Source organism: Procambarus clarkii, chromosome 8, assembly GCF_040958095.1.
Source record: "Procambarus clarkii isolate CNS0578487 chromosome 8, FALCON_Pclarkii_2.0, whole genome shotgun sequence".
Classification (NCBI taxonomy): domain Eukaryota; kingdom Metazoa; phylum Arthropoda; class Malacostraca; order Decapoda; family Cambaridae; genus Procambarus; species Procambarus clarkii.
The window spans coordinates 13227555-13278377 of record NC_091157.1 but is presented as its reverse complement, the minus strand read 5'-3'; the positions used below and the strand labels follow the sequence as shown (position 1 = coordinate 13278377).

The window sequence follows — 50823 nt, the reverse complement described above, 5'->3', positions numbered from 1 at the left end:
GTAACAAAAAGGAGGCCTGGTGGAGGACCGGGCCGCGGAGACGCTAAGCCCCGAAATCATCTCAAGATAACCTCAAGATAACCACCAGGCACTTTGCTGATAGGATGCCACAGACCCACTTTAGTCATGTGAAAATCAAATGAAAATTAGCTTTGATCTTGTTAAAAGCAAAGACGGTCTAGTGTGTGAGCTGTCCTGAATGAACAACCCATTTGAACCACTCATTTGAGAATTTGTGAACCATTTACTGAACCACTCTTCACTCCCCACCGCCCCCCTCCCCATCTCTCCCCTTACATGGCCCGGTCCTTTGAACCTCACTGGGCAAGCCTGTTATCTGAGCAGCATCTCTCCAGCCACAGATGAAGCCGGAGATGAAGACGACGACTTTTCCATCAACAAAGATTATCCCTAGTGATCCCTTCCTCTCTGTCTGTCTCTCTCGCCCTCTTTCTCTGTCTGTCTCTCTCGCCCTCTTTCTCTGTCTCTCTGTCTCTGTATGAGCTCTCTCTCTCTCTGTTTGACCTACTTCTTTCTCCGTCTCTCTCTGTCTTTTAATCTCTGTCTCTCTTTTTCCCTCTGTGTCTTCATCTCTGTTTTTCTCCATCCCTGTCTGTCTGTCTCTCACACCATCTGGCTGTCTAACCTCCATATCTTTATGTTTGTTTCTCTACGTCTCTGTCTGCTACTCTGTCTCTGTCTCTATCTCTTCGTCTCTGCCTGGTTTTTGTTTGTTTGGTAGGTGTACGGGCATAGTTGACTACTTCTGACACGACCAGGACACGAACGCAGACCAGATTGCTTGCAGGACGCGGGGCGAGTGCATTACCACTGCGCCACCTCTGGCAATCCACCAACGAGGTACAGAGGAACGGAAAGAAACTCCGAAGTCTCATATAATCCACTACAACTGGCAGTATGTGGGTGACTATACTAAACTGTACCTGAGTGGACGCTGATGATGTGGGTGTAGTGAACTGTCTGCCCCTATCCTCAGTTTCATTACCTGTTCCTTCACTTTTGTTTTTCTTCTGATGTGGCTGTGCAGCAATTTAGGTTGAGTCTTAGCCTTGCTTGCTATGTCATTTTCATACTGTCTTTCTGCCCCTCTTCTCACCCTGACGTATTCATTCCTGGCTCTCTGGTATCCTTCTCTGCTCTCAAGTGTCCTATCATTTCTATAGTTTCTCCATGCTCTTGTACTTAGTTGCTTAGTTAGCTTACATCTCTGATTAAACCATGGGTTTCTTGTCTGTCTTTCCTTTATTTCTATCTGAACTGGGACGAACTTGTCTGCTGCCTCCTTGCACTTCTGCGTGACGTAGTCCATCATGTCTTGGGCTGTCTTTCCTCTGAGCTCTGTTTCCCACGTTATATCTGATAAGAATTTTCTTATCTCCTCATAGTTTTCTTTCAGAATGCCAGTATTTTCTTTTCTGGTCCTTTCCTTGAGTACATTAACCCTACTTCGACCATATACTCAAACATCAGTACACTGTGATCGCTCATTCCCACGGGGGCTTCGAAACCGATTTCCTTTGTGTCGGAGTCATTGTGAAGACGAGGTCGAGTCTCGCTGGTTCATCATTGCCTCTCATTCTTATGGCTTCCCTGACATACTGACTTAAAAAGTTTCTAGTCTCCACCTCCAATAGTTTAGTTCTCCATGTTTACTGACCTCCATGTGGTTCCTTGTTTTCCCAGTCTATCCTTCCATGATTGAAGTTCCCTATGATGAGCAGATGGGATCTATTTCTACAGGCAGCAGAGGCTGTTCTCTCAATTATAGTGTTAACTGCCATGTTGTTTCTGTCATACTCTTGCCTGGGTTTTCTGGCATTTGGGGGAGGGATATATATATAACTTCAACTACTACTCTTGGTCCTCCCATCATCATGGTGCCTGTTATATAGTCTGTGAAACCCCTTGCAGCCAGGAATAATAATTTCCTCGAAACTCCATTCCTTTCTTATCAGTAGAGCCACTCCACCCACTACCCATCCCTTCCCTCTCCCTCCTTCTTACAGTGTAGTCCTGGAGAAAAACCACCTTCGTTATGGTTCCTGAAAGTTTTGTTTCTGTGAGTCCAATTACAGTCAGGTTCCCTTCCTGTGCTCTTGCCATAAGTTCACTTGCCTTGCTTGTAATCCCATCTATGTTCGAGTACATCACCTTAAAACTGACTCTCTTCTTTCCATCCTCAGTTTCTGTTGATTCCATTTTAGTAGGGGGACAAGAGGCGTCCGAGGTGGGAGGGCCTAGGAAAGAGGTCCTGGGGGTCTGGGGTGTGAGGGGAGCTGGGATAATCCAGTATGGGGAAGCTAGGAGGGCCTGGGGTTGGGGTCCATTTGGGCATTGTATAATAATAAAGGTATTAATAAAGTTTTCGACTAGGCAACAGAAAATAACATGATGTTTAACAGTGATAAATCACCAAACTGACGTCATAGTGCTACAGGAGACACTGGTGGGTGATGACTTCAACCCAAGGTTCAGCGGTTATTGCAAGTTCTCCTTGCCCTCTGGGGACAGGAAACGGGGTCTTATTACCTAAGTCAGCAACAACATACCTACACAGATTATTAATGATCTTCACATGGAGGATGAGTATGAGTCACCAGGGGTAACCCTTTACTTAAACAATAATGCCCTACATTTAATCAACCTATATGTGCCACAGAGTAAACTTGACCTTGACACACTGCCTGAATTTGTTAATGAAGAACCTACCCTGCTGGTCGGTGACCTTAATGCCAGACACCCACACTTTGGTGCCAACTGTCATCAGCCCAGTGTCAATGGACGGAAACTGTCACTCTATGTCAGGGGGAGTAAAAACCTTAGAGTTCTGGGTGATGAACAGCCAACTCACCTCAGCGGCGGAAGATTAGACTATGCTCTCCTGCTGAATGCACAGGACACGGATGCCAGTACACGCATTGTGCACAGTTTATGTAGTGACCATTGGGCACTGATTACCACCGTCGACATGTGCAAGAGAAGGAAAGAGACAAATAAAAGAAAAAGGTTATCACTCGAACCAGATATGAGGCCGCACTTCATAAACAGGATGAGTGACTGGTTCACGGAATACCAAATCCCAGAAGACATTGACACATTTGTTGATGACCTTAATCACCAAATTGAGCACTGTCTCAGAGTTCCGCGCCGTACAACTGGGCGAAGTAGCCCTCAGAAGAAGAAAATAAAATGGTATGAGAACGATTACATAAAGATGCTTAACGCAAATGTAAGAGACATGAGTAGAGAGTACCGGAGACATCCCACCGAAAGCAACCAAGAACTGTTGAAAACTGTGTGTCAAGTAGCCAGGGAAGAGAAGATTAAAAAGCGGGAAAGACAATGGCTTGAGTTCACTAGCTCTATTGGACGGGAAACATCTGCAAGACAAGTGTGGGCAAAAATTCAGATAGCTAAGGGGGGCAGAGCCCGGCCTGCGGCTCACAAAGACCCCCAGGGTAAGGCTGAGGAACTAATTCACAAGTGGAGTGATGCAGCATCCTCCTCCTCCCTACCTGCAGAAGTAAGCAGAGAACAGCTCCTCCGACATGATGACAGAAGGATTAGGATAACAAGAGCACAATCTAGTGATGACGAATATGGGGAACCAATCACACCCCAGGAAGTAAGGGGCGCTATGAAAAAGGGTAAAAGTACTGCACCTAGTGAAGATGGCGTCACCTACGACATACTCAATGCACTGTGTGAAGTGTCTGGGAATCCACTACTCCACCTGTTTAACAAGTCATTCCTAAGTGGAGTGTTGCCCACACAATGGAAACACGCAATAATTGTCCCCATACCGAAGCCCAATGACCCTGGTAATTACAGACCTATCAGCCTCGTGTCATGCACTTGCAAGATGCTTGAAAGGATCATCCTAAACCGACTGTTGCACAAAATAGGCAGGTTAGGGGAGGGGGTCAATGAAGTTGTTAAAGGACGGAGCACAGCAAATTGTATAGTTAATTACCTGACTAATGATACAGCTAAGTACTCTGTATTTGTTGGCATCAAAGGAGCTTTCGACAAAGCACAGGGGATTGCGTTCCTGGACGAGCTTGCATGCATGAGTGTCAAGGGGAGACTCATGAAATGGATGTCATACTGTCATACTACCTCACAGGGAATAAAGGTCTGCTTCAATGGAACAGTCTCAAGAACAATGAATTTGGAACTCGGTACCTTCCAAGGAGGAGTCTTAAACCCCACACTATTCAATGTACTTTGAACGCCATTGCAAATATTGATTTCTCGGAAGGAGCACAACAAGTGGGATATGTAGATGATGTTATAATATTCCCACCTTGGGAAAAATTAAATGAAATGTATTGAGCTCGGTTTCACTCACTCCACAAACAAGACAAAAGCAAACTCTCATCACAAGAGGGGAGAAAATGAAGAACTACAAATTAATGGTGTAACACTTGAATGGGTTGACCACTATTGGTACCTTGGCGTCACTGTCGGCTCTAACAAGGGGAAGAAAGAGGAACTCAATCAACTCATAGGAACATGTAAAAGTCGACTCAGGGCACTGAAAGCTATGACCTGGAATGGACATGGAGCCTCTATTGCCGTGCTTAAAATGATGTACACAGCCTATGTGCGCTCCGTCATAGACTATGCCGCACCAGTTCTGTGCACCTCCTCCCAAAGCGATATGAAAAGGCTCGAAAGCATTCAAAATGAAGCCATGACAATCATTCTTGGAGTCCAAAGAACTGCCAAAACGTTTAATCTACGAGAGGAGTTGTCCCTCCCCAGTGTTAAAAGCAGAATTAAGAAGCTGAATGCTAAGCTTTCAATTAGGATAGCCAGGGATTCCATTACAATGATATTTCTAAGAAAAAACTGAGCTCTGTGTTACTTACAGGTGGAAACAGGAGAAGCAAAAAATGGCATCACAGATGAGTCTGCTACCTTGTGTAGAGAGGTTACCTCCCTGGGAGGATGACTCATGTAGGATTATCATCAATGAAATGGAAACGAAAAAATCCAACATTATACCACAAGAAATGAGGCACAAGTATCTTGAGAAAATTGATAAAGAAGCCGGAGATGAACTAGATCAAATCTACACTGACGGGTCATCTAATCCTGTCAATGGCAGGGCTGGTGCAGCATACACGGTAATTAAGGATTAATTACAGTGAATGTAAATTATTACTTCGTTTCTTTCCAACGAAGAAATGAAGAAAAAGCGCGTATTGAGAACTATGCCTCTTCAACGCAAGCAGAGCTAACTGCCATTGTTATGGCGTTAAGGTTTCTTGAACAGAACACTAATGGTGCAGTGATTTGCACTGATTCAAAAGCAGCACTGCAAAGTCTAAGTAAAAATCGGGCAGAAAATCTTGCAATAGTCGCCGAAATTAAGAGAGCTGTGAAAGGACTTACCAATCAGGGAAGAATCATGAAGTTTCTGTGGATCCCCTCCCATGTTGGAATATGTGGGAATGAACGAGCAGATGTGCTGGCTGCTGAAGGCGCTGAAGGAAACCATATTGAATACTTCATACCCAAGACTCTACTACAAATTAGAGGTATTATCACGCAATATCACCGGGACAAGATAACTGAGGAAAGGAGGATAGAAGTACAAGCCAGTGAATCTGTACGATGGTACAACATGGTTGCAGCTGTCAATCCCAATCATTATGGACGAAGAGGAGGAGGACGCGGGAGAGAATCAGTAATAGCGAGAATCCGTCTTGGATACAAATATCCATGGCGATTCGGAATGGAAACAACAGTTGATCAGCGAAGTTGCAGAATCTGTGATGAGAGTGATGGACACCGCTTTGACCACTATCTACGTGAATGTGAACACCTGAGAGACATTAGAAATATGTGTAGAATAATAAACCCCACATTGTTTGAATTAGGAAAAAACTATTTGTCACATATTGATACTGTTCTTAAAAGATTCCCCCATTTTGCACCCGCAAGATAACGTAAGCTTTTAAGGGTTGACAGATGTTAATCTTCTTGTTTGAGGAGCTGTTCACTTGAGACAGTTAAGCAAGTCCCAGCTGTGTCTGGGTACAAGTGACAGGATGAACAACCCAGCAGGTTTTCTTCTTATTGGGGAGTGTTGTACATGTTGCTATGGCGGTATGTCCACTCACAGGATGAGTGGCGCTGCCCAATACTGTCACTATGGCGGTGTGTCCACTCACAGGATGAGTGGCGCTGCCCCATACTGTCACTATGGCGGTGTGTCCACTCACAGGATGAGTGGCGCTGCCCAATACTGTCACTATGGCGGTGTGTCCACTCACAGGATGAGTGGCGCTGCCCAATACTGTCACTATGGCGGTATGTCCACTCACAGGATGAGTGGCGCTGCCCAATACTGTCACTATGGCGGTGTGTCCACTCACAGGATGAGTGGCGCTGCCCAATACTGTCACTATGGCGGTGTGTCCACTCACAGGATGAGTGGCGCTGCCCAATACTGTCACTATGACGGTGTGTCCACTCACAGGATGAGTGGCGCTGCCCAATACTGTCACTATGGCGGTGTGTCCACTCACAGGATGAGTGGCGCTGCCCAATACTGTCACTATGACGGTGTGTCCACTCACAGGATGAGTGGCGCTGCCCAATACTGTCACTATGGCGGTGTGTCCACTCACAGGATGAGTGGCGCTGCCCAATACTGTCACTATGGCGGTGTGTCCACTCACAGGATGAGTGGCGCTGCCCAATACTGTCACTATGGTGGTGTGTCCACTCACAGGATGAGTGGCGCTGCCCAATACTGTCACTATGGCGGTGTGTCCACTCACAGGATGAGTGGCGCTGCTCAATAAATTCGCCCCTCGGGGCAAAATTTAAAATTTAAATTCCAGGTACTCACGTATGGTATAAATGAGGACCTTAAACATAATACAGGGAACAAGACACAATAAAATGTGCCCATAGTAAGAAAGCAACATGTAAAGGATTTCTCAATAATGGTGTCTGGCGACCTAACGTTTAGGGAGCATAACCAAGCAAATATTGTGTCAGCCAGAAAAATGATCGGATGGATTATGAGAACTTTCATATCCAGGTATCCCATCATAATGGTTGTACTATACAAATCACTTGTACTGTCCCATCTTGAGTACTTCTCAGTACTCACTTCACCCCTTCAGAGCAGGAAAGATTGCTGAAACAGACTGAGTACAGAGAATATATACGGCATACATAGACGCGATAAAGCACTTAAATTATTGGGATTGTCTCAAAGCTCTCCAAAGGTACTCACTAGAAAGGAGACGAGAGAGATATCATATAATATACACATGGAAAATACTGGAGGGACAGGTATCAAATCTACACAGTAAAATAACATCATACTGGAGTGAATGATATGGAAGAAAATGAAGAATAGAACCAGTGAAAAGCAGAGGTGCCATAGGCACAATCAGAGAACACTGTATAAACACCAGATGTCCGCGGTTGTTCAACATCCTCCCAGCGAATATAAGAAATATTGCCGGAACAACCGTGGACATCTTCAAGAGAAAACTAGATAGTTTTCTTCAAGGAGTGCCAGACCAACCGGCCTGTGGTGGATATGTGGCCCTGCTGGCTGCTCCAAGCAACAGCCTGGTGGACCAAACACTCACAAGTCAAGCCTGGCCTAGGGCCGGGCTTGGGGAGTAGAAGAACTCCCAGAACACCATCAAGCAGGTATTGGGAAGCAGGAGGGGCATTTGGAAGGGGGAGAGAGGTCAATGGTTGGGGAATGAAGGGGTTCGTTGGGTAAGGAGGCCAGGGGTTGGTAAGGGATGGGGAGCTTGGGGTGGGGGGTGCAGGGAGGGAGGGGGGGACAGGGAGGGAGAGGGTGGGGGCAGGGAGGGAGGGGGAGTGCTAGGAAGGAGAGTTTGGGGTCGGGGTACCGGGGAGGGCTTGGGGTGGAGAAACAGAGGAGGGCATGGGGTGTGGGGGGGCAGGGAGGGTCTTGGGTGGGGGAAGGAGGGCATGGGGGACCTGGGGTCGGGGAGCATGGGGGGCATGGTCTGAAGAGGATCTCTACTGGCTGGGGAGGTGCAGGTGATTGAGGGGGAATGGACGTGGGGGGAGGGGGGGGCGGAAGTTTCTTTTATATTCCTCCCTGGGGTTACTGACCTGTTGGTCAGGGAATTCCCGCTCCCCTCTGAGGTTACTGGAGATACTGCGTCAAGTCCTATAACTCCCTTGTGTCTCCTTCTTGCTTCTGCAGCCATCCTTCTCTCTTCCCTTGTCATGTCCCTTTTCAGAAACATGTCCCTTGTATACCCCCTAGTCTCATGAGCTTGCTTTTCTTTGACAGGATTTCTTCTTTCGTTGCCTCGTTCATGAGCATTAACTTTATCAGTCGTTTCCTTTCCTTCTTGTAGCCGCCCAGCCTGAAAACCTTCTCTATGTTGCCATTAGCTCCTACCATATCCAGACCCTCCAAGATCTTTGTCGCCGTTGCTCGGTCCTTCCTTTTCCACTTCTGGTTGAATCCTCTGGTCAATAGGTCTGGAGCCTATTGGGCTCTATCAAATCTACATTTGAAACAGTGTATGGAGTCTGCCTCCACCACATCACTGCCTAATGCATTCCATTTGTTAACTACTTTGACACTGAATGAATTATTTCTAATGTCTCTGTGGCTCATTTGGTACTAAGTTTCCACCTGTGTCCCCTTGTTCGTGTTCCACCCATGCTAAATAGTTTGTCTTTGTCCACCTTGTCAATTCCTTTGAGAATTTGGTAGGTGGTTATCATGTGTCCTCTTACTTTTCTGTTTTCCAGGGACGTGAGGTTTGGCTCCCTTAGCCTTTCCTCGTAGCTCATACCTCTCATTGCTGTGACTAGTCTGGGGGCATATTTCTGATTCCTCTCTATCTTTGTTTTGTGTTTAACTAGGTATGAACTCCAAGCTGGAGTTGCATACTCCTAGATTAGTCTGACATAAGTGGTATACAAGCTCCTGAACGATTCGTTACACAAGTTTTTAAAGGCAGTTCTTATGTTGGCCAATGTAGCATATGCCGCTGATGATATCCTTTTGATGTAGGCCTCTTGAGACAGGTTCGGTGTGATATCAACCCCCAGATCATTCTCTCTATTTGACTCTTGCAGAATTTCACCTCCCAGATGGTACCCTGTGTTCAGCCTCCTGCTCCCTTCATCTAATTTCATAACTTTACACTTTCCTGAGTTAAACTTTAGTAGCCATTTTCAAAATCATTCCTCCAGTTTGTCCAGGTCGTCCTGTAGTCTCTGTCTATCTTCATCTGTCTTGAATCTTCTCCTAATTTTTGCATCATCAGCAAATATTGAGAGGAATGAGATTATACCCTCTGGAAGATCGTTTACACATATCAGAAACAGGATGGGTCCAAGTACAGAGCCCTGTGGGACTCCGCTGGTGACATCTCGCCACTCTGATGTCTTCCCCTCACAGTTACTCGCTGATTACAGTTGCTTAGATACTCCCTTGTTCACTGAAGCACCTAACCTTTTACTCCTGCCTGTTTCTCCAACTTTTGTAACATGGGGTACTGTGTCAAAGACTTTATGACAGTCCAAGAAAATGCAGTCTACCCACCCTTCTCTTTCTTGCCTAATTTGTGTTGCTTGGTCATATAATTCTATTAAACCTGTGAAGCACGATTTACTATCTCTGAGCCCATGCTGGTGGTGTTACAAAACTATTTCCCTCCAGATGTTCTACGAGGCTTTTCCTCGCCATCTTCTCCATCACCTTGCATGGTATACAAGTTAGGGAAAATAGCCTGTAGTTCAGTGTCACTTGCCTGTCACCCTTTTTGTATATTGGAACTACATTAGCTGTCTTCTAACTTTCCGGTAGGGCTCCTGTTTTCAGTGACCTGTTATACACCATAGAGAGTGGCACACTTAGTGCCTCTGCACCCTCTTTTAGTATCCACGGTGAGATTATGTCAGGCCCAACAGCCTTTGTCACATTCAACTCCAACAGATGTGTGTGTGTGTGCGCGCGTCTGTGTTTGAGAGAGAGCGAACAGCCTAGTGCCAATATTTATATACCATTTGTACAGTAATTGGTGAGTTTGCAATCGGGTGCTAGATGCTGAAATACGAGGCTATCAATTCAGACTACAATATTTTGACAAATGGTTGGCAAACAGCTCGATTAAGTGAATATTTACTAAATATTACATAATTACATTTAACTCTTAAGTGTGGTATGAAGGATATTATTTGTCAATGATAACTGCCCCATAGACAACTATTTAATGAACAATATCATACAATAATAATCTAGCGCCACATGTTTGTTAATGTGAGGTTTTGGAATGACTTATGTGGTTATAATTTACGTTTGTATACACAAAAATGGAGAGGGCAACGTTGCAATTGCTACTGACAGTGTTGCCAATGCTCTCAGGGAAGTTATTGAGTGACAGTTGTATTTATTGTCTGTTAGTTGAACTTACTGGTGTATATAATTCTAATTTTTATAATTGGTTGGAAATTCTAATTTTTATAATTGGTTGGAAATTCTAATTTTTATAATTGGTTGGAAATTCTAATTTTTATAATTGGTTGGAAATTCTAATTTTTATAATTGGTTGGAAATTCTAATTTTTATAATTGGTTGGAAATTCTAATTTTTATAATTGGTTGGAAATTCTAATTTTTATAATTGGTTGGAAATACAGAAGACAACTAGACAATTCCCGAATTCATTTCAGACCGTTCCAACGCCACAATTGTGAAAACTTGAAAACCTGCGAAAATAGACATTCGCGAACACACTCTTGATCATCGCGGGCGAGCGGACAGTGTCCTGGATTCGCAGTCCACGGATCTCGGTTCGATTCCCCGCTGAGGCAGAAACAAATGGGCAGAGTGGACTCCAGGGTGTGTAACCTTCAGCATATCGTGGTCCGCGGGTTAAGACGTGTGTCTGGTGGGTGACCCAAGACGCTGGGTCAACCCACCCACCTACTCTAAAGACTTTCTAATTTGTTTTAGTGTCTTTATTATCGAACTTAAACGTATTATCACGCTTACAAGGAATTTAGTGCACAAAACACGTATTTAGAGCACAAAAGACGTATTTAGTGCTCAAAACATGTTTTAAGAGCTCAAAACACGTATTTAGAGCTCAAACACGTATTTATTGCTCAAAACACGTATTTAGAGCTCAAAACACATATTTAGAGCTCAAAACACGTATTTAGTGCACGAAACACGTATTTAATGCTTAAAACACGTTTTTAGAGCTCGAAACACGTATTTAGTGTTCAAAACACGTTTTTAGAGCTCAAAAGACGTATGTAAAGCTCAAAACACGTATTTAGTGCACAAAACACGTATTTAATGCTCAAAACAAGTATTTAAAGCTCAAAACACGCATTTAGAGCTCAAAACATGTATTTAGAACTCAAAACATGTATTTAGAACTCAAAACACGTATTTAGAGCTCAAAACACGTATTTAGAGCTCCAAACACGTATTTAAAGCTCAAGACACGTATTTAGTGCACAAAACATATATTTAGTGCACAAAACACGTATTTAGTGCACAAAACACGTATTTAGAGCTCTAAACACGTATTTAGTGCTCAAAACACGTATTTAGTGCTCAAAACACGTATTTAGTGCTCAAAGCACGTATTTAGAGCTCAAAACACGTATTTAGAGCTCAAAACACGTATTTAGAGCTCAAAACACGTATTTAGAGCTCCAAACACGTATTTAAAGCTCAAGACACGTATTTAGTGCACAAAACACGTATTTAGTGCACAAAACACGTATTTAGAGCTCTAAACACGTATTTAGTGCTCAAAACACGTATTTAGTGCTCAAAACACGTATTTAGTGCTCAAAACACGTATTTAGTGCTCAAAACACGTATTTAGTGCTCAAAACACGTATTTAGAGCTCAAAACACATATTTAGAGCTCAAAACATGTATTTACATACAAACACCTGTTAGCGACCAACGCTTTCACTTAACTGCTATACCAACTTAACAATAAAAACACAAAATAAGTGACCAAAACTGAACGCAATCATTGCGAAACTCAACATTGAAGCCAAACACACACACACACATACGACAAAAGAGGCCAAGGCACCTATATGGCCCGAAGGATATTAACACACAGCGGTTCATCTTGCATTAGTTTCACTCCTTACGGAGTCTGCCAGAACCGCCCACCCGCCGCCGCCCCAAGACAGAAGTCGCGACCTTAGACAGGATTGCTACCGTCGGCAGCGCTGTCACCGTAGACAGGACTGCTACCGTCGGCAGCGCTGTCACCGTAGACAGGACTGCTACCGTCGGCAGCGCCGTCACCGTAGACAGGACTGCTACCGTCGGCAGCGCTGTCACCGTAGACAGGACTGCTACCGTCGGCAGTGCTGTCACCGTAGACAGGATTGCTACCGTCGGCAGCACTGTCACCGTAGACAGGACTGCTACCGTCGGCAGCGCTGTCACCGTAGACAGGACTGCTACCGTCGGCAGCGCTGTCACCGTAGACAGGACTGCTACCGTCGGCAGTGCTGTCACCGTAGACAGGATTGCTACCGTCGGCAGCGCTGTCACCGTAGACAGGGCTGCTACCGTCGGCAGCGCTGTCACCGTAGACAGGACTGCTACCGTCGGCAAGATGACCTCTGGTAGCTGAATCATCACACAAGGCAGGACAAGCCGCAACTTTAGACAGGACCTGCAATATTTACGCAAGGCCCCTCACCCTACACAGGCTCGCCGGTCAACAGGGTCACCACTTCCAACAGGACCACCCACTCTATAAACAGGAGCACATGGGGAAAAAGGTAAATTTCACGCTTCCTTTCGTATGACACATAAGATTACAGTGAACGAGAATGTATTCTCCAATTATGTGTCAAGGAAGGAAGACGCCCGCGCGCGCGCGCGTGTACTCACCTAGTTGTACTCACCTAGTTGTGTTTGCGGGGGTTGAGCTCTGGCCCTTTGGTCCCGCCTCTCAACCGTCAATCAACAGGTGTACAGGTTCCTGAGCCTACTGGGCTCTATCATATCTACACTTGAAACTGTGTATGGAGTCAGCCTCCACCACATCACTTCCTAATGCATTCCATTTGTCAACCACTCTGACACTAAAAAAGTTCTTTCTAATATCTCTGTGGCTCATTTGGGCACTCAGTTTCCACCTGTGTTCCCTTGTGCGTGTTCCCCTTGTGTTAAATAGACTGTCTTTATCTACCCTATCAATTTCCTTCAGAATCTTGAATGTGGTGATCATGTCCCCCCTAACTATTCTGTCTTCCAGCGAAGTGAGGTTTAATTCCCGTAGTCTCTCCTCGTAGCTCATACCTCTCAGCTCGGGTACTAGTCTGGTGGCAAACCTTTGAACCTTTTCCAGTTTAGTCTTATGCTTGACTAGATATGGCCTCCATGCTGGGGCTGCATACTCCAGGATTGGCCTGACATATGTGGTATACAAAGTTCTGAATGATTCTTTACACAAGTTTCTGAATGCCGTTCGTATGTTGGCCAGCCTGGCATATGCCGCTGATGTTATCCTCTTGATATGTGCTGCAGGAGACAGGTCTGGCGTGATATCAACCCCCAAGTCTTTTTCCTTCTCTGACTCCTGAAGAATTTCCTCTCCCAGATGATACCTTGTATCTGGCCTCCTGCTCCCTACACCTATCTTCATTACATTACATTTGGTTGGGTTAAACTCTAACAACCATTTGTTCGACCATTCCTTCAGCTTGTCTAGGTCTTCTTGAAGCCTCAAACAGTCCTCTTCTGTTTTAATCCTTCTCATAATTTTAGCGTGTGTGTGTGTGTGTGTGTGCTCACATATTTGCTCACCTATTTGTGCTTGCGGGGGTTGAGCTCTGGCTCTTTGGTCCCGCCTCTCAACTGTCAATCAACTGGAAAGAAAACCAGCCCGAACAGGGACTCGAACCCTGGACCCTTAGGTTAAAAGCCTAATGCTCTACCGACTGAGCTATCCGGGCACATATGGGTGTGTGTGTGTTTTCTCACTTTCCTTGAGCGTGGCAATTAACCAGTTCTCTGGTTCGCTTGGTTATTGTTATTCCTGTGAATACGTCACAGGGACAAAGATGAAGAACAAATCAACTACTCAAGATATTTTAGGTTAGTCTTGGACCTTATCAGGTCGTCTCGACGTTTCGGTCCGTCTTGGGCCGGAAGTGCAAGGTCTCTTTATTTTGGTAATATCGAGTGATTTATTATGCGCCCCACACCCATCCCATGGGCAGTGGTGGACCCCACACCCAACCCATGGGCAGTGGTGGACCCCACACCCATCCCATGAGCAGTGGTGGACCCCACACCCATCCCATGGGCAGTGGTGGACCCCACACCCAACCCATGGGCAGTGGTGGACCCCACACCCAACCCATGGGCAGTGGAGGACCCCCACACCCAACCCATGGGCAGTGGAGGACCCCACACCCAACCCATGGGCAGTGGTGGACCCCACACCCAACCCATGGGCAGTGGTGGACCCCACACCCAACCCATGGGCAGTGGTGGACCCCACACCCAACCCATGGGCAGTGGTGGACCCCACACCCAACCCATGGGCAGTGGTGGACCCCACACCCAACCCATGGGCAGTGGTGGACCCCACACCCAACCCATGGTCAGTGGTGGACCCCCACACCCAACCCATGGGCAGTGGTGGACCCCACACCCATCCCATGGGCAGTGGTGGACCCCACACCCATCCCATGAGCAGTGGTGGACCCCACACCCAACCCATGGGCAGTGGTGGACCCCACACCCATCCCATGAGCAGTGGTGGACCCCACACCCATCCCATGGGCAGTGATGGACCCCCACACCCAACCCATGGGCAGTGGTGTACCCCACACCCAACCCATGGGCAGTGATGGACCCCCACACCCAACCCATGGGCAGTGGAGGACCCCACACCCATCCCATGGGCAGTGGTGGACCCCACACCCATCCCATGGGCAGTGGTGGACCCCACACCCAACCCATGGGCAGTGGTGGACCCCACACCCATCCCATGAGCAGTGGTGGACCCCACACCCATCCCATGGGCAGTGGTGGACCCCACACCCAACCCATGGGCAGTGGTGGACCCCACACCCATCCCATGGGCAGTGGTGGACCCCACACCCATCCCATGGGCAGTGGTGGACCCCCACACCCATCCCATGGGCAGAGACGGAATGGGTGAAAAAAAATAACACATAATAGACAGGACTAATTAGACAAACATGGCTCAATTAGCCAAAAGAATCCACCAAGTAAAAATTCCATAAATATAATCCAAGCGCTTTCGTAACTCAAGACATTTTTAAGAAATACAGAAGAGTTCCCACCATTGTATTCCTTGACAATTGTTGAGATTGTGGTGAGAGAACTCGGATTGTCTCGCTTCATGCAGGTCGGCGTTCAATCCCCGACCGTCCAAGTGGTTGGACACCATTCCTTTCCCCCCGTCCCATCCCAAATCCTTATCCTGACTCCTTCTAAGTGCTAAATAGTCGTAATGGCTTGGCGCTTTCCCATAATAATTCTCTCCCTCCCCTTCATTGTCTCTTCACTTACGCATATATTAAGTTGTCTGATTCTATAATGAAGAAGACCGGTTAGTTCAGTTATTATAATGAAGAGGGAAGCTAAGTGATCTCTTGATATAATGAAGAAGGCCGTAAATGGCCTGTTGATATAATGAAGAGGGCAGTAAGTGACCTGTTGATATAATGAATAGTGTTGTAAGTGTCCTGTTGATAATGAAGAGGGCCGTAAATGGCCTGTTGATATAATGAATAGTGCCGAAAAATGGCCTGTTGATATAATGAATAGTGTTGTAAGTGGCCTGCTGATATAATGAATAGTGTTGTAAGTGTCCTGTTGTATAATGAATAGTGTTGTAAGTGTCCTGTTGATATAATGAAGAGGGCAGTAAGTGTCCAGTTGATATAATGAAGAGGACCGTAAGTGTCCTGTTGATATAATGAAGAGGGCCGTGAGTGTCCTGTTGATATAATGAAGAGGACCGTAAGTGTCCTGTTGATATAATGAAGAGGACCGTAAGTGTCCTGTTGATATAATGAAGAGGGCAGTAAGTGTCCAGTTGATATAATGAAGAGGACCGTAAGTGTCCTGTTGTTATAATGAAGAGGGCCGTAAGTGTCCTGTTGATATAATGAAGAGGACCGTAAGTGTCCTGTTGATATAATGAAGAGGGCCGTGAGTGTCCTGTTGATATAATGAAGAGGACCGTAAGTGTCCTGTTGATATAATGAAGAGGACCGTAAGTGTCCTGTTGATATAATGAAGAGGACCGTAAGTGTCCTGTTGATATAATGAAGAGGACCGTAAGTGTCCTGTTGATATAATGAAGAGGACCGTAAGTGTCCTGTTGATATAATGAAGAGGACCGTAAGTGACCTGTTGATATAATGAAGAGGACCGTAAGTGTCCTGTTGATATAATGAAGAGGACCGTAAGTGACCTGTTGATATAATGAAGAGGGCCGTAAGTGTCCTGTTGATATAATGAAGAGGACCGTAAGTGACCTGTTCATATAATGAAGAGGGCCGTAAGTGACCTGTTGATATAATGAAGAGGGCCGTAAGTGACCTGTTGATATAATGAAGAGGGCCGTAAGTGACCTGTTGATATAATGAAGAGGACCGCTAACTTCTCAGTTGCTGTAATTAGGAACACCGACAAGTTCCATGATGATATAATGAAAAGGACAACAAAGTTGTGTTGCTACAATGAAAAAGGTCATTAAGTTATCCTTTGCTGATATCTTTACCATAATCAAGAGGACCACTAAGATATCTTTGCCATAGTGAAGAGGACCACTAAGATATCTTTGCCATGATCAAGAGGACCACTAAGATATCTTTGCCACAGTGAAGAGGACCACTAAGATATCTTTGCCATGATCAAGAGGACAACTAAGATATCTGTGCCATAATCAAGAGGACCACTAAGATATCTGTGCCATAATCAAGAGGACCACTAAGATATCTTTGCCATGATCAAGAGGACAACTAAGATATCTTTACCATAATCAAGAGGACCACTAAGATATCTTTGCCACAGTGAAGAGGACCACTAAGATATCTTTGCCACAGTGAAGAGGACCACTAAGATATCTTTGCCATAATCAAGAGGACCACTAAGATATCTTTGCCATAATCAAGAGGACCACTAAGATATCTGTGCCATAATCAAGAGGACCACTAAGATATCTTTGCCATGATCAAGAGGACAACTAAGATATCTGTGCCATAATCAAGAGGACCACTAAGATATCTGTGCCATAATCAAGAGGACCACTAAGATATCTTTGCCATGATCAAGAGGACAACAAAGATATTTGTGCCATAATCAAGAGGACCACTAAGATATCTGTGCCATAATCAAGAGGACCACTAAGATATCTGTGCCATAATCAAGAGGACCACTAAGATATCTGTGCCATAATCAAGAGGACCACTAAGATATCTGTGCCATAATCAAGAGGACCACTAAGATATCTGTGCCATAATCAAGAGGACCACTAAGCTATCTGTGCCATAATCAAGAGGACCACTAAGATATCTGTGCCATAATCAAAAGGACCACTAAGATATCTGTGCCATAATCAAGAGGACCACTAAGATATCTGTGCCATAATCAAGAGGACCACTAAGATATCTTTGCCACAATCAAGAGGACCACTAAGATATCTGTGCCATAATCAAGAGGACAACTAAGATATCTGTGCCATAATCAAGAGGACCACTAAGATATCTGTGCCATAATCAAGAGGACCACTAAGATATCTGTGCCATGACCAAGAGGACCATGAACGATTTTTTTATGGAATGTGAAGTGGTTTAAGTCGTTGAACTGGGTGATATATTGTTGAACTGGGTGAGAAAGATTTGTTGAGTGGGAGGAGTTGATGAGTAGGTTGATTCATCGAGTGGGATGTCACGTTGTTTATTTGGATTATTTACTGAATGATATGATTTGTTCTTCAATGGAATGATTTTGTTCTCGAGTGGGATGATTTGTTGAGTGATACAGTGAATGATAAACTTCATGTTGTCCAGATGTACTGTGTCCAGATGTCCAGATGTACATGTCCAGATGTACTGTGAAGGGTTATATAGTCCAGTAAGTAATCACGGTTACCGTGATATTGTGGAACAGTAGGCCTACACACGATTTATAGGCCTATTTCATTAAGTCAAAATCATCAATTTCGCAGACGATGAGTCACAATAACGTGGCTGAAGATATGATGACTAAAGCCACTCATCAGAAGATGAGGAGACGACGACGTTTCGGTCCGTCCTGAACCGAGGTGAAGTGATTATCAAGGGAAAAGCGCCAAGCCATTACGACTATATAGCACTGGGAAGGGGTCAGGATAAGGATTTGGGATGGAACGGGGGGAAGGAATGGTGCCCAACCACTTGGACGGTCGGGGATTGAACGCCGACCATCTTCTAGTGTGTGGTCATCACATATCCAATTTCATTTACTTGAGTGATTATAGTTTTTAAATGCTTCCCCTTACTCCCCTTACTCCCCTTACTTACCAGGATATTACAATAATTGCAATAAATCATGCAATACAATTCAAGATACAATATTTAACTCTAAACGTTTCAAACAATGTTCTTAATAAACAAAAAAACACATACAGTTTCGTATTTTTTTAGTTGGAAGCTAAAATCCAATTACTGTGATCTAATTCACCTGAGGAAGGTGTTGGTAATCACCTCCCCGGCACCTGCGAGCACCCATGGGCGGTCCTGTGGAGGGGCCAGCATGCTAAACAGGTTTGAGCTAGGTAGTCCGGTGGAGAATTCAATTCCGCACAGCCGGGCCCTCAGAGCGAAGTGGCGGAGGGGGCGCTGGGCGGGTAGTTTGATCTCCGCTGGGGGTCTGTATGGGGGGCTCGGATAAGGGGGCTGGGGTTATGAATGGGGGCTAGAGGTAGGGGGGAGCTTAGGGACGGAGAGGAATGGGTTCAGACGGTTGTCTGGGGGGGGGGGTTATATACCCTTCTAGGGGCTCGGCTAGTGAAGGCTGGTGTGGCTAGGAAGGACGTACGGCGTACTATGGCCTTCACAGTCGTAATTATACTGAATTTATATTTCACGGTCTTACACACCGTAAACTTGTGCGGTGAAAAATGCAGTTTTTATTCTGGCCAGGAGAGAGGGTAGAGTATAGGGTTATCTTGAGGTTATCTTGAGATGATTTCGGGGCTTTTTAGTGTCACCGCGGCCCGGTCCTCGACCAGGCCTCCACCCCCAGGAAGCAGCCCGTGACAGCTGACTAACACCCAGGTACCTATTTTACTGCTAGGTAACAGGGGCATAGGGTGAAAGAAACTCTGCCCATTGTTTCTCGCCGGCGCCTGTGATCGAACCCAGGACCACAGGATCACAAGTCCAGCGTGCTGTCCGCTCGGCCGACCGGCTCCCTGGTAGTGATCTTTACACATTATTAACACGTTATCATGTGCGGTGTGTGGACCCCATACCCATCCTGTGGGGGGTGTGTGGACCCCATACCCATCCCGTGGGCGGTGGTGGACCCCATACCCATCCTGTGGGCGGTGGTGGACCCCATACCCATCCTGTGGGCGGTGGTGGACCTCATACCCATCCTGTGGGCGGTGGTGGACCCCATACCCATCCTGTGGGCGGTGGTGGACCTCATACCCATCCCGTGGGTGGTGGTGGACCCTATACCCATCCTGTGGGCGGTGGTGGACCTCATACCCATCCTGTGGGCGGTAGTGGACCCCATACCTATCTTATGGGCGGTGGTGGACTCCATACCCATCCTGTGGGCGGTAGTGGACCCCATACCTATCTTATGGGCGGTGGTGGACTCCATGCCCATCCTGTGCACGGTGGTGGACCCCATACCCATTTTGTGGGCGGTGGTGGACCCCATACCTATCTTATGGGCGGTGGTGGACTCCATGCCCATCCTGTGGACGGTGGTGGACCCCATGCCCATCTTGTGGGCGGTGGTGGACCCCATGCCATCCTGTGGGCGGTGGTGGACCCCATACCCATCCTGTGGGCGGTGTGTGGACCCCATACCCATCCTGTGGGCGGTGGTGGACTCCATACCCATTCTGTGGGCGGTAGTGGACCCCATACCTATCTTATGGGCGGTGGTGGACTCCATGCCTATCCTGTGGACGGTGGTGGACCCCATGCCCATCTTGTGGGCGGTGGTGGACCCCATGCCATCCTGTGGGCGGTGGTGGACCCCATACCCATCCTGTGGGCGGTGGTGGACCCCATGCCCATCCTGTGGGCGGTGTGTGGACCCCATACCATCCTGTGGGCGGTGGTGGACCCCATACCCATCCTGTGGGCGGTGGTGGACCCCATACCCATCCTGTGGGCGGTGGTGGACCCCATACCCATCCTGTGGGCGGTGGTGGACCCCATACCCATCCTGTGGGCGGTGGTGGACCCCATACCCATCCTGTGGGCGGTGGTGGACCCCATACCCATTCTGTGGGCGGTGGTGGACCCATACCCATCCTGTGGGCGGTGGTGGACCCCATACCCATCCTGTGGGCGGTGTGTAAACCCCATACCCATTCTGTGGGCGGTGTGTGGATCCCATACCCATCCTGTGAGCGGTGATAGACCCCATGCCCATCCTGTGGGCGGTGGTGGACCACATACCCATCCTGTGGGCAGTGGTGGACCACATACCCATCCTGTGGGCGGTGGTGCACCCCATGCCCATCCTGTGGGCGGTGGTGGACCACATACCCATCCTGTGGGCGGTGTGTAGACCACATACCCATCCTGTGGGCGGTGGTGGACCCCATACTCCTCATTCTTGCCTCATACTCACACTTCTCTCCCAATCTTCCTCATCCCGACCTGAAAACCTAATCTTTCACCTCTCACTCTAGTCTAATATTCACTCCCTGAAACCAAGCGACTACGGGCTCACCATAGCCCGTGCTACTTGGAACTTTATTCCAGGTAGCGAATCTTTAACAACAACCCTGAAACCTTAGCCAAATATTCGAAGGTTTGTGTACTCTACCTTAGTGCATGCACTTGATTGCAATGTCTCCCCAGTGGCCACCAACTGGATGGGTGAGTGGAACAGCTTTAGCAACTGTGTAAGTGACTCACCACAGAGCTGCGTTGCTCTGTGTAGACTACTGTTTGGTGCTCACTTCTTGAACCACTTGTGGGCTATTCATCGCTACTAATAGTTTAATCCCTGTAACTATAGCTTTTACAAGGGTGTTACTTGCTTAGGTAAAGGACCTTTGGAGTTTGGTTCCTGAACCATTTATTTATGTGCCTCTGAAACCTTTTTCATTGCCGCCCACAGGATAGGTATGGGGGTCCACTATTACCCACGGGATGGTAATGGTGTCCACTACCACCAACAGGATGGTTATGGGGTCCACTACCACCAACAGGATGGTTATGGGGTCCACTACCACCAACAGGATGGTAATGGGGTCCACTACCACCAACAGGATGGTAATGGGGCTCCACTACCACCAACAGGATGGTAATGGGGCTCCACTACCACCAACAGGATGGTAATGGGGCTCCACTACCACCAACAGGATGGTAATGGAGCTCCACTACCACCAACAGGAGGGTAATGGGGCTCCACTACCACCAACAGGAGGGTAATGGGGCTCCACTACCACCAACAAGATGGTAATGGGGCTCCACTACCACCAACAGGAGGGTAATGGGCTCCACTACCACCACCAGGATGGTAATGGGGGCTCCACTACCACCAGCAGGATGGTAATGGTCTCCACTACCACCAACAGGAGGGTAATGGGGTCCACTACCACCAACAGGATGGTAATGGGGCTCCACTACCACCAACAGGAGGGTAATGGGGTCCACTACCACCAACAGGATGGTAATGGAGCTCCACTACCACCAACAGGATGGTAATGGAGCTCCACTACCACCAACAGGATGGTAATGGGGCTCCACTACCACCAACAGGATGGTAATGGGGCTCCACTACCACCAACAGGATGGTAATGGGGCTCCACTACCACCAACAGGATGGTAATGGGGCTCCACTACCACCAACAGGATGGTAATGGGGTCCACTACCACCAACAGGATGGTATTGGGGTCCACTACCACCAACAGAATGGTAATGGGGTCCACTACCACCAACAGGATGGCAATGGGGTCCACTACCACCAACAGGATGGTAATGGGGTCCACTACCACCAACAGGATGGTAATGGGGCTCCACTACCACCAACAGGATGGTATTGGGGTCCACTACCACCAACAGGATGGTAATGGGGTCCACTACCACCAACAGGATGGCAATGGGGTCCACTACCACCAACAGGATGGTAATGGGGTCCACTACCACCAACAGGATGGTAATGGGGTCCACTACCACCAACAGGATGGTATTGGGGTCCACTACCACCAACAGGATGGTAATGGGGTCCACTACCACCAACAGGATGGTAATGGGGTCCACTACCACCAACAGGATGGTAATGGGGCTCCACTACCACCAACAGGATGGTAATGGGGTCCACTACCACCAACAGGATGGTAATGGGGTCCACTACCACCAACAGGATGGTAATGGGGTCCACTACCACCAAAAGGATGGTAATGGGGTCCACTACCACCAACAGGATGGTAATGGGGCTCCACTACCACCAACAGGATGGTAATGGGGTCCACTACCACCAACAGGATGGTAATGGGGTCCACTACCTCCAACAGGATGGTAATGGGGTCCACTACCACCAACAGGATGGTAATGGGGTCCACTACCACCCAAGGTATGGATATAACGACCACAATCAATGAACAAAATCCAATCTTTAACCCTGGCTATACCACAACTCCATAACACACCCAAAGCCCCAACTTTATTCATCAAACCAAATTTAGAAATCTCTCAAGACCAACTTAACAAATTTAATATTCATCTAAAGATAATGTTTAGACTAAAGAGCAGCCACTCATCGTGGTACAGACACTAAAGAGCAGCCACTCATCGTGGTACAGACACTAAAGAGCAACCACTCATCGTGGTACAGACACTAAAGAGCAGCCACTCATCGTGGTACAGACACTAAAGAGCAGCCACTCATCGTGGTACAGACACTAAAGAGCAGCCACTCATCGTGGTACAGACACTAAAGAGCAGCCACTCATCGCGGTACAGACACTAAAGAGCAGCCACTCATCGTGGTACAGACACTAAAGAGCAGCCACTCATCGTGGTACAGACACTAAAGAGCAGCCACTCATCACGGTACAGACACTAAAGAGCAGCCACTCATAGTGGTACAGACACTAAAGAGCGACCACTCATCGTGGTACAGACACTAAAGAGCAGCCACTCATCGTGGTACAGACACTAAAGAGCAGCCACTCATCGTGGTACAGACACTAAAGAGCAGCCACTCATCGTGGTACAGACACTAAAGAGCAGCCACTCATCGTGGTACAGACACTAAAGAGCAGCCACTCATCACGGTACAGACACTAAAGAGCAGCCACTCATAGTGGTACAGACACTAAAGAGCGACCACTCATCGTGGTACAGACACTAAAGAGCAGCCACTCATCGTGGTACAGACACTAAAGAGCAGCCACTCATCGTGGTACAGACACTAAAGAGCAGCCACTCATCGTGGTACAGACACTAAAGAGCAGCCACTCATCACGGTACAGACACTAAAGAGCAGCCACTCATAGTGGTACAGACACTAAAGAGCGACCACTCATCGTGGTACAGACACTAAAGAGCGACCACTCATCGCGGTACAGACACTAAAGAGCAGCCACTCATCGTGGTACAGACACTAAAGAGCAGCCACTCATCGCGGTACAGACACTAAAGAGCAGCCACTCATCGTGGTACAGACACTAAAGAGCAGCCTCTCATCGTGGTACAGACACTAAAGAGCGACCACTCATCGCGGTACAGACACTAAAGAGCAGCCACTCATCGTGGTACAGACACTAAAGAGCAGCCACTCATCGCGGTACAGACACTAAAGAGCAGCCACTCATCGTGGTACAGACACTAAAGAGCAGCCACTCATCGTGGTACAGACACTAAAGAGCAGCCACTCATCGCGGTACAGACACTAAAGAGCAGCCACTCATCGTGGTACAGACACTAAAGAGCAGCCACTCATCGCGGTACAGACACTAAAGAGCAGCCACTCATCGTGGTACAGACACTAAAGAGCAGCCACTCATCGCGGTACAGACACTAAAGAGCAACCACTCATCGTGGTACAGACACTAAAGAGCAGCCACTCATCGCGGTACAAACACTAAAGAGCAGCCACTCATCGTGGTACAGACACTAAAGAGCAGCCACTCATCGTGGTACAGACACTAAAGAGCAGCCACTCATCGTGGTACAGATACTAATGAGCAGCCACTCATCGCGGAACAGATACTAAAGAGCAGCCACTCATCGTGGTACAGACACTAAAGAGCAACCACTCATCGTGGTACAGACACTAAAGAGCAGCCACTCATAGTGGTACAGACACTAAAGAGCGACCACTCATCGCGGTACAGATACTAATGAGCAGCCACTCATCGTGGTACAGACACTAAAGAGCAGCCACTCATCGCGGTAGAGACACTAAAGAGCAGCCACTCATCGCGGTACAGACACTAAAGAGCGACCACTCATCGCGGTACAGACACTAAAGAGCAGCCACTCACCGTGGTACAGATACTAAAGAGCAACCACTCATCGTGGTACAGACACTAAAGAGCAGCCACTCATCGTGGTACAGACACTAAAGAGCAGCCACTCATCGTGGTACAGACACTAAAGAGCAGCCACTCATCGTGGTACAGATACTAATGAGCAGCCACTCATCGTGGTACAGACACTAAAGAGCAGCCACTCATCGTGGTACAGACACTAAAGAGCAGCCACTCATCGTGGTACAGACACTAAAGAGCAGCCACTCATCGTGGTACAGACACTAAAGAGCAGCCACTCATCGTGGTACAGATACTAATGAGCAGCCACTCATCGTGGTACAGACACTAAAGAGCAGCCACTCATAGTGGTACAGACACTAAAGAGCGACCACTCATCGCGGTACAGACACTAAAGAGCAACCACTCATCGCGGTACAGACACTAAAGAGCGACCACTCATCGTGGTACAGACACTAAAGAGCGACCACTCATCGCGGTACAGACACTAAAGAGCAACCACTCATCGTGGTACAGACACTAAAGAGCAACCACTCATCGTGGTACAGACACTAAAGAGCAACCACTCATAGTGGTACAGACACTAAAGAGCGACCACTCATCGCGGTACAGACACTAAAGAGCAACCACTCATCGTGGTACAGACACTAAAGAGCAACCACTCATCGTGGTACAGACACTAAAGAGCAACCACTCATAGTGGTACAGACACTAAAGAGCGACCACTCATCGCGGTACAGACACTAAAGAGCAACCACTCATCGTGGTACAGACACTAAAGAGCAACCACTCATCACGGTACAGACTCTAAAGAGCGACCACTCATCACAGTAAACACTAAAGAGCGACCACTCATCGCGGTACAGACACTAAAGAGCGACCACTCATCGCGGTACAGACACTAAAGAGCGACCACTCATCGTGGTACAGACACTAAAGAGCGACCACTCATCGCGGTACAGACACTAAAGAGCAACCACTCATCGTGGTACAGACACTAAAGAGCAACCACTCATCGTGGTACAGACACTAAAGAGCGACCACTCATCGCGGTACAGACACTAAAGAGCAACCACTCATCGTGGTACAGACACTAAAGAGCAACCACTCATCGTGGTACAGACACTAAAGAGCAGCCACTCATCGTGATACAGATACTAAAGAGCAGCCACTCATCGCGGTACAGACACTAAAGAGCAGCCACTCATCGCGGTACAGACACTAAAGAGCAACCACTCATCGCGGTACAGACACTAAAGAGCAGCCACTCACCGTGGTACAGACACTAAAGAGCAACCACTCATCGTGGTACAGACACTAAAGAGCAGCCACTCATCGTGGTACAGACACTAAAGAGCAGCCACTCATCGTGGTACAGACACTAAAGAGCAGCCACTCATCGTGGTACAGATACTAATGAGCAGCCACTCATCGTGGTACAGACACTAAAGAGCAGCCACTCATCGTGGTACAGACACTAAAGAGCAGCCACTCATCGTGGTACAGACACTAAAGAGCAGCCACTCATCGTGGTACAGACACTAAAGAGCAGCCACTCATCGTGGTACAGATACTAATGAGCAGCCACTCATCGTGGTACAGACACTAAAGAGCAGCCACTCATAGTGGTACAGACACTAAAGAGCGACCACTCATCGCGGTACAGACACTAAAGAGCAACCACTCATCGTGGTACAGACACTAAAGAGCAACCACTCATCACGGTACAGACACTAAAGAGCAACCACTCATCACGGTACAGACTCTAAAGAGCGACCACTCATCACAGTAAACACTAAAGAGCGACCACTCATCGCGGTACAGACACTAAAGAGCGACCACTCATCGCGGTACAGACACTAAAGAGCAACCACTCATCGTGGTACAGACACTAAAGAGCGACCACTCATCGCGGTACAGACACTAAAGAGCAACCACTCATCGTGGTACAGACACTAAAGAGCAACCACTCATCGTGGTACAGACACTAAAGAGCAGCCACTCATCGTGGTACAGATACTAAAGAGCAGCCACTCATCGCGGTACAGACACTAAAGAGCAACCACTCATTGCGGTACAGACACTAAAGAGCAGCCACTCATCGCGGTACAGACACTAAAGAGCGACCACTCATTGCGGTACAGACACTAAAGAGCAACCACTCATCGTGGTACAGACACTAAAGAGCAACCACTCATCGTGGTACAGACACTAAAGAGCAGCCACTCATCGTGGTACAGACACTAAAGAGCAGCCACTCATCGTGGTACAGACACTAAATAGCAACCACTCATTGCGGTACAGACACTAAAGAGCAGCCACTCATCGCGGTACAGACACTAAAGAGCAGCCACTCATCGTGGTACAGACACTAAAGAGCAGCCACTCATCGCGGTACAGACACTAAAGAGCAGCCACTCATCGCGGTACAGACACTAAAGAGCAGCCACTCATCGCGGTACAGACACTAAAGAGCAGCCACTCATCGTGGTACAGACACTAAAGAGCAGCCACTCATCGCGGTACAGACACTAAAGAGCAGCCACTCATCGTGGTACAGACACTAAAGAGCAACCACTCATCGCGGTACAGACACTAAAGAGCAGCCACTCATCGCGGTACAGACACAAATAGTCTAAAACACCGTTAATACCCACAAATTAGGCGACAAGTCTGACACATCTGTTATGTAAATTACCCAAAACTGACACAACATAATTTACTTAATTACCATGAAAGTAATTTATTTGATGGTTGGTAGAGAGTCAGAGAGTGTGAGAAGGTCTTGTAACGTCTTAATGGTGACACCTGATAGGCCTAGCTACCATCGCTGGCCTATCGTGGTATTGTGATGGGAATAATGGTCTTAATGGTTAGGCTTATTGTCTTCAGGAACAAGAATATTGGTTTAAGGGACAAGAATATTGGTTTAAGTAGCAAGATCATTACCTTAAGGAACAAGATTATACACTTAAAGGTAAAAAACTTATTGAGTAACATGGTTATCGCTCATAGGACAAGTATGGGGTGCATAATAAACTACCACCCACAGGACAAGTATGGGGTGCATAATAAACTACCACCCACAGGACAGGTATGGGGTGCACAATAAAGTCCCACTCACAGGACAAGTATGGGGTGCACAATAAACTACCACCCACAGGACAAGTATGGGGTGCATAATAAACTACCACCCACAGGACAGGTATGGGGTGCACAATAAAGTACCACCCACAGGACAGGTATGGGGTGCACAATAAAGTACCACCCACAGGACAGGTATGGGGTGCACAATAAACTACCACCCACAGGACAGGTATGGGGTGCACAATAAACTACCACCCACAGGACAGGTATGGGGTGAATAATAAACTACCACCCACAGGACAAGTATGGGGTGAATAATAAACTACCACCCACAGGACAAGTATGGGGTGCACAATAAACTACCACCCACAGGACAAGTATGGGGTGCACAATAAAGTCCCACCCACAGGACAAGTATGGGGTGCACAATAAAGTACCACCCACAGGACAGGTATGGGGTGCACAATAAACTACCACCCACAGGACAGGTATGGGGTGCACAATAAACTACCACCCACAGGACAGGTATGGGGTGCACAATAAACTACCACCCACAGGACAGGTATGGGGTGAATAATAAACTACCACCCACAGGACAAGTATGGGGTGAATAATAAACTACCACCCACAGGACAAGTATGGGGTGCACAATAAACTACCACCCACAGGACAAGTATGGGGTGCACAATAAAGTCCCACCCACAGGACAAGTATGGGGTGCACAATAAAGTACCACCCACAGGACAGGTATGGGGTGCACAATAAACTACCACCCACAGGACAGGTATGGGGTGAATAATAAACTACCACCCACAGGACAAGTATGGGGTGAATAATAAACTACCACCCACAGGACAAGTATGGGGTGAATAATAAACTACCACCCACAGGACAAGTATGGGGTGCACAATAAAGTCCCACCCACAGGACAAGTATAGGGTGCACAATAAAGTCCCACCCACAGGACAAGTATAGGGTGCACAATAAAGTCCCACCCACAGGACAAGTATGGGGTGCACAATAAAGTCCCACCCACAGGACAAGTATGGGGTGCACAATAAAGTACCACCCACAGGGCGAGTATGGGGTGCACAATAAAGTACCACCCACAGGGCGAGTATGGGGTGCACAATAAAGTACCACCCACAGGGCGAGTATGGGGTGCACAATAAAGTACCACCCACAGGGCGAGTATGGGGTGCACAATAAAGTACCACCCACAGGGCGAGTATGGGGTGCACAATAAAGTACCACCCACAGGGCGAGTATGGGGTGCACAATAAAGTACCACCCACAGGGCGAGTATGGGGTGCACAATAAAGTACCACCCACAGGGCGAGTATGGGGTGCACAATAAAGTACCACCCACAGGGCGAGTATGGGGTGCACAATAAAGTACCACCCACAGGGCGAGTATGGGGTGCACAATAAAGTACCACCCACAGGGCGAGTATGGGGTGCACAATAAAGTACCACCCACAGGGCGAGTATGGGGTGCACAATAAAGTACCACCCACAGGGCGAGTATGGGGTGCACAATAAAGTACCACCCACAGGACAAGTATGGGGTGCACAATAAAGTACCACCCACAGGGCGAGTATGGGGTGCACAATAAAGTACCACCCACAGGACAAGTATGGGGTGCACAATAAAGTACCACCCACAGGGCGAGTATGGGGTGCACCATAAAGTACCACCCACAGGACAAGTATGGGGTGCACAATAAAGTACCACCCACAGGGCGAGTATGGGGTGCACAATAAAGTACCACCCACAGGACAAGTATGGGGTGCACAATAAACTACCACCCACAGGGCGAGTATGGGGTGCACAATAAAGTACCACCCACAGGACAAGTATGGGGTGCACAATAAAGTACCACCCACAGGACAAGTATGGGGTGCACAATAAACTACCACCCACAGGACAAGTATGGGGTGCACAATAAACTACCACCCACAGGACAAGTATGGGGTGCACAATAAACTACCACCCACAGGACAAGTATGGGGTGCACAATAAAGTACCACCCACAGGACAAGTATGGGGTGCACAATAAACTACCACCCACAGGACAAGTATGGGGTGCACAATAAACTACCACCCACAGGACAAGTATGGGGTGCACAATAAACTACCACCCACAGGACAAGTATGGGGTGCACAATAAAGTACCACCCACAGGACAAGTATGGGGTGCACAATAAACTACCACCCACAGGACAAGTATGGGGTGCACAATAAACTACCACCCACAGGACAAGTATGGGGTGCACAATAAAGTACCACCCACAGGACAAGTATGGGGTGCACAATAAAGTACCACCCACAGGACAAGTATGGGGTGCACAATAAACTACCACTCGCCTCAAAACCATATAAATACATTTCCTAACTGCATCTTGGCGACACATTTTCACAGAAAATTAAAGTGATACATATATCACACATGTGTCACTTTAATCCTCAACGGTGTGCATAATATGTGGCTTTATAAACTTTACAAGAATTCTCCCAACCAACATATGTAAGTTCCTCACACATAATGATGTACTGCCAGGAATCTTAGGGAAGTATCCAACATATGTTTACTGTAGGTGCAGCTGCCGCCCAGTTGGGTGGGTGTGGGGCACATGACTGTAAAGCTGCCGCCCAGTTGGGTGGGTGTGGAGCACATGACTGTAAAGCTGCCGCCCAGTTGGGGTGGGGGTGGAGCACATGACTGTAAAGCTGCCGCCCAGTTGGGTGGGTGTGGAGCACATGACTGTAAAGCTGCCGCCCAGTTGGGTGGGTGTGGGGCACATGACTGTAAAGCTGCCGTCCAGTTGGGTGGGTGTTGATCACATGACTGTAAAGCTGCCGCCCAGTTGGGTGGGTGTTGATCACAGGACTGTAAAGCTGCCGCCCATTTGGGTGGGTGTGGGGCACATGACTGTAAAGCTGCCGCCCAGTTGGGTGGGTGTTGATCACAGGACTGTAAAGCTGCCGCCCAGTTGGGTGGGTGTGGGGCACATGACTGTAAAGCTGCCGCCCAGTTGGGTGGGTGTTGATCACAGGACTGTAAAGCTGCCGCCCAGTTGGATGGGTGTGGGGCACATGACTGTAAAGCTGCCGCCCAGTTGGGTGGGTGTGGAGCACATGACTGTAAAGCTGCCGCCCAGTTGGGTGGGTGTGGAGCACATGACTGTAAAGCTGCCGCCCAGTTGGGTGGGTGTGGAGCAAGACTAGTAACTGTGTGACTCACCATAGATATAAAGTGCCTTGTATAGTGACTGTTGTGAGCCTCTTGTTGAATCACTTGTGATATATAAAAAGATTATTGATGTGCATATGTATATGTATAAATGATTGTATATATACGTACATATATGTATAACATTAATAACTGTGTAACTAGCCTCAAAAAACTGTCACTTGGTTAGCTAAACGAACTATGGGGTTCAGTTCCTGAACCCATTTGTGTGCCTCTGTAACCCTTTCCTCCACCTCCCACGGGATGGGTATGGGGTGTATAATAAACTACCTCTGTAACCCTTTCCACCACCGCCCACGGGGTGGGTATGGGGTGTATAATAAAGAAAGAATCATCATCAACATTTATAAATGATTCTTTGTATATCGTATTAAATATATTATTAAACACCTTTTTCGCACATCTGTAAATATAGCCACAACGGTCCGTCCGAAACGTTGCGTGAAGAACGAGAACGTAAACAGAGAGCCGATGTATGGGGTAAGAATATAGGGTAAGAATATGGGGTAAGAATATGGGGTAAGAATATGGGGTAAGAATATGGGGTAAGAATATGAGCTAAGAACATGGGGTAAGAATATGAGCTAAGAACATGGGGTAAGAATATGAGCTAAGAACATGGGGTAAGAATATGAGCTAAGAACATGGGGTAAGAATATGAGGTAAGAATATGAGGCAGGAATATGACGCAAGAATATGACGCAAGAATATGAGGTAAGATTATGAGGTAAGAATATCAGGTAAGATTATGAGGTAAGAATATTAGGTAAGATTATGAGGTAAGAATATCAGGTAAGATTATGAGGTAAGAATATCAGGTAAGATTATGAGGTAAGAATATCAGGTAAGATTATAAGGTAAGAATATCAGGTAAGATTATGAGGTAAGAATATCAGGTAAGATTATGAGGTAAGAATATCAGGTAAGATTATGAGGTAAGAATATCAGGTAAGATTATGAGGTAAGAATATCAGAGTAAGAATATGAGGTAAGAATATCAGGTAAGATTATGAGGTAAGAATATCAGGTAAGATTATGAGGTAAGAATATCAGAGTAAGATTATGAGGTAAGAATATCAGGTAAGATTATGAGGTAAGAATATCAGGTAAGATTATGAGGTAAGAATATCAGGTAAGATTATGAGGTAAGAATATCAGAGTAAGAATATGAGGTAAGAATATCAGGTAAGATTATGAGGTAAGAATATCAGTTAAGATTATGAGGTAACCATATCAGGTAAGAATATGAGGGAAGAATATGAGGTAAGCATATGAGGCAAGAAAATGAGGTAAGAATATGAGGTAAGAATATTTGGTGAGAATACGAGGGAAGAATATGAGGGAAGAATATGAGGTAAGAACATGAGCTCAAAATTTGAGGCATGAATATGAGGTAAGAAGATGCGGTCAGAATATGAGGTAAAAATAAGTGGCAAGAATATGAGGTAGGCTGGACTTGTGATCCTGTGGTCCTGGGTTCGATCCCAGGGGCCGGCGAGAAACATTGGGCAGAGTTTCTTTCACCCTATGCCCCTGTTACCTAGCAGTAAAATAGGTACCTGGGTGTTAGTTAGCTGTCACGGGCTGCTTCCTGGGGATGGAGGCCTGGTCGAGGACCGGGCCGCGGGAACACTAAAAAGCCCCGAAATCATCTCAAGATAACCTCAAGATATAGGCATATGAGGCAAGAATAAGAGGCAAGAATATGAAGATGAAGAAGAATGAGATAAGAACTTCCCATCCAAAGAACGTGTACAAAGCCTTAAGGTGGTGACACAGACAGCGATGTGAGACAAAGAGCCATATAGCCACCGGAGAAACACTATGTATCATCACGCACACATAAGTACACATAACTACACATAAGGAGGCGCCAAGAAGGGGTCAACGACCACAATGTATCCTGAAAACATCTCACAAGAATAGTGACTTGTCGCTGTGCTTGACTGTCGTCTCAGCTGGCGCCACAGTCAATTAGCAGGGCGTCTTGTGCTCTCTCACCATCCTGATAATTATATAATTGTTGCGAACTGGATAATTGTAATTAATGCTCACTGGTGCCCCGGAGCTGTGAGTCCATCAAATAATTATTTAAAAAACGGAAATACGTAGATTGAGACACAGATGGACATTGAGAAGAGGGATGAGAGGCGTTGGGAGACAAAGAAAGCCTGTTTTTGTGGAGAGAGAAAGGCTCTCTCACTCTCCCTCTCCCAGTGTGGGAGAGGGAGGGTGGGAGAGGCAGGGTGGGAGAGGCACCAGTGTGGGAGAGGCATCAGTGTGGGAGAAGGAGTGTGAGTGAGAGGGAGTGTGTAACTGACCACACATACTCATCCTCCCCACACAGACCAAGGTCCCTCACACTGACGTCTCAGATATCTTGTTATCTTACATCTGAATTAGCACAGACACGTGATTAACAATAGTTCCAATTGTATTATTATATCTCCTGCTATCAACTACTTCTATAACAACTACTTCTACTTCAATCATTTCTTTCTGCAAAGTTAACTTCTCCCACTTCTTCTAAAACTACAATTATTCGTAATTCTGTCTTTTTGGGACATACAAAAAATACCAATAAGATTATTCACATCACCCAAATTATGCAGAAATAATTGTATTAATTATTTCTGAGCCCTTTACTTTACTGGTAGTTTCTGACTTAACAACCACTAGTCTCTCACAGCTCAAACTGGTCTCGTTATTGACCCTCTCCTTAGCGCCTGTTAACTAACCTCAAGATCATGAACTGTGATCCTCTGACCCTCGTCGTATATGAGGACTGGGGTGAGGGAATACATGTTGTTATGAATGTGTCTTTGTTTGTGTATGTGTGTGTCTGTACTCACCTAGTTGGGCTTGCGGGGGTTGAGCTCTGGCTCTTTGGTCCCGTCTCTCAACCGTCAATCAACAGGTGTACAGGTTCCTGAGCCTATTGGGCTCTATCATATCTACACTTGAAACTGTGTATGGAGTCAACCTCCACCACATCACTTCCTAATGCATTCCATTTGTCAACCACTCTTACATTAACAAAGTTCTTTCTAATATCTCTGTGGCTCATTTGGGCACTCAATTTCCACCTGTGTCCCCTAGTGCGTGTGCCCCTTGTGTTAAATAGCCTGTCTTTATCTACCCTATCAATTCCTTTGAGAATCTTGCATGCGGTGATCATGTCCCCCCCCCCCCGAACTCTTCTGTCTTCCAGCGACATGAGGCTTAATTCCTGTAGTCTCTCCTTATAGCTCATACCTCTCAGTTCGGGTACTAGTCTGATGATAAACCTTTTCCAGTTTAGTGATTGTGTACAAACGTACACATAATTTACCTACAAGTGTCAGTGAACAAGTGAGGTGTAGCTCTCTTCATGCCCCGCCCACCAACCTTGCTGTACCAATTTCGTTACAGTTTCAACTATTAATGCCCCCCAACAAGCGTTATTGGCCAATGTCATTCCCAGAGATTTAAAGACGTAAATTACAGTCCAAATGTGTCGCCTAACGAGGCCCTCCAACCCGATGCTCATCTTTGATCTCAACGAGTTCAACGAGAATTAGTTTCAAACGAACGAGTATCGTAATTGGCAATTAAAACGCTACAAATAACTAGAATTTGCTGACGTCTCTACTTAACAACGTGAGTTACCGTGACAAAATCAATTATATACTCAAATAATCTGAAAGGAAAATTTATATATATAAATTGCAATGAAATATAAGAATGATTTATCATTTCATCGGATTATTATATTCAGTAAATTCTTGATTTATTGAGATATAGGAATGAAGGAATGAGATATAGGAATGATATAGGAGGTTCTGTTTCAAAGGAACACATACAGGAGCGCCGGGAATCACAGGAATACACACTGCAGCATCAAGGTTTACAGGAATGTGTATATAGGACAGTCTAGGATCAAAGGAGTATATCTAGTATAGTCCGGGTCTCATTAACATATCCAAATGTCAAATGTCGTCATAGGAACACTTCTGTTATTGTGTTCATAGGAACACTTCAAGGAGAGTCTGAGATTATAGTAACACTTCAAGGCGCGTCTGAGATTATAGTAACACTTCAAGGAGCGTCTGAGATTATAGGAACACTTCTAGGAGCGTCTGAGATTATAGGAACACTTCAAGGAGAGTCTGAGATTATAGGAACACTTCAAGGAGAGTCTGAGATTATAGGAACACTTCAAGGAGAGTCTGAGATTATAGGAACACTTCAAGGAGAGTCTGAGATTATAGGAACACTTCAAGGAGCGTCTGAGATCACAGTGGAACAAAAAAGTAGCATATGAACAACGTACTCGCCCGGGGCGAACGACTTGGCCAAGGACCTTATCCTGGCCGAGGGAAGATTGACTGGGCACCATTCCTTAACTTTTAGGAAATCCGCTCTGTTCACCCAGCAGTGAATGCGTACCTGGTTCTTAAACGATTGACGGGTCGTGTTCCAGGGAAAACTAGTAGGGTAAGGTTTACCATGAGCTATGGGAAGGGAAAGCTCTCAGCCTGCTAACAGGAGTCAGCAGTCGTCTGCTCCTGTACCCACCTGTGTGTAAAACTAGTAGGGTAAGGCTTACCATGAGCTATGGGAAGGGAAAGCTCTCAGCCTGCTAGCAGGAGTCAGCAGGAGTCTGCTCCTGTACCCACCTGTGTGTAAAACTAGTAGGGCAAGGCTTACCATGAGCTATGGAAAGGGAAAGCTCTCAGCCTGCTAACAGGAGTCAGCAGGAGTCTGCTCCTGTACCCACCTGTGTGTAAAACTAGTAGGGTAAGGCTTACCATGAGCTATGGGAAGGGAAAGCTCTCAGCCTGCTAGCAGGAGTCAGCAGGAGTCTGCTCCTGTACCCACCTGTGTGTAAAACTAGTAGGGTAAGGTTTACCATGAGCTATGGAAAGGGAAAGCTCTCAGCCTGCTAGCAGGAGTCAGCAGGAGTCTGCTCCTGTACCCACCTGTGTGTAAAACTAGTAGGGTAAGGCTTACCATGAGCTATGGGAAGGGAAAGCTCTCAGCCAGCTAACAGGAATCAGCAGTCGTCTGCTCCTGTACCCAGCTGTGTGTAAAACTAGTAGGGTAAGGCTTACCATGAGCTATGGGAAGGGAAAGCTCTCAGCCTGCTAACAGGAGTCAGCAGTCGTCTGCTCCTGTACCCACCTGTGTAAAAACAATATAAATATATAGTAATTTGGAAAATAAAATAAAAATTACGAGACATCAAAATTTAAAAACAAATAAGAAATTAACAAATTAATTATGAAGAACAGACAGCAGAGAAACCAAAGGTAAATCGTGTAGGTTTCTCTTAGAAACATAAAAATGGGCATTATAACATGAGAAAGATACAGTACCTGGTGTTAGCCAGGAGATCTGTGGTGTTCTATGTTCTCTGTTCTAAGAACTTTATTTCATTAGAAGAAAAATATAACACTTGCATCGTTCTATCAATGAATTAATTATCGATTGTTGAAGAATTGCTTGAATCGTTATCTATTAAATTTGTTATCCGGATTACTTATATTCTATGTAACAAATGTGAAATTCCCGACGGCAGAAATATTGATTCAAATAATTCGAGACAGAGAAATCTCTGCAACGTGATGTATCAGTGAACAATTTATACCATGTTGGTGGTACAGTGGACTAGAGCGCGTCTGGGAACACCCAGAGCACAGGTTCGAACCCCCTCATCGAATACCCTTGTGAATTTGTATTAAATAACTCAATATTAGAAAATCTGTATATATGATTAGGAAGGTAGAAGTGCCTTGTTTTTTGGAAGGTTGACCCAAAATAGGACACAGGAAAAGTTTCCTCACAGACAGGAGAGTCAACCTGGACCCAAAATAGGACACAGGAAAAGTTTCCTCACAGACAGGAGAGTCAACCTGGTCCCAAAATAGGACACAGGAAAAGTTTCCTCACAGACAGGAGAGTCAACCTGGACCCAAAATAGGACACAGGAAAAGTTTCCTCACAGACAGGAGAGTCAACCTGGACCCAAAATAGAACACAGGAAAAGTTTCCTCACAGACAGGAGAGTCAACCTGGACCCAAAATAGGACACAGGAAAAGTTTCCTCACAGACAGGAGAGTCAACCTGGACCCAAAATAGGACACAGGAAAAGTTTCCTCACAGACAGGAGAGTCAACCTGGACAAAGTCAGAGGAACTGCTATTGGAATTTCCCAGAGCTCTGTTGTCATATAATATGTAATTGTCCTATATGTCGGTTATAAATATTGTATTTGACATAGAGGTAGAGCTTTTGCCTCAAGCTCGTAGTGTCGAGAGTTCGAGTCTGCCAGTTCAAGTCCAAGTGAGTGCAATATATATATATATATATATATATATATATATATATATATATATATATATATATAGAAGAAGACCATATTATGGCCCTGAAGGTCATATTATGCCCCTGAAAACCATATTATGGCCCAGAAGACCATAGTATGGCCCTGAAGACCATATTATGGCCCTGAAGACCATATTATGGCCCCAGAAGACCATATTATGGCCCAGAAGACCATATTATGGCCCTGAAGACCATATTATGGCCCCAGAAGACCATATAATGGCCCTGAAGGCCATATTATGGCCCAGAAGACCATATTATGGCCCTGAAGACCATATTATGGTCCCAGAAGACCATATTATGGCCCTGAAGACCATACTATGGCCCTGAAGACCATACTATGGCCCTGAAGACCATATTATGGCCCTGAAGACCATATTATGGCCCCAGAAGACCATATAATGGCCCTGAAGGCCATATTATGGCCCCAGAAGACCTTATTATGGCCCTGAAGACCATATTATGGCCCTGAAGACCATATTATGGCCCTGAAGACCATATTATGGCCCCAGAAGACCATATAATGGCCCCAGAAGACCATATAATGGCCCTGAAGGCCATATTATGGCCCCAGAAGACCATATTATGGCCCTGAAGACCATATTATGGCCCCAGAAGACCATATAATGGCCCTGAAGGCCATATTATGGCCCCAGAAGACCATATAATGGCCCTGAAGGCCATATTATGGCCCAGAAGACCATATTATGGCCCTGAAGACCATATTATGGCCCTGAAGACCATATTATGGCCCCAGAAGACCATATTATGGCCCTGAAGACCATATAATGGCCCTGAAGGCCATATTATGGCCCCAGAAGACCATATAATGGCCCTGAAGGCCATATTATGGCCCAGAAGACCATATTATGGCCCTGAAGACCATATTATGGCCCTGAAGACCATATTATGGCCCCAGAAGACCATATTATGGCCCTGAAGACCATATAATGGCCCTGAAGGCCATATTATGGCCCCAGAAGACCATATTATGGCCAAGAAGACCATATTATGACCCAGAAGACCATATTATGACCCAGAAGACCATATTATGACCCAGAAGACCATATTATGACCCAGAAGACCATATTATGACCCAGAAGACCATATTATGGCCCAAAAGACCACATAATGGCCCAGAGGACCATTATAAAACTAGAACTAGTACTGGACCATATGCAAGTATGTATGCTTAAGACCTTGATTAGGCTTCAGATGCAAGCCTCAGGTACCTGGTTGATACCTGGTTGATGGGGTTCTGGGAGTTCTTCTACTCCCCAAGCCCGGCCCGAGGCCAGGCTCGACTTGTGAGAGTTTGGTCCACCAGGCTGTTGCTTGGAGCGGCCCGCAGGCCCACATACCCACCACAGCCCGGTTGGTCCGGCACTCCTTGGAGGAATAAATCTAGTTTCCTCTTGAAAATGTCCACGGTTGTTCCGGCAATATTTCTTATGCTTGCTGGGAGGACGTTGAACAACCGCGGACCTCTGATGTTTATACAGTGTTCTCTGATTGTGCCTATGGCACCTCTGCTCTTCATTGGTTCTATTCTACATTTTCTTCCATATCGTTTACTCCAGTACGTTGTTATTTTACTGTGTAGATTTGGTACTTGGCCCTCCAGTATCTTCCAGGTGTATATTATTTGATATCTCTCTCGTCTTCTTTCTAGTGAGTACATTTGGAGGGCTTTGAGACGATCCCAATAATTTAGGTGCTTTATTGCGTCTATGCGTGCCGTATATGTTCTCTGTATTCCCTTTATTTCAGCAATCTCTCCTGCTTTGAAGGGGGAAGTGAGTACTGAGCAGTACTCAAGATGGGACAACACAAGTGCCTTGAAGAGTACAACCATTGTGATGGGATCCCTGGATTTGAAAGTTCTCGTAATCCATCCTATCATTTTTCTGGCTGTCTCAATATTTGCTTGGTTATGCTCCTTAAACGTTAGGTCGTCCGACATTATTATTCCCAAATCCTTTACATGCTGTTTTCCTACTATGGGTACATTTGATTGTGTTTTGTACTCTGTATTATGTTTAAGGTCCTCATTTTTACCGTACCTGAGTACCTGGAATTTATCACTGTTAAACATCATGTTATTTTCTGATGCCCAGTCGAAAACTTTATTAATATCAGCTTGAAGTTTTTCAATGTCCTCAGCCGAGGTAATTTTCATACTGATTTTTGTGTCATCTGCAAAGGATGATACGAAGCTGTGACTTGTATTTTTGTCTATATCTGATATGAGAATAAGGAAAAGCAGTGGTGCAAGGACTGTACCCTGAGGTACAGAGCTTTTCACTGCACTTGGACTAGATTTTATATGGTTGACAGTTACTCGCTGAGTCCTGTTTGACAGAAAACTGAGTATCCAGCGTCCTACTTTACCGGTTATTCCCATTGACTTCATTTTGTGTGCTATCACGCCATGGTCACATTTATCGAAGGCCTTTGCGAAGTCCGTGTATATCACATCAGCATTCTGTTTCTCTTCTAATGCCTCAGTGACTTTGTCGTAGTGCTCAAGTAGCTGTGAGAGGCACGATCTTCCCGCTCGAAATCCATGTTGGCCTGGGTTGTGAAGGTCATTGGTCTCCATGAAATTGGTGACCTGACTCCTAATCACTCTCTCAAATACTTTTATGATGTGCGATGTTAGTGCAACTGGTCTATAATTTTTTGCCAATGCTTTGCTCCCTCCCTTGTGTAGAGGGGCTATGTCTGCTACTTTAAGTGCATCTGGTATCTCCCCCGTGTCCAAGCTCTTCCTCCACACTATACTGAGTGCCTGTGCTACCGGCACTTTGCATTTCTTTATAAATATTGAATTCCATGAGTCTGGACCTGGGGCCGAGTGCATGGGCATGTTTTCAATTTCTTTTTCAAAATTTAGTGCGCTCGTGTTTATATCAGTTATATTTACCGGGGTTTGAATATCCCGCATAAAGAAAATGTCTGGATCTTCCACCTTCATGTTGTTTATTGGAGTGCTAAACATGTCCTCATACTGCTTTTTTAGGATTTCACTAATTTCTTTGTCATCCTCCGTGTATGAACCTTCACTTGTACGAATTGGTCCAATACTGGCAGTGGTTTTTGCTTTTGATTTCGCATATGAGAAGAAATATTTTGGATTTTTCTTTATTTCCTGAATTGCTTTCTGTTCTAACTGCCTTTCTTCAGTTTCATATGAGTGTTTCAATTTCCGCTCGATTTCTTCAATCTCCCTATTTAAATTATTCCTTCTTTGACGGGAAATTCGTGTCTGCATAAGCAGTTCCGTTATTTTTTTCCTGCGTTTATAGTGTCGTCTGCGTTCTCTTTCTACGTTAGATCTCTTTCTGGCTTTCCTCAAAGGAACGTGTTTCAGACAGACTTGATACGCTTCTGAAGTAAGTTTTCTATTCCTTCTGTAGGACTTGTATTATTTAGAACAGTTCCCCATGGAATGTTTGTAAGTTCCCTGTTTATTATCTCCCAGTCTATCCTTTTATTATTAAAATTGAATTTACTGAATAGCCCCTCTCGCTTTATCAACGTTTTAGGTCTATTCTGAGTATTGATGGTCCCTAGAGGATTAAATTAAGTCGAATCTCAGGTTGCAATGCCTTTTACCATGTCGTGGTGTAGTGGTCTAGGGCGCTAGCTTGGGAATATTAAGTGAGAGGGGTTCGAATCCTCATTGTACTTCTGATCTTGAGATGATTTCGGGGCTTTAGTGTCCCCGCGGCCCGGTCCTCGACCAGGCCTCCACCCCCAAGAAGCAGCCCATGACAGCTGACTAACACCCGGGTACCTATTTTACTGCTAGGTAACAGGGGCATAGGGTGAAAGAATCTCTGCCCATTGTTTCTCTCCAGCGCCCGGGATCGAACCCGGGACCACAGGATCACAAGTCCAGCATGCTGTCCACTCGGCAGACAAGCTCCCTAACCACTTACTGATTTTCTCATTATTATTATGTACATTTATTTTTTTTTCAAAATAACTAGTGAGTAAATATTATATATACATTTATCTAGTGCAGTGTGAACATACTTGAAATTTATAGGATTTAATTATCAATTATTAGTCAATAATTTACAAACGTTTGAATTGTTTTTATGAATATGTTGGGACTGGCTGCCTGTTGCCTATCTTGAGGTTATCTTGAGATGATTTCGGGGCTTTAGTGTCCCCGCGGCCCGGTCCTCGACCAGGCCTCCACCCCTAGGAAGCAGCCCGTGACAGCTGACTAACTCCCAGGTACCTATTTACTGCTAGGTAACAGGGGCATTCAGGGTGAAAGAAACTTTGCCCATTTGTTTTTGCCTCGTGCGGGAATCGAACCCGCGCCACAGAATTACGAGTCCTGCGCGCTATCCACCAGGCTACGAGGCCCCTGAGTATCGAGGCCTACATGAGTCTCATTATTAAATAATTTCTGTTTTTGTTTTTAGAAGTAACGAGTGTCGTAATTGTTCACTTGATGGAGTGAATTGTTGAGTGTTTAATTGTGGTGAATATGTGTTATTATTCATAACGTTCTCATTATTAATTTTGTATTATTAACATTAATATTATAATTATTGTTATTATACAGAGATATCACATTATCGTGATATATTAATGAACCAACCCACAGGAGCCGTGGTGAGGGCTCGAACCTGCGCGCTGGGGGTTCTCAGATGCACGCTCTATTGTTCTTATTAATAATATTTTTGAGAAAATTAATTAAAGCAATGCGGTGACTCGAACCAGCGACCTTGCTACTCCCAGTAGCGCCCCTTACCCCTGCACCACGACATGGAAAGTTTATACAACCTGGGATTCCATTGAATCCACAGGACCCCCTTTCCTGTGCCCAGAAGGTATGTTTTGTTTCCAGTTCGATGGTGTGGCAATGGGGTCCCCCTTTGGGGGTCTTGTTCCCCCAGGTACTTTTGGCACATGTTGAATCATACAACATGTGCCATACGCATGTTGATGGGCTCAGCACATTCCAAGTAGATGTGCTGAGCCCTAATATATAGCTCATGTATGTTCGCCAAATATTGAAGATGAAAATACATTAAAAAGGCTTCAAGGCAACGCTTCAAGAAGTTTCAGGCTTGACGGTCACTGTTGAGAACGGTGTAGACGGCAGGTTTCCATTCCTCGATGTTCTTGTGGGTGGTAATTCGGGTAGATTCGTCACAGGTGTGTACCGTAAACCAACCGACGCAGGACAATGTATGAACGGTAAGAGTGAATGCACTGACAGGTGTAATAGTAGTAGGCATCCATCAGTGTCAGGAGACTATGGAGTTGCGCTCTGGTTGTCGGTCCGGAGTGACCTCTCCAGGGCGCAAAGTAAACACGCTTCTCTTATGGCATAAGAGAAGCGTCATCAACGTATATGTAGGTCGTGCAATACGTACATGCTCCTCTTGGCAGCTCTTGCATCCCGAACTTCAGTGAATCCGCAAAAGTATTGTGAATAACGACTACAGCAATACAGTATTCGACGAGATCGCAAGAGGCTAAGTCGCCACCTGAGTGAAGATAATCAGGCCCCAGGGAAGGATAATCGTCCCCCCAAGGGAAGACATTGTAGTTCATTATAAAAATGCACTTACTCAGGCATATAAGAAGGGTGAAAAGGCGACGCGAGATATTATGGGCTACTCATGCCCGTGCCACCTCTTGGGTGGCTTAATCTTCATCTATCAATCAATCGACACGAGATATAATTGACAGGCATTGTAAACCATGCTGTGAAGATGCAAGAATTCGTCCTATCACTTATTATAACAACCCTCGTACAACTTCCCCTCACTATGACAAATAACATGGGCCTGCGGGCCGCTCCAAGCAACAGCCTGGTGGACCAAACTCTCACAAGTCGAGCCTGGCCTCGGGCCGGGCTTGGGGAGTAGAAGAACTCCCAGAACCCCATCAACCAGGTAACCAGGTACATCTCTGCCTCCTCTGATAAACTGAGGTGCACTAATGTAGTGGATCAATACAAATGCAATTCTGGAGACTGAGTGCTCCGAAATGTACGCTATATTGGACACACCACAAGTACTCTGAGTAAATGTCTTACACTTCATTTACAAGAAGGAGGTATTAAGGAACATCACTCTCAACACCACAACACCATCCTGAGTCGCCTGGACTGAGTGAAGGACACATCACACACACACCAATGATCAGAGGAAGCTCCGTACACTTGAGGGCGCGTTCCTTCAAGAGCTGACACCAGAATCAGCATCCAAGTGAATTCTGTATGCACTTTGTGCATACAATTGTTTGATGGCTCTTCATTGATCGAGAGGGAAGCTAGCAGACCCGGTAGACAACTAATAGCTGGAGTTAGGCACCAATCACCTCACTCGATCCTTATTGTAGTATTAGAGACATAAATGTCATTGCTTAGTGTGACCCCTTTTTGAGTGCATTCCTGTATCACTCATTCATAGGTTGCATTTCCTAACAATTAATCAGATATTTATGTTAAAGTAAGAGTGGCCATTGACGAGTGCCTGAAGAAATAAGCAGTTGACTGACTTTACTGGAAGGGTGATATTATTCGTTAGAGTGATATCATTCGTTAGAATGATATCATTCGTTAATGAATTATTTCCTCAAGCGTGGTTGCGGACATCAAGCCAGGTAGGAAAGTACAGTGAGTGTGAGGATGGAGAACCCAGGAAACATCTATATGATTTCTTCCATTCACAATTCAGTTTAATCAAATCAGATTTGTGTAGGTGCCACAGTTCACCACCACGCAAGCTTAGACACTCTCAAATAACTTCACTTTCGACCATCATGATGACCAAATTCACAAATGATGACATGTGTTCTGTGACAAATGACAAATGTGTTCTGACCTTTTTTTCCATATCTCTCTCACACCAGTATACTGTAATTATATTGTGCAGGATTGGAACCTAACCCGATATTATCCATGAGTACCGTGTGAGCTTGTCTCTTACGATTCCGTGTCCATGGCGGACAGTGTCAGTGCTTTGAGTTCGTCCCCAAAGTTCAAGTTCTTCACTGATTCTGTGCGGATGTTACTATGAGAAAATCATTCGAGCAAGATATGACGATTTTTTTTTCTTCAGGAAAGTAGTATCGAACAAGCGTCCTGGGTCTCCCCCCAGGACCTCCTTCCACTCTCCCGCTCTAAAGATTTGCAGATAGATATATCACGCCATTTTGATTTTAGTGTCATGTGTGAGAATATCTATAGTTTTTAGTTCGGCAATCTCGTCTGCCGTGAAAGGGGACTCAGCAATACTGCATACGAGATAGGTCTCTGCCACGCCATCACTGTTGCAGGGGCCCTTGTTTGGAATTTTCTCATTAACCACCCTATCATTTTCCTGGATATTAGTGTCTTCTTTAAACGTTAGGTCTACTGACATTACTTTTAAAGATCATTAACTTCATTTCTATTCTATATGAGTTCTGATTATTGTTGCTTTTCAATACTCTTGTTTAGATTTGTTTATTTTTTTACTATTGGAAGTCATATTGTTTATTTTCTGTTGCCCACTGGAAGGGATTTTTAAAATCTGATTGTAATTTTCCGGAGGGAAGGATGTCATGAAACTATATCTTGTATTCGTGTACAATCCGTTCACCTGATTTCCCATAACTATCAAAATACAATTAAAGGCCTAACTTAATCTTTTCCACTGCCGCCCACAGGATAGGTATGGGGTCCACTACCGCTCACAGGAAGGGTATGGGGTCCACTACCGCTCACAGGAAGGGTATGGGGTCCACTACCGCTCACAGGATGGGTATGGGGTCCACTACCGCTCACAGGATGGGTATGGGGTCCACTACCGCTCACAGGATGGGTATGGGGTCCACTACCGCTCACAGGAAGGGTATGGGGTCCACTACCGCTCACAGGATGGGTATGGGGTCCACTACCGCTCACAGGATGGGTATGGGGTCCACTACAGCTCACAGGATGGGTATGGGGTCCACTGCCGCTCACAGGATGGGTATGGGGTCCACTACAGCTCACAGGATGGGTATGGGGTCCACTACAGCTCACAGGATGGGTATGGGGTCCATTACCACTCACAGGATTGGCATGGGGGATCTACTACAACTCACAGGATGAGTATAGGAATCCACTACAATTCACAGGATGAGTATGACCTAGGTGTATACAAAAGTAACTAATTTACTCACATTGAATGGCATTGAGAACGTACTAAAGCCATGCAATGGGATCTAACATGCGTTTCTGGACTCCTCAAGCACACGGCATTCATCACCTTCATCGAATACAGTATGATCATCAACTATATATACCACGCAGCTGTTTTAAATTGATGAAACGTCGCGCTACACATTGAAACATTTTTGGAAGATGTTCTATAATGTTGGCATCTTGATCTCATTTGGAAAATTGTTTCAAATTTGGAAAAATTCACTCAATTTTCGAGGTTGTTCAATAATTTTGAACAGCTTTTGTTTAATTTGAGAAATTGTTCAATAGTTTTGGAACTATTTATTTCATTTAGTAAGGTGTTCAAGAGCAAATTTGGGCAACTTCATTTGTAGTGTCGTGTTGTGTAATATTGTGAGAGGAAGTCTTCTGTGATCAGTAGACTGAGTGATGATAGCCAACACTGCCACAGTGGACAGTGATGATAGCCAACACTGTCACAGTGGACAGTGATGATAGCCAACACTGCCACAGTGGACAGTGATGATAGCCAACACTGCCACAGTGGACAGTGATGATAGCCAACACTGCCACAGTGGACAGTGATGATAGCCAACACTGCCACAGTGGACAGTGATGATAGCCAACACTGCCACAGTGGACAGTGATGATAGCCAACACTGCCACAGTGGACAGTGATGATAGCCAACACTGCCACAGTGGACAGTGATGATAGCCAACACTGCCACAGTGGACAGTGATGATAGCCAACACTGCCACAGTGGACAGTGATGATAGCCAACACTGCCACAGTGGACAGTGATGATAGCCAACACTGCCACAGTGGTCAGTGTGATGATAGCCAACACTGCCACAGTGGACAGTGATGATAGCCAACACTGCCACAGTGGTCAGTGTGATGATAGCCAACACTGCCACAGTGGACAGTGATGATAGCCAACACTGCCACAGTGGACAGTGATGATAGCCAACACTGTCACAGTGGACAGTGATGATAGCCAACACTGCCACAGTGGACAGTGATGATAGCCAACACTGCCACAGTGGACAGTGATGATAGCCAACACTGCCACAGTGGACAGTGATGATAGCCAACACTGTCACAGTGGACAGTGATGATAGCCAACACTGTCACAGTGGACAGTGATGATAGCCAACACTGCCACAGTGGACAGTGATGATAGCCAACACTGCCACAGTGGACAGTGATGATAGCCAACACTGCCACAGTGGACAGTGATGATAGCCAACACTGCCACAGTGGACAGTGATGATATCCAACACTGCCACAGTGGACAGTGTGATGATATCCAGCACTGTTATCACTGCCAACAGACACTCAGGAAATACTGTTATCTGAAGCATCAGAGCTTCCTCCAGGCCCTTCCAGCCCTCAAGCGGTTGCTCAACGCTCAAGTTTGCCGACTGTGAATATTCCCAGCTGGTGATGGTCTCCTGTGCTGTTGGTATTTGTCGTGTGTTTGTTTATAAACAATGTTCTATGATGACTATAATTACATTATTTAATACCATTTGCATTTGTGTGTATTTAGTAAGGAATTGTTAAATACACACAAATATATATATATATATATATATATATATATATATATATATATATATATATATATATATATATATATATATACACACACACACAACTTTAGAACACTTTCCCACCAGGAGACTCGAACCCTTGCCAGCACAGATGCTTCACAGCAACTGGCATAACTGATACACCTTTAGCCCACTACACCAGCTCAGACCCTTGAAAGAGATGAAAATTTCGGGGTATTTTAACCCCCTAAATGTCACCACCTCCCAAGGGAACCAGAGCTAGTGAGAGGTCACTCACGTTCTTTCATCAAGTCCCTGTTAATATGGGAGAACACTGCGTCTATGCTTTTATGCACTAACTTGCCTAAACATGCAAGTGAAGTTATACAACTTTAGAACACTTTCCCACCAGGACACTCGAACCCTAGCCAGCACGGATAACCTGTCCAGTGAGCTCAACATTTGGTTTTGGGACGATGGTACTCTAGCCGGCTCCCCAGACTCCCTCCTGAAGGACATAAGAATAATTCAGGAGCAAGGAGCAAGTCTAAGCCTCACCCTGAACTCTTCCAAGTGCGAAATAACTTCCACCAACCAGCACATAATAGAGCGTATAAAGGTTGTTTTGCCCGATATCCATATAACCAACCCTGAGGACAGCACACTCCTAGGAGCTCCTCTTGGAGGGAAGGCCATCGACGAGGTCCTTGGTTAGAAGACTGCTGACTTGGAGGATGGATGAGAGGATTGAAGACATTGATGCTCATGATGCACTTTACCTCATCACCAGATGCTTGTCCCTCCCCAGGCTGACCTACTTTCTTAGATGTTTGCCATCTTTCAATATTATTAAATTAGAAGAGTACGACAGCCTGCTAAAATCAACGCTAGAAAAAGCCCTCAACCTTTCTCTCAGCGACTAACAGTGGAAACAGGCCTCCCTCCCTGTCAGACTCGGGGGCCTCGGCGTTCGCACAGCAGCACAAATTGCTGTACCAGCGTTCCTGTCCTCTTCAGTGGCGTCTGACAACCTGGTGAAGGAAATCCTACCTGAGTACCTAGGTCAACAAGCACGGGTACGAAACCCTAGCGTTACGGTCTGCACCACCAAATGGGTCTCTCTCGCAGGACCAGCACCTCAACTCCCGCCTTCTGAAGCTCACAAGCAATCCAGCTGGGATCACCCCATTGTAGACCAAGCGGCTGCAACATGCCTAGGAGCTGCAACAACAACACCACATGACACTGCTCGAGCTGTAGCAGCTCCCCATGCAGGTGACTTCCTATTAGCAACGCCAGTGTCAGCAACCGGCACATGTCTCACACCGCAGGCCCTTCGAATTGATGTGACTCTCCGTCTAGCTGCCCCAGTCCACACCGAATACAGGTATATTTGCAGCGAGGCAGTGGCCGAAGGGTACGAATGGCATGGCCTTATTTGCCAAAGCACAGGAGGATGGCATGCAAGACACGGCGAGGTTAACGAAATTATTAAGAGAAGCCTTACCATACCCGGTTCTCCAGCAGAGAGAGAACCCCGTTACCTAATGCCCTGCAACTCTGATGATCCTGTTGGCCGCCCAAGCGCGATCACAGTGAACCCCTGGAAGAATGGTTGACAGTTGGTGTGGGACTACACGTGAGTTTCAACCTTAGCCAACACCTATGTTGACTTCAGTACTGCATAGGCAGGAGGAGCTGGCAATTACCGGGAAGCAGCCAAGTCACGTAAATACAGAGACCTTGATCACCACTACAATTTTATCCCCAGTGCCTCAGAGACACTTGGTGCCTGGGGTAAAAATGCTGTTATTTTCTGAAGGAGATGGGGTCCAAGCTAATTGAAACAACTAAAGACCCCTAGCACCGCCAGGTTCCTCATTCAGCGCCGTAATGTGGCGATCCAGAGAGGAAATGCTCACTGCATCCATGGTTCCTGCCCGCCATCTGAGGAGCTGGAGGAGCTCTACAACTTGTGACAAGTAGCCTTGTCCCCTGCATGTAACCAATGTTGTAACCCATTTTGTGTAATGCAATTTAAATATATATATATATATATATATATATATATATATATATATATATATATATATATATATATATATATATATATATATATATATATATATATATATATATATATATATATATATATATATATACTGCAGAGAATAAATTCACATTGTAAAAAGTCAAACCATGTAAATCAAAGTAAAATGTCAATAAAACACAAAAACAAATGAAAATAAAAATTCACTTTACGGTACGAATGAAAAAAAAATGGTAATTTGAATACCAATACAAATCAAATGCAGAGTGTGATCTCAGTGTTTTCATAAGCTGTTATGATCATATTTGTAAGATGCTCAATGTCCAGCGTCAGATATTCTGTTACAAAAGTTACAAAAGTGTGAATATGTTTGATAAACGCAAGTCACTATTACCCATCCTCTTTGTCTGGCCCCCCTCGAGGTGTTAGGGGGGGGGGCTGTCCCCCTCGACGTGATGAAGGGGGACTGTCCACCTCGACGTATTGAAGGGGGGCTGTCCACCTCGACGTATTGAAGGGGGGGCTGTTCCCCTCGACGTATGAAGGGGGGGGGGGGCTGTTCCCGTCGACGTATGAAGGGGGGCTGTGCCCCTCGACGTATGAAGGGGGGGCTGTCCCCCTCGACGTATGAAGGGGGACTGTCCCCCCTTGAGTTACGAACCGGATTTGTATCTACAGTTACGACAATTTAATTAATTACGTCCTTGAGTCATGAATGGTGCTCTATTACCTTCCTGACGTAGTGCTCTATTACCCTCCTGACGTAGTGCTCTATTACCCTCCTGACGTAGTGCTCTGTTACCCTCCTGACGTAGGGCTCTATTACCCTCCTGACGTAGTGCTCTGTTACCCTCCTGACGTAGGGCTCTATTACCCTCCTGACGTAGTGCTCTGTTACCCTCCTGACGTAGGGCTCTATTACCCTCCTGACGTAGTGCTCTATTACCCTCCTGACGTAGTGCTCTATTACCCTCCTGACGTAGTGCTCTGTTACCCTCCTGACTTAGTGCTCTATTACCCTCCTGACGTAGTGCTCTATTACCCTCCTGACGTAGTGCTCTATTACCCTCCTGACGTAGTGCTCTGTTACCCTCCTGACGTAGGGCTCTATTACCCTCCTGACGTAGTGCTCTGTTACCCTCCTGACGTAGGGCTCTATTACCCTCCTGACGTAGTGCTCTATTACCCTCCTGACGTAGGGCTCTATTACCCTCCTGACGTAGTGCTCTGTTACCCTCCTGACGTAGGGCTCTATTACCCTCCTGACGTAGGGCTCTATTACCCTCCTGACGTAGGGCTCTATTACCCTCCTGACGTAGGGCTCTATTACCCTCCTGACGTAGGGCTCTATTACCCTCCTGACGTAGGGCTCTATTACCCTCCTGACGTAGTGCTCTGTTACCCTCCTGACGTAGGGCTCTATTACCCTCCTGACGTAGGGCTCTATTACCCTCCTGACGTAGGGCTCTATTACCCTCCTGACGTAGTGCTCTGTTACCCTCCTGACGTAGGGCTCTATTACCCTCCTGACGTAGTGCTCTATTACCCTCCTG

The 50823-nt window shown here is 46.1% G+C and overlaps 1 protein-coding gene and 1 non-coding gene across 2 annotated transcripts; both read right to left on the bottom strand.

Moving 5' to 3' along the window:
- Window positions 1–12232: 12232 nt before the first annotated feature.
- On the bottom strand, window positions 12233–21256 carry LOC138359711 (uncharacterized). The gene is made up of 2 exons (XM_069319245.1): window positions 21230–21256; window positions 12233–12715 (listed from the first exon to the last, which is right to left on the bottom strand). The coding sequence occupies exons 1-2, from the start codon at window positions 21254–21256 to the stop codon at window positions 12233–12235; spliced, it is 510 nt and encodes a 169-aa protein (XP_069175346.1).
- On the bottom strand, window positions 13931–14003 carry TRNAK-UUU (transfer RNA lysine (anticodon UUU)). The gene has a single exon. It is a non-coding gene; the product is annotated as a tRNA-Lys (tRNA).
- Window positions 21257–50823: the final 29567 nt, after the last annotated feature.

Bases quoted from the DNA above. Each gene is read 5' to 3' on its own strand.
- LOC138359711 (XM_069319245.1), bottom strand. From the start codon at position 21,256: ATGAATAGCCCACAAGTGGTTCAAGAA. The intron at 12,716-21,229 runs GTGAGCACCAAA...TAAATATTGCAG, and splicing joins GCCCACAAGTGGTTCAAGAA to GTCCTGTCTAAAGTTGCGGC.